At 36.4% G+C, this 72,089-nt stretch overlaps 2 protein-coding genes and 1 long non-coding RNA gene across 11 annotated transcripts in view; 2 read left to right on the top strand and 1 right to left on the bottom strand.

The window, feature by feature from the left end:
• Positions 1-19,778: 19,778 nt before the first annotated feature.
• NIFK (nucleolar protein interacting with the FHA domain of MKI67) lies at positions 19,779-32,934 on the bottom strand. The gene is made up of 7 exons (XM_074301765.1): positions 32,690-32,934; positions 31,423-31,551; positions 27,795-27,903; positions 23,564-23,775; positions 21,588-21,653; positions 21,384-21,446; positions 19,779-20,814 (listed from the first exon to the last, which is right to left on the bottom strand). Exons 1-7 carry the CDS (start codon positions 32,855-32,857, stop codon positions 20,620-20,622), a joined length of 942 nt encoding a protein of 313 aa, XP_074157866.1. The 5' UTR covers positions 32,858-32,934; the 3' UTR covers positions 19,779-20,619.
• Positions 32,935-38,963: 6,029 nt separating this feature from the next.
• TSN (translin) lies at positions 38,964-46,264 on the top strand. Its single transcript, XM_074301764.1, has 6 exons — positions 38,964-39,193; positions 40,257-40,350; positions 41,514-41,610; positions 42,212-42,327; positions 43,053-43,132; positions 44,279-46,264. Exons 1-6 carry the CDS (start codon positions 39,128-39,130, stop codon positions 44,510-44,512), a joined length of 687 nt encoding a protein of 228 aa, XP_074157865.1. The 5' UTR covers positions 38,964-39,127; the 3' UTR covers positions 44,513-46,264.
• Positions 46,265-56,867: 10,603 nt separating this feature from the next.
• LOC141561763 (uncharacterized) overlaps positions 56,868-72,089 on the top strand; it is a 553,911-nt gene continuing 538,689 nt past the window's right edge. For 8 of the 9 annotated variants that reach the window (XR_012488149.1, XR_012488147.1, XR_012488143.1 and 5 more), the window contains exon 1: positions 56,868-57,110. This is a non-coding gene — a long non-coding RNA (uncharacterized LOC141561763). Of the gene's footprint in view, positions 57,126-72,089 lie in introns of all 9 variants that reach the window. The other variant, XR_012488150.1, reaches the window with a different exon arrangement.

Here is a 72,089-nt window from a genome sequence, read left to right as displayed (position 1 = left end):
TCCAAAGAAAACTTCAGGCTAGGATTAATCCTTATGAATTATAAACACCTCCAGTCTAGCTCTGGAGCTATCTGGGTTTGGCTGGAGTTTCAGCAGAGATTTTCAGCTCCTGCACTGCTTGGTGTTGAGGGTCTGAGTTCAGGAAAACTGAGTGAACCTCTGCTGAGTGGGAACATCAGATCCAGTTATGTTGCTGAGATGCAGCCTTGGGCTAGAAAGAACCAGCACACCTAGAGTGCAGAAACAATGGGAAACATGGACACAGAATGGTGGAGTTTTTCGTTTGGGGTTCTAGGTCAGAGGGGAGAGCTGATGTGAAGGCAGAGGTACCATCTTCCCTCTCAATGATTAGAAGTACTTGTACTAATACTTTGCATTAAATAAATAAATAAATAAACCATCAAAAAAAGAACCCAACCATAGAAACTTACTATGAGAATAGGGAAGTCTAGGGTTCATCTTCAAAAAAGGACACTAAAGTAAAAAAAAAAAAGTTTCTACCTCAAAAAGTAACAGTATATGACTCCCTGTCCAGAGAAAATTTATACAACTCAAAAGAGAATTTAAAAATCAAATGTGAGACACTGAGGAAAACAAACAAACAAATCCAAGAAAAACAAGAGAATTATGGAAAAAAAAAAGTTATCCAACTGGAAAAGGAGATACAGAATCTTAGAGATGAAAATAACTTTGAAAAATAGAATTGGTCAAAGAATATGAAGAAACAATTTTTAGATTTTTAGAACCCATCTATAGTCATATGAAAAAGTGCTCTAAATCACAATTGACTTGAGAAATTCAAATTAAAACAACTCTGAGGTACTACCTCACACTTCTCAGATTAGCTAAAATGACAGGCAAAGATAATGATAAATGTTGGAGGGGATATGGGAAAACTGGGACCAGAATACATTATTGGTGGAGTTGTGAAATGATCCAACCATTCTGGAGAGCAAAATGGAACTATGTCCAAAGGGCAATCAAACTGTGCATACCCTTTGATCCAGCAGTGCCATTACTGAGTTTGAATTCCAAAGAAATTATAAAGAAGGGAAAGGAACCCAAATATGCAAAAATGTTTGCAGCAGCTCTTTTTGTGGTAGCAAAGAATTGAAAAATGAGTAGATGCCTATTAACTGGGGAATGACTGAATAAGTTGTGATATATGAAGATAATAGAATATTGCTGTTCTATAAAAAATGGTGAAGAAGCTGATTACAGAAAGGTCTGGAAAATTTACATGAAACAAGCAGAACTAAGAATATATTGTATACAATAACAGCAAGAATGTGTGATGTTCAGATATGAAAGATTTGGTTCTTCTCAGTGGTTTAGTGATCCAAAGCAATTCCAATAGATTTTGGACAGAAAATCCTATCTACATCCAGAAAAAAAAATTATAGAATGCAAATCAACACATCCTATGTTCATTTTTTTTCCTGTTTTTTTTTCCTTTCCCATAGTTTTTCCTGTTTGCTCTGATTTTTCTTTCCCAAAATGACTGATAAAGCAATGTGTATTAAAAATAAATAAATTTTAAAAGAGAAAAAGAAAATTAGAATTGTGCAAGGGGATGCCAGTAAACTATGAGGCCAAAAAATAACAAAACAGAATATAGAGAACAAAAAAATAGAACAGAATGTGAAATATCTTATAAGAAAAACAAAAGACATGAAAAACAGATCAAGAAAAGAAAATATAAGAATAACTAGACTACCTGAAAGCTATGATCAAAAAAAAAAAAAAAAAGAATCTTGATACAATAATGCAAGAAATAATCCAAGAAAATTGTTCTGGAGTGATAGATCTTGAGGGAAAAATAGAAATAGAAAAAAAAAATGCACTGATTACCACCTCAAAGAGATCCTTTGTGAAAAACACTTAGGAATATTATTGCCAAATTTTGAAACACCCAGATCAAAAAGAAAATTTTGCAAGAAACAAGAAAATAACAATTCAAATATGCTGGAGCTACAATTAGAATTGTACAGGACTTAACAGCAACTATAATGAAAGACCACAGGTCCTGGAATCATATTTACTGCAATCAAAAGAACTAGACCTGTGGCCAAAGATATCACATCCAGAAAAATTATTTATAATATTCAATGAAAAAAGTAGACATTCAATGAACTCTCTATGAACCAAACCAGAACTCAGTGGAAAATTTAAAATATAAGAGTCAATAGAAACTGGAAAATGAATGGATGCCCATCAATTGGAGAATGGTTGGGTAAATTGTGGTATATGAATGTTATGGAATATTATTGTTCTTTAAGAAATGATCAGCAGGATGAATTCAGAGAGCTTAGAGAGACTTACATGAACTGATGCTGAGTGAAATGAGCAGGACCAGGAGATCATTGTATACTTCAACCACAACACTGTATGAGGATGTATTCTAATGGAAGTGGATTTCTTCCACAAAGAGAAGATCTAATTCAGTTCCAATTGATCGATGATGGACAGAATCAGCTACATCCAGAGAAAGAACACTGGGAAATGAGTGTAAATTGTTTGCATTTTTGTTTTTCTTCCCAGGTTATTTTTACCTTCTGAATCCAATTCTTCCTGTGCATCAAGAAATTCGGTTCTGCACACATATATTGTATCTAGGATATACTATAACATATCTAACATGTATAAGACTGCCTGCCCTCTAGGGGAAGGGGTGGAGGGAGGGAAGGGAAAATTTGGAACAGAAGTGAATGCAAGGGATAATGTTGTAAAAAATTACCCATGCATATGTATTATCAAAAAAAAGTTATAAAATTTAAAATATATATAAGAGCCAACATCTAAGATTAATTTTAAGGAGCCTAATGTGGACAAATTGTTTATGTTTTCTACATGGAAATGTGTACCATACATTTAAGACTGAAATCAGGAATTGGGTAGGTCAAAAGAAAGATTTGTACAAATGAGGTGCAGAGAAAGAATAGAGACAGAGACATTAGAGGGGGGAGCTCTGAAAACCTACTCACTTCAGGAATGGGTTAAATTGGCAACATTACGTATATACCATGAAGAATTATATAGCACCTCCAAAAGCTACAAAGAAATAAGTGGGAGGGATGGACAGACTGGGAAGCAAAGAGGGGGGAAGAAGATAAGGGAGGAATCCATGGGTAGGGACAAGTTAAGTAATAGCAAACCAAGTTAAGGAGCAGAAATAAATAGAAGACTTAGTGGCGATAGGAAAGAAGAGATGTGCATAAACACTATGACATAGATCAAGAGTTGAATTTATTAGGAAAAAAAAGTACAGCTAATAGTCGTTGATCTTAGACACAGTCAAGCTTGAAGATTCAATCAAGCAAGAAAGTTACATTATATATCAACTAACATTGTTTTAGATGCATGTTTACATATGGCTAAATGTATATGTATATATATATATTTATGTAGCTATATATGCATGTTGCTCTATGTATGTGTGCATATAGATATATGTGTGTGGGTATGTGTATAGATGTGAATGTATATTTGTATATATGTGTGTATGTGTGTGTGTGTGTGTGTGTGTGTGTGTGTGTGTGTGTGTGCGAATATCTATTAAATATAGCTGTGCTTAACTATAGCCTGCTTGGGGAAATTGGGAGGGATGAAAGGGAAAAAAAAGAACAAAATAAAAAAAGTGAATAACAGAGAACAAAAGAACAACCTACAAGGAAATGAAGAAAAGATGGACACTCATGAATATAATTTCTTTTACTATTATATATCCTTTTTTTGAGCTGGAAAAACATTGTTATAGTTTGCATCCTCCCTGATATTCTGCTGGGTACACGGCAATGTTCTGCTTTGTATTGTTTAGTTTTATTTTGTTTTCTTTTTATTTTCTATTAAATTAAAAAAATAATAAAGAAAAAAAAAAAGAAGGCACATGCAAAGTTATGCAAAACATTTCCATAAAAGTCATGTTGTTAAAAAAAAAAAAATAGGTCTTCCTCCTGCTTCCCCCCCCCAAAAAAAAAAAAAAAACCTCAAGAAAAATGAAGTAAAAAATAAAAGAGTGTGCTTCAATCTTTATTCAGGGATACTCAATTTTTTCTCTGGGTATGGATAGCATTTTTCATCCTAAGTCTTTCAGAGTAGTTGTGGATCATTGTATTACTGAGAATAGATCTTCCCACAACATTGCTATTACTTTGTACATAGTACATTTCACTTTGCTTGAATTCACAAAGGACTTTCCAGGTTTTTTTAAGAGCATTGATAGCCATTTATTTATAACACAGGAGACTTTAAAAATGGCAACTATCATGCAGAAAGTAATTTCTATGATATTTCAGCAGGTTTTCTTCCATATTTCTGTCAGCATTTACTATATAATTGTAGAATGTTATTCCAAGTGACTTAATACGTAATCTGATTTTAAACTCTAAATCCCCTGGGTACTGAAATGAGAAAAAAATTAATTAATATTTGAAATATAATCTAGTTGCTAATAAGGAAAATTAATTTATGCTCAAAGGCAAAGAGTCTGATCTCAAAAACATGAAGATCTTGGTTCAAGTCCCACTTCTGGTATATTCTGGTTGCGTGATATGGGCAAGTCATTTAAAGTCTTTAGTTCTATAGGTAACTCTAAGATTATAAGTTATTGAGAAGGAGTTAAATTGTCATTGTACAAAGTTTTCTAATCTCTGAGGTCTCTGTATCAAAAAAATCACAGGTCTGATTCTAACATGGATTATATTCTGAAAACAAACAAATATATGCACTCCATGTAATTTGAATGATAATTCTTAAAATTTAGAGTATATAGATACACACAAATATACATTGTATAGTAAAAAGTTTACTATATTAGATTCAGGAAGGACCTCCATTTCCATTTGGTTGTCCAACAGACATCTTAAATTCAATATGGCCAAAACAAAATTCATTACCTTTTTCCTTAAACTCTCCTCAGCTTTTACTTTCCCTGCTTTTGTGGAGGGCAATGTCTCTCAGGCTCCCATCCTAGGAGTTAGTCTGCATTCTTCAATATCTCTCATTCTCCATATCTAAACTACTGACAAGGCCTGTTTTTCCACTTTTGTAAGATCTTCCTTCTCTCCTCTGATGCTGATCCCTCTTCAGCCCTCATCACTTCATGCTTTTATTATTATGAGAGCTTGCTGGTAGACCTCTAGTGACCTCCTTTAAATTCTAACTAAAATCCTGCTTTCCACAGAAAGCCTTCCCTAACCCCTCTTAATTCAAGTGCTTTCCTTTTTTTAATTATATATTTCCCTCCCCCTCCCCATATGTAGCTTGCTTTGTTTATATTTGTTTGCATGTTGTCTTCCCTGTTAGATTGTAAGCAACTTGAGGACATAGACTGTTTTTTGCCTCTTTTTCTTTCCCTAGGCTTAGCACAGTGCCTGGAATACAGGAGGCACTTAATAGATATTTATTGAATTGAATTTAGCTTCTAATATTTCACAGGGTAACAGATTTATGATTACAAGAGATATTGGCAGCAATTGTGTCTGAAATCCACACCCACTTCCACACCTGATCGCTACCTAATGTGGTTCTTATTATTTAAGTCAGAAAGTTGGACAACAGAAGAAAATAAAACCAGATATGAAAAGATAAATAAAGAGATATCACAGAATGGATGTTTTAGGAAGTCACTATGGCATCTTGGGAAAGACTTAGAGTCACAAAATTGTAAAGGTGAAACAGATCTTGGTAGCCATCTCATTTAATTCACAACTGAAAGAGAATCCCTTTTTCAACAATCCTAAAAAGTGATCATGTACATGAATGGGAGTCTCCAAGACCCTTTCAAGGTCATAACTACTAATAAAATGTATGTTGTTCTGGACGTAACCCCACTTGGGGTTTTCTTGGCAGAGGTACTGGAGCAATTTTACATTTCCTTCTCCAGCTCATTTTATAGATGAGGAAACTAAGCCAAATGGGGTTGTGATTTGCCCACCACCACACAGCTAGTGTCTGAGGCCAAATGGAATTCAAGAAGATGCGTTTTCCTGACTTGAGGTTCAGTGCTTTATCCACTGCACCACCGACTTGCCCTGCCACTAAGATACTCTTCCCTTTTTGACCATGTTATCTGTTTAAGACCAGATTTTCTTCATATGCTTCAACTAAAACAATATATAGCAACAGATTGAATGGACCAGATAAGAGAATTAAATTAAATTAAATTAAAGAGATTTACAAAATGCAAAATGTCATTTTTGTCATTTTTCAGGGAGATTAGAAAATCTATTTTTATAAAAATATGCCATTTATATTAATATATGATGAGCTATCATTATTTCAAATTAATAGGTGTTTTTAAAATTTATCAGTTTCTATTTTAATATATCATAAATCTCAATAAATATAATTCAAATAAACAAAAGCTGTTACCAAAAAGAGAACCACTGATTAAATACTTTGCAAACTATAGTATGATAAGTTAGGCAAGGGGTATTATTATGCCAAAGTTCTGATGAAATAATTAACATGTAGCATCATAAAGAGCAATCTAACATGGGTAATACCTGCCCTCTGGTGGGTTAGAAATTAAAATATCCAGTTTTTATAAAATGGCCTTTCTGAATTATAATTTGGAATGAGTTTTTTTAACTTCAATTTTAAAAAATTCTTTTGATAATTTTTTTTTTCTCCCAAACAGGGCCGGAAGACAACACTGAAGGTATTGTAACAATGGATAGGGGACCAGAGGTTCATTCTTTAAGTCAGTTTACTTTTGATGACCTCTAACATCTTCTTGCTTTAGGCTCTTAACCTCAATTTTTAAACACTCTCTCTCTCTCTTTTGTGACTTGCCCAGGGTCACATTACTAATAAGAGCTAAGTGTCTGAAATTGAATTTGAACTCAGGTCCTCCTGACTTCAGGATCAATGATCTATCTACTATGCCATCTAGCTGCCTCTATTAGCCTCAACTTTCAAACCCATAAAATAGGGAATAATTATACTATCTTGTTGGGTAATTGTGTAAAGTGCTTTCTGTGAAATATAATTTCATTTTTCATTTGATAGATGTAACCTTCTGTTACCAGGATGGGTGATTTGGTCTCAAGAAGAGACAATCAATTTTTCTTTTCTTAGATTTTGCCCAGAAAAACTCAACATTACAGAGCTTAATGAGTTCTAAGAACTTACTGAACTCTGTAAAGTCAAGTTTTATATTCAAAGTATTGAATGAAGTGCACTAGGTAAAGGGATCTAAGTGTGACTAGTTTGAAGTAATCTTTCAGACACATTAATGAACTTGTAACCAGGTAGGAAGTACTGTGATGTTTTGCAATGAAATCCCTCATGACATATCATATAACACTGACACATACTCAGTGCATTTCACATTTATCTTATAATCCTTATATTGATTTCTAAGATCTTAAAATATTTATTTTGGGGGTAGCTAGGGGTGCAGTGGATAGAGCATCAGCCCTGAAGTCAGGGGGATCTGAGTTCAAATCTGCTTTCAGATATTTAACACTTCCTAGCTGTGTGACCCTGAGCAAGTCACTTAACCCTAATTGCCTCTGCAAAAAAAAAATATATATTTATATATATAGTCCTGACTTTTGTTATCATGATTATCGATTGAGTTACTTCCAAAATTTTGAAACTGAATGAAGCATCTAATTTGATTTTCTTATGGAATTACTTTATAATGTGGTAAAATGCAAAATAAGTATTATAGATATTTAAGAGCTCTTTGGATTATAAACATATATAACTTATATACTTTATAATTGTAAACATAGAAATTGTGTCTTATCTTTTTATCTCAGAGAAACTTGAATATAATAAACATTTAAGGTCTATTAAGGTGGGGAAGCTCACAGAGGGTTGATAAAGTGAGGGAGGCTTCACATTATTTTTTTATGTACAAAACATGCATGGATAATTTTTTCAGTGTTGACCTTTGTAAAACTTTCTGTTCCAACTTTTCCCCTCCTTCCCTCCAGTCCCTCCCCTAGATGGCAGGTAGTCCAATAAAGTATATGTTAAATACAATATGTGTATACAGATTTATACAGTTATCTTGCTGCACAAGAAAAATCGGATTTAAAAATAAGGTAAAAATAACCTGAGAAGGAGAACAAAAATACAAGTGGACAATAACAGAAGGAATGGAAATGCTATCTTGTGGTCCACACTCATTTCCGAGACTTCACATTTAAGAGGCAATATTTTGCTAGACTTTGAAGGTGACTAGAATTTGGACAGACAAGAGGAAGGAAAGAAGAGATGGGGCATCTAAAAAAATTTAATCTGGTAGCAAAGTGAAGGACAGACTAGAAACAGAAAGAGAAGAAGGAGCAGGGATATCATTTGAGATTCTAGTGCTGTAGTCTAGGTAACTAAGGCCTGAATGAGAAAATGAGAAGGAATGAAATAAAGAGAAAGAATTAATGGGACTTTGTGATCGATTCAATCCTTTACCACAAACATGTATGTTACCTTGCCCAACTGCCAAAGAAACTCAAAGCCAAAGGATATTTATATAAGCATATCCAATTTCAGTTCACTAGACCAGGACTTCTTAAGCTTTTTTCCATTCATGATCCCTTTTAGCCAGAGAAATTTTCACACAAGGAGTTTCTGGAAACATTCGTGCATGCATAATGCAAAGTGCACACATTGTGTGTTCAGAACCAAGGCTTCAGTGAAGTACTGCAATGTAACACAAGCAAAGACTGTCAGAAACAATATGAATTCATTACAAGTTTGATTTTTTTGGTTATTGAGTATTAAGAAACCTTCTACTGTTGCCAAATTTTTTTTGTGTCTCTCACATTCAGTTGTGTGACCCTGTATGGGGTTGCAACTCACAGTTTAAGAAGCTTTGAATTGAGAGCCAGACTGAAATGTCTGGTCCCCAATAAAGAAGTGGTGTTCTGGACAATATGAGCCTTGCTTACATTCATTCTATACCACTGGAATAAAAAAAGTGTTGCTCCTTCATCGGTGGAGATAGGATTGGACAGTCATCCAGCCTTACCTGGTTCTTCTCAAGGCCAACTTGAAATGTCTTTGAGATGGCCAACGAGGAATGGAGGTATGTGTAATCTGTGATCACCTACACTTGGAGCAATTATAGTTATTTTTATATGTCTACCATAATCTAAATTTCCTGAAAAGTCTATATTTTAAGTCTCTTTTTATCCCTTGCAGTGCCTTTCATGCAGGGCAAGGCATTCAATGAGTTATATCCTAAGTACAAAAATCCTAGGTTGTGTGATTGTTGTGAGAAACTGAATAATTCTTTGGAGTGAATTACTCATTGTTTTTAGGAACTCATGAAGGCATTAGAGATTGTAAGCTCTGACTCTATAATCTTTAAATTAATGTTTAAAACAGTCTAACACAAATCTTGCTTCTTCTATGGCTGCAGGCTAGAGTAAGATTAGATGATAATGTAATAAAATATTTTTAATATAGCATAAATAGACTGTATGGGGAAAACCCAAGAATGTGAACTGACTTCAGAATATTTTATACTATAAGGTTTAAATCAATTCCACACATATTTATTAAGTGTCTCCTTACTATATATAAGGCCTTGTGTTGGGTGCTGGAGGTACAAAGACAAGATAATCCTTTATTCCAAGAAACTCACATCTTAGTTGAGGAATACAACATGTTCCAAGTAGATACTACATAAAGTAGAGCAATTTCAAGAGGAAGGGAGTATTAACAGTAGAATAAGGAAAGGGGACATTCTCAGATGTCTTAAAGGACTTAGCAAGATGGCAGAGAGTACACAGGACATTGCCTGAGATTTTCCCCCGGCTTTCCTCAGAATCAATGCTAGATCAATACTCTGAACGGATTTTGGAGTGACAGAATCCACAAACATTTGGAGTGTAAAATTTTTCCAGCTTAAGAGGTTTTGGAAGGACTTCAGGAGTCTCACTGGGTAAGGTGGAAATGGCCCAGTGACGGCTCAGTGTTGTAAGCCCCAGTGCAGGGATGCTGGCCCTGGGGAATCAGCAGGAGGCTCTTAGCCAAAATCAGCAGTACTGATTACTCTGTTCTGGTTCAGAAGGCCAGTGGAAATGTAGACCTGTGAAACCACCAATGCAAGTACAGTAAGCAAACAGTGAGCCTCCAAACTCCAGCATAACAGGGGGGACTTGACCAGGCTCACCCTGTGCAGTGGGAAAGCCTGTAGCACCACCAGCCCCCAGGCCACTTCTAGAACAGCTTGGTCAGTGAGTGTCTCCCTGCAAAAGGATTTAGGACCATCTCCCCTGTGTCCTAGGACCAGGTCTCAACTTTTAAAAGTGAGAAATAAAGCAAAAATAGCTCTGACCATAGAGAGGCACTATGGAGATGGGAAAGATCAGAACACAGACCCAGAAAAGAAGGGTAAAAGGCAAAATGCCTTCAGGTGAAACCTCGAAGGAGAATATGAACTGGACTCCAGCTTCAAAGGCTCCCTTGAAAGAGTTTAAAAAAAGGACTTTAAAAGAGAGATAGAAGAAAATTGGGAAAAAGAAATGTCTGCCATATAGAAGTATGAGAAGTTGGGGGAAAGAGCCAATAGCTTAGAAAAGGAAACAGAAATTGATGGAAGAAAACAATTCCTTAAAAAATAAATTTGGTGAAAGGGAAATATACTGAAGAAAACAACTTCTCAAAAAAATTTATGAAATGGAAAAGAAAAACAACTCTTTGAAAAATAGAATTGGCAAAATGGGGGAAAAATCATTGAACAAAACAACTCCTTTAAAAATACAATTGGCCAAATTCAAAAGGAGGTTAAAAGGCTAACTGATAAAAATTAGAATTGGACAAATAGAAGTGAATGACTCAATGAGACATTAAGAATCAGACAAATAAAACCAAAAGGATGAAAAAAATATAAAATACTTTGTTGGAAAGCATCTGATCTGGAAAATAGATCTAGGAGAAACAATCAAAGAATTATTGAACTACCTACAAGCTATGATGAAAAAAGGAGCCTGGACAACATCTTTCAAGAAATCAAGGAAAACTTTTCTGATATAAAATTAAAGGGTAAAATAGTCTTTAAAAGAATTTACCAAACACCTCCTGAAAGAGACCCCAAAATGGGGACAGCTAAGGTGGCACAGCAGATAGAGCACCAGCCCTGGTCAGTAGGACCTGAGTTCAAATGTGACCTCAAACACTTAACACTTCCTAACTGTGTGACCCTGGGCAAGTCACTTAATTCCAATTGCTTCAGGGAAAAAAACAAAACAAAACCCAAAATGAAAACTTCAGGGAACAAATTCCAGAATTATCAAATCAAGGAGAACATATTGCAATAAGTCAGAGAGAAATAATTCAAATGTCGAGGAGCCATAATTAGGATTATGCAGAATTTAGCAGTTTCCACTTTAAAGGACTGAAGGGCCTAGAATATAATATTCCAAAAGACAAAGAAGCTTGAACTATAACAAGAGTCAACTATGCAAAACTAAACATTATATTTCAGGGGGGAAAGATGGACATTCAATGAAATAGAAGATTTTCAATCATTTTTGATGAAAAGATCAGAATGGAACAGAAAATTTGATATCCAAATACAAGACTCAAGAGAAGCATAAGAAGGTTAAAAGGAAAGAAAAAAATTATTTTTTAAAGGTTAAAATGTTTACATCTCTATATGAGAAGATGATAGATGTAATTCTTGAGAACTATATTTTTGACAGTGCAGTTAGAAAGGATATACTTAGAAGGTATAGGTATAAGTTGACTTTAATGTGATAGAAAAAAGAAACTGGGGTGGAAAAGGGATTGTACTGGGAGAAGTAGAAAAGGGAGGTAAAATGGATAAATTATGTTACATCAAGAAACACAAAAAATCTGTTACAATTGAGGGAAAGAAGGGAGCAGAATGAGCATTGTTTGAACCTTAATTTCATTGGATTTGGCTCAAAGAGGGAATAGAATACATACTTAATTTGGTATAGAAATTTGTTTCACCATAAAGGAAAGTAGTAAGGGAAAGGGGAGATAAAGAGGAGGCTAATTAAAGGGAAGGCAGAAGTAGAAAAGTAGAAGGGAAAACTATATGATGATCAATTCTGATGGACGTGGCCCTCTTCAACAATGAGATGAACCAAATCAGTTCCAATAGACCAGTAATGAACTGAACCAGCTACACCCAGCGAAAGAACTCTGGGGGATGACTATGAACCACTACATAGAATTCCTAATCCCTCTAATGTTGTCTGCCTGCATTTTGGATTTCCTTCACAGGCTAATTGTACACTGTTTCAAAGTCCTATTCTTTTTGTAAAGCAAAACAACTGTTTGGTCGTGTATACATATATTGTATTTCATTTATACTTTAACATATTTAACATGTATTGGTCAACCTGCCATCTGGGGGGGAGGAAAGGAGGGGAAAAATTAGAACAAGGGGTTTGGCAGTTGTCAATGTTGTAAACGTATCCATGCATATATCTAGTAAATAAAAACTATTTAAAAAATAACTGTAGATAATATGAAGTATTTGGGAGTCTATCTGCCAAGATAAAGCCAGGAACTTTACGAACACAATTACAAACACTTTTCCCCACAAATAAAGTTAGTTCTAAATAATTGGAAAAATATCTAATGCTCATGGTTAGGCCAATTCTACTTAAATTAATCTACTTATTGAATGCCATACCAATCAAACTGCCAAGAAATTACTTTACAGAGCTAGACAATAGCTCTGTATGGATGGATATGGAACAACCACGTTCATCTGGAAGAAAAAAAGATCAAGAATTTCAAAAGAATTAATGAAAAAAAGGAAGGTGGCCTAATTATACTAGACTTAAAACTAAATTATAAAGCAGTAGTCATCAAAACCTTTTGATCCTGGCTAAGAAATAAAATAGTGGATCAGTGGAAAAAGTTAAGTTTACAAGAAACAATAGCCAATGACTATAGGAATCTCATGTTTGATAAATCCAAAGACTCTAGTTTCTGGGATAAGAATCACTATATGTCAAAAATTTCTGGGAAAACTGGAAAAAAGTATGGCAGAAAATAAGCACTGACCAACACCTAACATCCTATAGCAAGATAAGATCGAAATGAGTTCATGATTTGTACAAAATCCCTGAGGCTGGGATTAAGTGACTTGCCCAGGGTCACACAGCTAGGAAGTGTCTGACACTTTGAACTCGGGTCCTCCTGAATTCAGGGCTGGTGTTCTACCCACTTCGCCACCTAGCTGCCCCACAAAAAGGATATTATAAGCAAATTAGGAGAACAAGGAATAAGATCCCTTGTAAGAACTCAGATCTGTGGAAAAAGGAGGAATTTATGGCCAAAGAAGAACTAGAGAACCTTATGAAATGCAAATTCGATAATTACATTAAATTTAAAAAGTTTTGTACAAGTAAAACCAATATAGCCACAATGAGAAGGGAAGCAGAAAACTTGGTGGGGGGAATTATTTTCAGCTGATAAAGGCCTCATTTCTAAAATATGTAGAGAATTGATTCAAATTTATAAGACTACAAGCCATTCCCCAATTGATAAATGATCAAAGGATATGAACAATTTTCAGATTATAATATTAAAACCATTTCTAGTGATATGAAAAAATATCCTAAATCACTATTGATTAGATAAATGCAAATTAAGACAATTCTGAGGTACCACTTCAGATAGGCTAAAATGACAGGAAAAAATTTTGATAAATATTGGAGATGTGAGAAAACTGGGACACTGATGCTTTGTTTGTATAGTTGTGTATTGATTCAATCATTTTGGAGAGCAATTTGGTACTATGCTCAAAGAGTTATCAAACTTTGATCTAGTAGCATCTGTACTGGATGTGTATCCCAAAGAGATCATAAAAAAGGAAAAAAGGACTAATACATGCAAAAATATTTATGGCAGCCCTTTTAGCAGTGACAAGGAATTGGAAATTGAGTGGATGCTCATTATTTGGGGAATGATTGAATAAACTATGGTATATGAATGTAATAGGATATTATTCTACTAGATATGATGAAGAGAATGATTTCAGAAAAGTCTGGAAAAATTTACATGAACTGATGAAGTGAGAAGAATCAAGAGAACATTGTATACAATAATAAGATAATTATGTGATGACCAATTATGATGCACTTGGCTCTTTTCAAAAGGCAATTCTAATAGACGTGATAGAAAGAGCCGTCGATCGACATCCATAATCTTGTGTTTCTTGGATGGCTTAAATTTTTTTTCTTTAGTTTTTTCCTCAATGTCTCTCATTTGATTTTTGAATTCTTCTATAAATTCTCTCTAGTCAGGGAGCCATTTTACATTACTCTTTGGGGTAGAAGCATTTTTTTTTTTTAAACTAAAGCCTCCTCTTCTGAAAATGAACTCTAATCTTCCTGTTTCCATAATATGTTTCAATGGTGGGGTTCTTTCTTCTTTGGTGGTTCATTTCTTTTTAAATAAGAAGTATTAGTGTAAGCACCTCTAATCATGGGGTAGGGGGATGATGCTTCAAGTTTCCCTTCAGCTCTCCCCTCTGACAAGGAATCCCAAACCAAGAGCTCCCTCCTCCTGTAGGTGTCTGCAGCCTACAGTGTCCCTGCCCTTCTGCCTCTGCACTTACCTGTTCTTGTTACCCAATCAGTGGCTCCTAGAAAAACAATCCGGGAGGTGAAAGTGTCTGTGGCTCCAGTCACAACCAGAGGGCCCAAGGGGCCCCCATTTGCTGTTTCTGCAGAGCTAGTTTACAGGTTTTTGCACTTCAGACAGGTTAATCGGAGGTCAGGGTTTTTCTTCCGATCTTGAGTTGTATCTGGAGGACCCCTGTCCTGCTCCAAGTCTTCTTGAATTTTCATCAGTCTGTGTTCATCCTGAGGTGCAAATTTGTTCTATTTATGGGGGAAATCGGGAGAGCTTGAAATTTGCTAATCTACACTGCCATCTTGTCAGAATTCTCCCCCACATTCTCTAGATTTTTGGAACACCATTCTCTTCTGGCTCTCTTCCTATCTAATCCCTCTCAGTCACCATTGAGATTTTCATCCGGGTCACTCACAGGGCTCTCCCCTGGGCCTCTTTTCCCTCGATCCTAAATACTTCACTTGGTGAGCTCATCAGCTCCCACAGATTTAATTATCATTCTGTGCTGATTTTGAAATATGCTTATCCAACCCTAACCTCTCTGTCAACCTCCACTTTTACATTTCTAACTGCTTTTTGGACCTCTTGAACTGGATATCTAGCAGACATCCTAAACTCAATATTTTCAAAACTGAGCTAATTATTTTGCCCCAAACCCTCCCTCTTTCCCTGAACTTTCTTGGTACTACTGAACCCAGCACAAAACTCCTAGTCTCTCCATCAAGGTGCCTTTTCTGCTTCCTCTCTATTTGTCACTCTCCCACTCCCAAAACCAATCTTTTTGCCTAGACCTATTGTTTTGGAGGTTGAAGTAGCAATTCCTACTTTGAAATAAACATGTGAGCACTTCATAATGATATCCATTTTCTTTGCCAAAAGGAAGGTTTATTTAGAAGAATTTACACACAAAATAAGTAAAACAGGGACCAGCAGTGGCAAATATGAAAGAATTAGGAGAGCACATAGTTAGAAAGGAAAGGAATTTGGAAGAATCAATTAAAGGAATATGCCAGGAGGCCTAAGCAGGCTGCTGACTGGCAGGTTAGGTCCAGAGGCCATTCCTGCTGCCCATTTTAACCTTTCCTGCCAAATGTTTAAGTCACCTTTGGCATCTCTGGCCTGAGGTCTGACCAGTGCTGCCACTGGTTCAGAAGCCCCAAGGCCTACTCCTAATTTACTGAGGCTAGGGTTCTGCTGGCATGGTACAACCTTTCCTGCTGACCTTCCTAGTTGGCTTTGGCTGGAAAACTGTTTGACTCCATCTCTTTGTGGGTTCTGATGCGCAAAAATTTTAGTCATTACTTAAAGGTATTTGGAGGGGTTTGGGGGAGAGCTTGGTTGAGCTCCTGCCTTTACTCCATCATGGGCTCCACTGAGTTGTTTCCAATCTGCATTGTTCTATGAGGCTGTTATATTTTTGGGTCTCTGTCTTCTGTTTGTGTATTGAGCTTCCCCATCTTTAGGTGGGGATCCTTTTTTGTTTGCTTATTCTATAAATTTTTTTTTGTTGCCAAAGTGCTCCTGGGAGAGATCTGCTCACTGTTCTCATGGTCCGAGTTTCTGACCCAGGTTTGAATTTTTTGGCGTGCGTGAGTTTAGTCACCATTAGTGTATCAAGAGTCTGCAGGTTCAGAGCAACTAATTTGCTCGCTCCCCTTTGATCTTGGTTATTTTACTGTAGATTTATGTGTGGGAACTAAAGATTAAAATTGAGTCCCCACATTCTGCTTCTGGAATCAGTCAGTTTTATTTCTGAAACTTGTGCCTTGTACCTATGTACCTATGTAGGGACCCTCCTTCTTGTGACTGCTCCTCTCTACATTGGAACTGTGTAACGGGCAACAAGGCTGTCACATGGTAGCCATTCCCACTCCTAGATCTAGGTCAGGTAGATGTCTCTTGGGATCTCTCTGCTTTGCTTATTACTGTTCTGGTGCTCAATCTAAGCACATCATGGTTAATGCTGCAATTCCTTTCACAACTACAGTTGTCCTGCACTCCTAACCAGCCCCACCCCTAGTACCCAGAGAGCTATCTTTCTAAGCTATCTCAGGATGGAAAAAAAAAGATTCACTATGATGGTTGACTCTCTTATTCAGAATTTGTGGAGAAAGTGTACTTAGTGAGCTGGGCAAATATGCTGATCAACCAGACAGTCTATTATCTTATCTCTTCAGGGGCAGGCTTAGTTGTTATAATTATATGCCATAATTTTAAAAATTCAGGTATTTTGGGGGGTTGCTTTTTATTCTTTCCATTTACATTATTGTAAACATCTTTTAAAAAGGGGCTATATTATAGGAGGTTAGAGTGCTGGTCTCCATCAAGAGCAACATTTGAATATTGGCTTAAACATTTACTGGCTAAGTGCACAAGGGCCATCACCGATATCTCTAAGCATATTACACATAGATTACTGTATGTAGAGGGTATTCCCACTCTGATCATTTAAAAAATAATTGTAATTGTTCCATTGGAATTCTTAAAATACATTTCCTAGTGAGAAAACTAATACACAATTCAAGCATTCCGTATTGTATGATACCAAATGTCTTTTTTTTTTTTTTTTTTTTAAATACAGCAACAATTCAGATTTCTTCTGTGGCCAAAAATTTTTACTTGGATTTTCCAGATTGGGGGGTGTTGTACCCCTAATCAGATAATTGTAAAAGCAAAAAAAAAAAAAATCTCTTCACAAGGAGCTGACATTCTAATGGAGGAAACGTGCAAACACTTAAGACATGCTTGGGGTGAATGGAAGGATTTTTTTCAGTGCCTGGCATGTAAGGCACTTAAAATACTTGACTTGGAAGATAATCTCAGAGGGAAAAGTAATACTGTCACGAATGGGGAAGTACTGTTTGCTACATGTAAATAGTTTTGCATACAAATTAGTAAATTTGTATTATTATGATTTAGAATATTGTGGAGATAACATGGGGTAAGAATCCATTTTACACAAGTGTTTCTTTAAGAATGCAATTGATCACGTTAAGATAACTGATGGTGACATATTCCACATTACTTAAAAAAACTTTTTATCCTTCCAATTTAGAGGAAGACCTTTTCAAAAAATGGTTTTTTGCAGACTTAAACCATGAATTATTACCATAAACTTGAAGTATTAAAAGATTACTCAAGCGTATGTTTGGAGTTTATTGATTCAAGTATTTCATGCCCAATTAAAATCTAGGTTAATTCTTTTCCTCCTAATATGCATCTGTACAATAAAACACCATGCCCACAGGGGACAGAATCCAGAGGTATAGAAGAATCTGGGCCATTAAGTATTGAGTGCATATGCAGAATGTGCCCTTTACAAAGTAAGGGCTATTTGTTCTTTGAGAAAAAAATTAGGCCTAAAAACTCTTGTGCCTTTGCCTCTTGTTCCTTTGTACTTAGAATCAATCAAGTTAATTTTAGGGAATAATAAAAAATTGTACTATGCCCCACTGACCTCCTTTTATGTTTACTTTAGCTTGAAAAATTAATTTTATAATTATACTGTTACAAATTGGACTCAAAAGTTGTATCCTCAAAGGCACCTGATAGAGAAGTTGGGATAGAATCCTTTATTGAAGATTAGGATTCTTTTATCCTTTTAAGAACAAAAAACAAGATTATAAAAATAATGGTGTGGCTAGATGGTTTAATGGATAATGCATGGGCCTAAAGTCAGGAAGACCCAAGTTCAAATCCAGCCTTGCTGTGTAGCTCAGGTAAGTCACTTGACCTGCGTAAGTCAGGCAGCTAGGCTCTAGGCCCTATGGGGCCTGGATGTCATTATGACCCGAGTTCAGATCTGGCTCAGTCACAACCTCGGCTCATCTAAATCCATTGAAGGACAGCAGAAATAAAAATACACAACCATCTAAAGGTCATCTAATGAAAATGTAATTGTAAGACAACTACCAATACATACTAACCAGAAGACAGCCTGCAGTATTTGCCTCTGGAGCATTTATGATGATCCGAGGAAGAACTGCAGCATAATGTAACACAAAAAATACTGAATTTCCTGGATTCAGGAAAGTTGGGTTCCCTATCAGGTCTGATGTCATGTAAAGATCCTCAATACCAAAAGTATTACAGATAAGTGTATTGTGGAGAAAGTGCTTTCCCCCTCTCTTCCCTGTGTTATCTTTGCCTTTGTATTCCTTTTACTCCCCTCATACCGCTGCTAACATGATACATGGGTCCCCATCACCTCCTGCTCAATTACTGCAATATAGCCACCTGGTTAGCCTCCTTGCTTCAGGTCTCTCCCCAGGCTGCCAATGGTGTTCCTAAAGGACTGACGAGCACTTAACCCCATCCTAACATTCCAGTGGCTGTTTTGGAATTGTATATAAAATCTTGTTTGGCATCTACAGCCCTTCACACAATCTGTACCCCTTTACCTTTCTTTCTCATCAACAATCTAGTGACAAAAGCCCTCTTTCATTAAAAACACTCCCAATTTTGCAGGTTTTCATCTACTGTTCATCTTATACTGGTGTCGTCCTCCCTCAATTTTTATTTCAAGACTCGAAATCCTCTGCAAGCCTGTCCAAATCTCTCCCACTTCTAGTGCCTTACTCTGAGAATATCACTCTAATTTATATTGCATTAATCTCACATGTGTACAATAGGAATACACTGTGAGGAGGGGGAGTAGGGATGTTTTGTTTTTGCATCTCTAATACTTTTAATTGCTTCTTGGTGATGCTACATCCTATAATATTGCTTCTTGGTGATGCTACATTTCTGTAATTTACAGCAGATAATTTATGGCCATTAGAGTTAAATTGAGGATAGGGAAGGATAAGGGTTCCTAGAGTGAAATACTTAACTTGGTTGTCTAGAACTTTAAAAATGTTTTGTACAGAATCATTTTTAATTTTGCTATAGGCCTGTTCATATCTAGATAGCCACATGAAAGGAGTCTCTGTGATTCAAGCCTAGGAACTATTAATGTCCAATGTAGGCATTAAGGAACCAAGAACATTTAGGTCCCGATTTGATGGCTCAGATTTAAGGAAAAGGGAAAGTGGTAGAGATGGGAATCCAGGCCTCCATACCTCCATCCCTGTGGGTACCCATGCTAATGCATTCCTTTAGTTATCAGCCAAGTTCTATTATTTTATGAATTCTCAATTGACTACTAGGAGCTTAAATCGTTCACATTTATGATTTGCAAAGCACTTTAATACATATTGTTCTCAAATTTTAATATAAATGTAAAATGTTAGAAAATCATTACACCTGTCAAATGAGGTAGCCAAGGACAAAGAACTACTACCAATACACTCCATGAAAATAAGCCATTAGGTAAACACAAAAGGAACAACTTGTTTTATAGGACAGGAGTATCATAAATGGATTTTTTTTTTTGAGGGGAGGTGGGGGGACAATGAATAACAGTACAGTGGTTGTAATGTGTTAATATTACTGCAAAACAGGTCCAGTAACAAAAGGGTATGCCTTTAACATGAATCTCTTTGTTAGTACATTGGGTAAAGATTAGGGTATAAGCTGATGCCCCAAAACCAATGTGATTTAATATAGTTTGCACTAAGTGTTCCTTCCAACCACAGGGTTCATCTATGGGATTATGGATAAATAAAAGCAACAGAATTGGAAACTATTTGTATTATTAGTGAGCAGCACAAGTAGGTCAACTGAAAATCTAAGTTATATATTAATACTTTTTGCCAAAAGGTTAATTTTTTTCCCTTTATGTATGCATACTGATGTTGTTTCTTCCCCTAACTCTGAGTACTATTTTTCTACATCTTAAAAAGCCTGAAAATGTTTAACTTGTTTTAACATGCTAAAGAATGAGTAAATACAAAAGTAATTTTACTTCCTTTCATAAAAACATTATTAAAATATTATTAAAGTATCACCTACATTGGTAAATGGAAGAATTTTACAAAAGTTTCCCCCCCCACAAAATTAACATTGAATAAATGGTTAAGAACAACCACTCAAAACTGCCATTCTATACAAGAATAGGTTCTAATAACAAAACCCAAGTTCTCCTGGCAGATGTCATATTCAGGATAAACCTTTATTATTCTTTGCCTTTTTTCTTCTTGAACTTGGTGGAGTCTGAGTCACCGGCGTTGCTTTCTTGTTAACAATTGGTGGTAGCTTAAGTACAATTTCATTATCTTCTTCATCATCATTCATTTCAGCTGCTTGAGCTTTCCGCCTCTCTAAAAATGTTGGTGAACAAATGGGTGTGGTCCCCTAGATACAAAAAAGCAAAAGAAAAAAAAACCATGTTCAACGTCATTTATGATTTGTATATATATAAGACTTTAAATTTTCAGAGCTACAGAAATGTGGACTCTTTCTAAGATGAAATAAGGATGCAAGAGGTAATCTAGTCCAAATGTTTTATTTTACACATAAGAGACCTAAGAGGCTAGGAAAATCAAGTGATTTGCACTAAATCAAAGAGTTAGGACATTAGACCTAAGTATTAGTCCACTTTAGAAAGCAACTATAAAACTGGTTTCTACATTAATTTCAAGGCCATATCATAACTCTTAATTCAATTTGCATATACAAGTAGATAATAGTTCAGATACAGATGGTCAATAAAATAAGACTCATCTTCCCCTATAATTATTGAGAACATTAATACTGCAGTCCATGATGTTGACTGCAAATACTACTTTTTCAGATTATACATCTCATATAAATTTAGGTGAATCAAAATGTTTTAACAGAAATGAATTTCTTATCTTCATCTATAGAATTTATTATAGTTACTGTATCTAAAACTCTATGCAGTGTAAATAATGTAAATTTACCTGGCTATCCACAGAATCAAATGCATTTTCTGAAATATTCATTTTTTCTTTCTTGGGTAAATCCTGTAATATATTATTTAACATGTTACTTTATACACATATTCTCCATCAATACATATCTATACATGCATCTTCATTCATTCTGCTGGCCTCTGAAACAATCTTAGTTATCTATTGCTAACATTTGATGCCTCAAATACTTACTTCATTATCAACAGACTTTTGAAGAGTAGTCCCTGCAACCTTCTTTTTTCTCCTATTCCGTAAAACCTTAAAACAAAATTTTAAGAAAGTTTTAATATAGTTTCAAAATTATTGTTATTGATATTGATGTTATTTTCATGGACATCCTGTTTCCCCCACCCCAGCCTTGTGAAGTGTAGAGAGGGCAGTAGATAGTGGGGGAAACTCTGGGGTAAAGGGTCTTACATCTTACCCAGAGTTCCCCCAATACCTGTGGCCCTCTACATCAAAGCCCAGAGACTACCTTCTTACTTTTTAAATGAATTAAAAAGGAAACCAATTAGACTGAGATAGTTATAAAAAATATTATGAAAAAAAGTTAATAGACTGCAAGTTAAGTATCCCTGAAATCTTTCATATACAACAGATTTAAACCTTCATAAAATAGATCAGTTGCTTCCCTTAAGGGGTTTAAGATGCTTCTAGTAAGATTGGAGAGGGAGGAAAAGGTAAGGATGAAATCCAAAGTTCTCTAGGAAAATCTGTGGAGGGCAAAACCAAACTCAATCAAGAAGAGTTGTTGGAATAAAAAAAAAAATCAGTAAAAATTTCATGGAGGTGGTGGCAGCTGAGATGTGCCTTGAAGGAGGATTTTTAACAGGCCTGGGAAAGGAAAAAGAAGTTTGTTGAGACAGCAAGTTGAATTTTTCAATCTGGGTTGTGAAGGGAAATAATGGAAAATAAGGCTGGAATGATAAACTGGAGAATTAAGATTGTGGAATGACTTGAATGTCAGGCAAAAAAAATTCTATTTTATCTTAGCAGCCATAAAAAGTTGTGGAAAAGCTTTTTGGCATAAAATGCAACATGGTCATATCTATACATTAGGAAAGGACCTTCTTGTTGTTTGCCCTTTGTTCTCAAAGAGGACCATGATATCAGGCAGATGGTGCATGACATGCAAGTGAATTAAATGGATTTAACTGAGGAGAGCTGGACAAGGTTACCCTGCCTCACTTTCCCCTCCAGTGACCAGATTTAGATCAGAAACTATAGATGGCCCTACTTGAAATGGGAGACTTTGGCCTTCTTAAGCTAAGATCTTCAATAGAGGCTGCATCCATTCCCTGATTAAGGCTAGGTAGGCTCCTCAGGCAAAAAATCTTTTACCTAATCCCTAACTCCCCCACCCTCCCCCCAAAAAAGAAAAACAAACAAACAAACCAAAAACTTGGAGAGCTTTAGAGAGTCTCCCATAAAGGCTTAAATTATCTGGCTGCTAAACCAAACAAAATTGGAGGGCCTAAAACAAAGTTTGCCCAATCACCATTTCACCTTGCTGAATGGCCTCAAGAAGTTTACCCTCTCTATTTATGAGATGAAGCTTACAGCTAGCAACCACCATTCTAGAAGCATTATCATTAAGTATGAAAACTAGTCAGGGCTTACCATCCTTTGCACTGCCAATTCACTTGAGTTCATTATATTCCGTTCCTTCAAAACTAGTGCAAATATTCTAGTCTGGTCTTGATTCAATCAAGTCTCTGAAGTACTTTAGGTTTGATATCAGAACAAAATGATATTAGCCTTAACAGAAGAATATTCAAATGATTTAATTGAATAGAGCTCCCTTTTCTAAATTCCTTATCAAGATTATCAGCCAAGTATCAAGAGCCTCTGGAGCCATTCAGGACTAATTTGTGATCAGATATTAACAACAGAGTCAACCAAATGTGGAGGAAGATCTCAATACTTCTAAAGGAAAAACTAGGTTAATTTGCATGGGAGTAGGGATTAGGATATTGCTTCTATTATAGAATGGTAGTGATATTCAACTCATCTTCAGATTTAAGGTGCCACAAAGTAAATAAACTTTACTGAATAAATTCCTAAGGTTAACTTTTGGCAAAGATAAATTCCTAACTTGGCCAAATTCATAAAATTCTTAAGACACAACATCAGACATTTTAAAATGTAGTTCATGAAGAAACACCTACTAATTTAGGGAATGTATAATCGATTCCCTTTTCAGCTAATCTCTTTCGGAGCTTATTTTCTTTCTTTTTAAATCGCTTTTCCATTCTTATCTTTTCTTCATATGTCCGTTCCTTGTTATAGCGTTTTACTGCTGGATGAGAGGGCTTTGAAAATGGAATGTCACAGCCTTTGAAAAGTTCTTCATGTACTTTTTCAGGTGGCACAAAATGACCTACAAAACACAAACAAAAGGTCTCAAGCAAAATTGAAGATACTTTCCCTAGTTACTAACTTTTGAACTATAATTCAACTGATTGAACTGAACTGATTAATGAGGAAATAATATTAAATATTGATCTTATAAATATGCTTCCTTTCACCTGTTAAAACCAATGATAACTAAAATCTGAATCCTTGAGTTCTTTATATACTTAGCTCTGAAATTTTTATAGGAGCTCCACTGTTACATTTATTTTGTCATTTCCTCACCACCAACCCTTTTATATTTAGTGTTCCTTTACTTCTTTATAAAATTCCAGAAGTAATCAAGGTTCAGTTGGAAACAGAAAGTTTCCAAGAAATTTTCATTTGCCTGTAGCTTTATGATAACTAATATCTGTATATAAGTTACTATGTATATCAGGTACTATGCTAAGGCTTTTTTTAAAAAAAATTTTTATTTAGAATTTTTTTCCCCCACAGTATATATGCATGAGTAATTTAAAAAAAATAATATTATCCTTTGTATTCATTTTTCCAAATTATCCTCTCCCTCCCTCCCCCCGATGACAGGCAATCCCATACATTTTACATGTGTTACAATATAACCTAGATACAATATATGTGTGTAAATACCATTTTCTTGTTGCACATTAAATATTAGATTCCGAAGGTATAAGTAACCTGGGTAGATAGACAGTAGTGCTAACAATTTACATTCACTTCCCAGTGTTCCTTCTCTGGGTGTAGTTATTTCTGTCCATCATTGATCAACTGGAAGTGAGTTGGATCTTCTTTATGTTGAAGAGATCCACTTCCATCAGAATACCTCTTCATACAGAATTGAAGTGTACAGCGATCTGGTTCTGTTCATTTCACTCAGCATCAGTTGATGTCTCTCCAAGCCTCTCTGTATTCCTCCTGCTGGTCATTTCTTACAGAGCAATAATATTCCATAACCTTCATATACCATAATTTACCCAACCATTCTCCAATTGATGGGCATCCATTCAACTTCCAGTTTCTAGCTACAACAAAAAGAGCTGCCACAAACATTTTGGCATATACAGGTCCCTTTCCGCTCTTTAGTATCTCTTTGGGATATAAGCCCAGTAGTAGTACTGCTGGGTCAAAGGGTATGCACAGTTTGATAACTTTTGGGGCATAGTTCTAAATTGCTCTCCAGAATGGTTAGATTCTTTCACAACTCCACCAACAATGTATCAGTGTCCCAGTTTTCCCACATCCCCTCCAACATTCATCATTATTTGTTCCTGTCATCTTAGCCAATCTGACAGGTGTGTAGTGGTATCTCATAGTTGTCTTAATTTGCATTTCTCTGATCAGTAGTGATTTGGAACACTCTTTCATGTGAGTGGATATAGTTTCAATTTCTTCCTCTGAGAATTGTCTGTTCATATCCTTTGACCATTTATCAATTGGAGAATGGTTCGGTTTCTTATAAATTATGGTCAGTTCTCTATATATTTTGGAAATGAGACCTTTGTCAGAACCTTTAAGTTTAAAAATATTTTCCCAATTTGTTACTTCCCTTCTAATCTTGTTTGCATTAGTATTATTTGTACAGAAACTTTTTAGTTTGATGTAATCAAAATCTTCTATTTTGTGATCATTAATGATCCCTAATTCTCCTCTGGTCATAAATTCCTTCCTCCTCCACAAGTCTGAGAGGTAGATTATCCTCTGTTCCTCTAATCTATTTATTATCTCCCTCTTTATGCCTAAATCATGGACCCATTTTGATCTTATCTTGATATATGGTGTTAAGTGTGGATCCATATCTAATTTCTGCCATACTAATTTCCAGTTTTCCCAACAGTTTTTTCCAAATAATGAATTTTTGTCCCTAATGTTGGTATTTTTGGGTTTGTCAAAGATTAGATTGCTATAGATGTACCATTTTTTGTCCTTCGTATCTAATCTGTTCCACTGATCTACCGGTCTATTTCTTAGCCAATACCAAATGGTTTTGGTGACTGCTGCTATATAATATAGCTTTAGATCAGGTACACTTAGACCACCTTCCTCTGAGTTTTTTTTTCATTAGTTCCCTTGCAATTCTCGACCTTTTATTCTTCCATATGAATTTTGTTATTTTTTCTAGGTCATTAAAATAGTTTCTTGGGAGTCTGATTGGTATTACGCTAAGGCTTTATAAGTATTATCTAATTTTTTTTCTCACAATAACCTTGGGAAAGCTATCCCCATTCTATGAATGAGGAAACTGACTAATAGAGGTAAACTAACTTGCCCATGGAGGCACAGGTAAGTGTCAAAGGCTGTATTTGAACTTAAGTACTTGTTTCCAACTCCAAGGCCGGAGCTCCATCCATTGCCACCACCAGCTACCTCACTACTCACTAGTTTTAACTAATACTAGAATCTAGATCTGATCTTTAGGCTAGTGTTACAGAAATGTACAAGCATGGAAGACTATAATCATCTTAAGTAATAATTATTATTTAAAGTACAGCATGGGTTTAAGGCATGGATAATAAAACCTATCTTTCTTTTGTCTTTGGAAAATGATTCTGTGCTCATTTTAAAATATGTAAAAATAGCTGAATGATAGAGAAACCTAGACCTCACAATCAAATGCTAGAACCACTCTAACCATTTAATTCAGAAGATATTAGAAAGCTCTCTAGCATCAGCAATTATTCATAGAGCAAAAAGCTGAATATTACCCATGTATCAAATAATTGCAAAATGGTTGAACTGTGGTATTAAAATTACTGAATTATTATGGGACTGCTGTTACTCAATCATTTCTGTTATGTCTGACTCTTCTTGATTCCAGATGGGGTTTTCTCAGTAGATACTGGAATGACTTGCCATTTCTTTCTCCAATTCATTTTACAAATGAAGAAACAGATAAAAAGAGTTAAGTGACTTGCCCAGGATCATGCATAGGTAATGTCTGAGGTCCCATTTGAACTCAGGAAGATGAATTTACCTGACTCCAAACTGGTAGTCTATCCAATGAGACTCTCAGCTATCCAAAGGGGTGTGGGAGCGCGAGATGTGGAATGCAGCACCTCAAGAATGAAGTGGGTACTCAGTACACTACAGGTATCATGGCAAAATAGTAGAGGATGCCAAACACATACTTATGGAGATTGCATTATGGAGATTGTGGGCAAAACAAAACTACGAAACCAGAGAATAATTTCAAGCAATACCCATTAACATTCCACTTATGTGGAGATCACAGTACAGATTTATAGCTAGAAAAAACAGAGGTCAAACCCAAGTCTTTGAAAACTACCGCCTAGAGAAATCAACTTGCTTAGTCACATAGAGAGCAAACAGAAGAGCAGTGATTTGAACTCAGGTCTTCCAATTCCACATCTAGGTTTCATTCTATTATACCAAACTGCATCTTGTTTACCTGGGGCAAGCTCACTTAAAGAGAAATTCTGCTTTGTTCAAACACTGTAAATTATGGTAATGTTTTAGTAAGTCTTCCTTTATAAGTTTGACATATAGAATGTTTGTCATGTAGAATGTTCTATGTCGTTGGAACAGTAAAGATCATTGTATGATCAGGCAGAAACATAGCCATGCCCTGGATGGTACTTTATAGACATGCTTCTTTCTGGCTCATACCTTGCCCCTGGTTTCCTCCAAAGGACAAAGATCAAGTTAATTATTTTGCTTAAAAAATGAGGGAAGCTCAAATAAATTCTTCATGAGATTATCTTTAAAAAGCTCACTGCTCTTATAGCATTACATAACATTTATTTTTGACAGGTATTACTCTAAAATGGAAACTGGGAAATGCATCTAAATTTCACCCATAATCCACAAGGAATTACTCTGGAAATTAAATGAATTGTTTCTAAGTAGCTGAAGCAGCTTGATCACCATATACAAAACCCTCTACTACTTGTAATTTTAAATGTAAGACAAAAAAGAAAATGAGAAGACTGTCCATCTTTGGGATGGAGACCATAATACAATAATGTCACAAGTCTGACAGGAAAACATCTTCCAAACAAAGATACTTACACTTCAAAAGCCTTTCACAAAAAAGGTAGTTGTTCATTGTATCAGCAACAATCTTAGCAACATCATCAGATTCAAACTCCAGAAATCCATAGCCCTTACTATTTCCAGTCTGCAAGAGAAAGTCCATCATGAGAAGGCACAGTGTGAAAATTTTAATTGTCAAACCAGAGCATTTCACTAATTAAGTCATATAAATTACTTAAGTGTGCCAGACCAAAGACATCTAACAGAATATTTCACACAATGATAAATGGCCAGCAATTAAAATTTAAAAAAAAGTCTTTTATAAAGATATTTTCAACATTCACCCTTGCAAAACCTCATGTTCCAAAATTTTCTCCTTTCCCTGAACAGCAAGTTACCCAATATAGTTTAAACATGTGCAATTCTAAACACATTTTCAAATTTATCAGCCATGCCAAGAAAAATTAGATCAAAAGGGGGAAAAAAAAAGATGAAAATACTGTAGTGTAATACACATTGAGTCTTCATAGTTCTCTCTGGAGGTCGACAGCTACTTTCTATGACAACTTTATTGGAAATGCCTTGAATCATCATATCATTGTTGAAAAAAGCTAAGTCCACCATAGTTGATCATCACATAAGCTTGTTACTATGTACAATATTCTCTTGGTTCTAGTCACCTTACTTAGTATCAGTTCGTAATTAGGCCATTCACCATTTCGTATAGAGTAATAATGTTTCATTATATTCATATCATAACTTATTCAGCCATTCCTCAAATGATGGGTATCCCTCAGTTTCCAGTTCCTTGCCACTACAAAAAGGGCTGCTTTTAGCATTTTTGCACATGTGAGAATTTTTCCCTTTTTTTAGGATCGCATCAGGATACAGACCTAGTAGAAATACTACTGGAAGAAAGGTAATATAGTTTCATGGCCCTTTGGGCTTAATTCCAAATGCTCTCCAGAACGGTTAGATAAGTTCACAACTCCACCAACAATGTATTAATGTCCTAGTTGTCCCATATACCCTCCAACATTTATCATTTTCTTCATCTTAGCCAATCTGAGAAGTGTGAAGTAGTACCTCAGAGTTGTCTTAATTTGCATTTCTCTAATCAATAGTGATTTAGAACATTTTTTCATATGATTAGAAATGGCTTTAATTTCTTCACCTGAAAATTGTCTGTTCATATCCTTTTGACCTTTCATCAATTGAGAAATGGTTTGTATTCTTATAAACTTGAGTCAATTCTCTACCATGTATTTTAGAAATGAGGGCTTTGAGAAAATGAGGCCTTGTATGTAAAATCCCCCCCACCCATCAGCCTTCTGCTTCCCTTCTCATCATTGACTTTGTTTGTACAAAACCCTTTTAATTTAATGTAAGTATCCACTTTGCAAATTTCATAATATCTTCTAATTTTTCTTTGGCCATAAATTCCTTCCTTTTCCACAGATCTGAGAGGGAAACTTATCCTTTGTTCTCATAATTTGCTTACAGTATTATCCTTTATGTATAGAAACATGAACCCATTTCGACCGTATCTTGATATAAGGTGTTAGGTATTGGTCAATGCTTAGTTTCTGCCATACTATTTTCTACTTTCCCTAGAAATTTTTATCCCAGAAGCTGGAGTCTTTGGGTTTATCAAACATTAGGTTACTATAATCATTGACTATTTTATCTTGTGAATCTAATCTATTCCACTGATCCAGAGAGACAAGCAGGGGGGAAGGCAGAGAGAAAAAATCTGTAACACTAAGTTTTGCAAGAGTTAATGTTGAAAACTATCTTTGCATATATTTTGAAAATAAAAAGCTATTAAAAAAAGACAAGTAGAGACTTGTTTGTTGGAGCTCATCAATTTGTGTGGGAAGATGTCTAAAAGATCTGTCATTCCAAGTCTCAGAATAATAATCTTAAGAATTGGAAGACTTTTTGTGGCCAGTAAATTGGTTTTTCTGCCAACCAGTGCTCTAGTTCTAGCCTTTGGGACATAATAGCCCTTCAAAAACTTTAAGATTGGTAGTATGCTAAACAACCTGACTCTCCAAAGTATGTTGTGGTTGTTAGTAAACCCACCCAAAGCTAAGAAATGATATTCAGCCGGAAGTGTCTTATCATCTTTAAGTAAGAGTTGGTCAATTTTCAAGTCCCGAATCAAAATCCTAACATTTCCTAGGGAAAAAGGACAGTGGGAAGAAAAGGTTTGGAAGTAGCAGCTTCCACTGGCCTAAAATGTCGTGATCAACTATATACTGTTGTTCATTCATGTCCAACTTTTTGAAGGCCCCATTTGAGGCTTTCTTGGTAAAAATACTCATTTTACAGATGGGGAAACTGAAGCAAACAGGGTTAAGTGACTTGCCCAATAACACATCAGGAGGCAAATACTTGAGATTTGAACTAAGGAAGTGGAGTCTTATTGGCTTGAGGAAAATCCACTGCACCATCCAGTTGCCCCCAATATGACTATAAATTTTTGGTATAATAGAAAAGATTTAACTTGCAAGAATCTTCAGAGTTTTTCTATTGCTTCTAGGATAAAATACAAGTATGCCTTCACCTAATACTTAAAACTCTACAAATCTGGTTCCAGCTCTATCATTCTAGATTTCACAGTATGCTACCTTACAACTTCCACATTGAATCAAAATACTTTGCTGTTCCTTGACCCCAAGGTCAAGGATTAATCTTGTCTCTAAGCATCTGCACATTAACTTCTTTAAGGTTCAACTAAGGTACCTTTGGTCTTTGTTAACTTCACTTAGCACAGTACTTACGGTAATTTCTCTTTCACATCATAGCTGCGTAATGTTTATTAATTTGAAAGGGAGCTGAAAGATGTTCCCCCCCCCAAAAAGATGCTTTCTGGGGTTATTTAATTCTACTACTTAAAAATTATAGGAATGTCACAGAGCCACATGCTGCAGTATATATATACTGAAACAAGCTTGGATTTTTTTTTTTAAAAACTGTTAATGAAGTTTTAAAGGTATAACAATGACTGAAGGTTTTTTGTTTTGATGCAGCTTAAAAGACATCAATTGATAGTATATGAGGAGCATGAGCTCTAGAAAAACAATTCAAATTCACCCTTTCAAAGATTGTTTTTCAGTCTCGAGAAGTTAAAAGGCTCTGCAAGAGAACAGACATCCACCCACCCCCCTTGCAAATCATATTTTTTTCTAAAGAATATGACAAAGGAAATAATTAAACTTAGCTGGACTTGACTTTTATGGAAATTATTTTATACTATACTACAAGCCAACTGAAAGACAACATACTCAATCCCCTGTTTCTGACACAAAAACATGGAACCAAGATGTATTAAATAAAATTTAGTACAATTATGTGTCCAATAAATTCTTGGCGTCTAATTGTCAACAATGCAAAGTGGCTGGAAAAGCACTGAAAAAGGAACAGGAAATGGGGGGTAAAAGTATTACTTCCATAAAACAGGCTAAATTAAGAATAGAGCACTAAACTTGGAATCAGCAAGACCTGAATTTAAATTCTACCTTGTTAAAGTCTTACTTGTGTGATCTTGGGCAAGAAACAACTTCTTCAAGCCTGTTGGCAAATATGTAAAAAAAAAATCTCTCAAGGTCCAAAGGTCAGACCTTAAATCTATGATCCTGTGGAACTACAAAATCTTTACCTTTTTACTTCGGGAGAGCCTGAGTCTTTTGACAGTTCCAAATTGAGTGAAGTATTCCTTGAGTTGAGGTTCATAAAGTCCTCTGGGAAGGTGACCCAAATACACCACTCCAGGAGTCAGTTTCTCTGGCTGAAAACACGGGGGAAAGAGCTCACATTATTTCTCATTCTCCCTTAACCTAAGAAAAGTTTTCCTTTAATATAACTAATCCAACTCTCATCTGTAAAATGGGGCTTACATGCCTTCTTAGGTCCCTTTCAATTCTATGCCTCTGATCCCATACTTGTAATTTTAAAATGCCTACAAAATCATTTAGCAAGCACATAGATAATCTTAAAAAAAAAAAAAAAAAAAAAGCCAAATGTCAACCTTTCACACATTTATTCATTGTGGTTAAAAGTCTCAAACATGACCATCTAAGTTAATAGGATTGCTTTAGATTGCAAACTAGAAAGGTGGGAATGACTTTCAGTTCCTGAAGTATCTCCAAACACCTGAGCTGGGGAAGAGTGGGAATACCAGAACGTTTGTACTGCTTCTGCCCCAGCTGCCTATGCAGAAGAATATATTGGGAGGGGGTGGTGGCAAGGAGAGTCTTTAAGACACAGGATTGGTTAAGACTGAATTTACTGTTGTCTCTTCTCAAAAATTCCTATTTCCCGTCTCTTGCCCATATTCTAAGTCTCTGGCATCTGCTAATCAGGGCTTTTTTTGACTTGACAGCCCTGATCCCAGATGTGCTCCAAGGTCCCTTCCAGCTTTAATTCTACAGCTTATTTCTTCATGACCCGGCTCGTGTCCCATCTCCTCCAGGCTCCGAGTAGTAGTAGTAGTGTAAGTCTGTCACAGACAGCAGGCCCCTTAAAGGCACACCCCCTTCCATTACTGCAGTGTTTCCCCTTCCCCCTCATCCCCCTTGAAAATGCCTTTCTCCCAGCAAATGCCATGTCAAGCATAAGCTCAGCTCCTTTTCTTAGGGAGACCCTCACCTACCGAGGCGCAGGAAACCTGAAAGAGTCATCAAAAAGAAGGGGGAGGGGCGGGGAGTAGAAAAATTAAACAGCGCGCTCTCGGGCTGAGACAGGCAGCAAGACCCTCGCGGCCGCACTCAGGTCTTAAGGGACGCGCGTGTCCGCCTCGTCACAAACCCCCCGGCCACGCGCCGGACCCCTACGGACGCGCGTGGCTCGACCTCCCGGCAACTACCGTTGACTGGTGGCGAGCACGTGCAAGCGTCCCCATCAGCCGATCCTCAACTGCCACTCACCTTATTGGCTCCGCGCTTGCGGACACTCGCCACCCGCTTTTGAAACTCAGTGTGCAGCTTCGGGTCCAGAGACAGAAGCTCTTTGGGAACTGGGTTCACCGACTTCGACCCCGAGGCTGTAGCCACAGGCATAGCCTCGGTCACATTATTGGACCACTGCTCCGCCATCGCGTCCTCCCTCGGGAAACGCCGCACACCAGTTGGCAGCACAGGAAGTGCGTCACTTTCTGGAGTCCGCGAGCGGAAGACTGGGCGGGGCAATGGAGGGACCGAGGCATTGCAAAAGAGAGCTTCTGGAGCGTCCGAGAAGGGTTTAGAAAGTAGAGGGGGGCGGGGCCTTTGGTTCAGAAGAGCGCATGCGCCACCTGCTGGTCTTCACTTTGCTTTCTTTGGTTAGGTAGGAAGCTAGGTTTTCTAGAGCTAGTAGGAGAGTTGGGGATGCTCGAGATCCAGGATCTTCGAAACCTCAGGAGTCATCCCTTGTCTCTTTAATTTCATAGCTGGGGAAACAGAGGCTTAGACAGCCTCCGAAACAGATTTGCCCAAGGTCATAGAGCTACAGTAGCAGACTTCACATTGGGTTTCCCTGATTTGAAATCCCCAAACGGAGAGCTGGCATTTCCCACTGTGCAAGGCTCTTGCCTGGGGCTTCCCTCGGCCTCATGCCCAGAACTGACTTTCTCAGGGCCTTGGAACAAACTGCACCCTATAACAAACCCAATCCACCACAATTGCATCTGTAAGTCTTCGGGAGATGATTCTGGGCACTTAGCCTGTGATTCCCAGAAAGTCACTTACCCATTGTTTGCCTCAGTTTCCTTATCTGTAAAGTGGGTGCTTTATAAATACTTGATTCCTCCATCTTCCCTTTCTCTATATCGAGGCAACTTGGTACAGTGGAAGAAACATTGCATGCATGGAATCAAAAGATATGTTTTTAGAGCCCACTCTCTGGTTTTTAACTAAATATAAATGATTAAGCAAATCTTTTAGCCTCCTTAAGCCTGTTTCCTCATCTGTAAAATGGGGATGGTGGTGGTAGACTAAATTGCCTTTCAGTCAGTCTACATCTATAATAATATATACATCTATATGTATATAGTACATGCATATTATTCAGTGATGTGTAACTTTGTGACCCCATTAGGAGTTTTTTGGACGGAGATACTGGAGTGCTTTGCATACTTCAGTTCATTTTACAGATGAGGAAGCTGAGGCAAATAGGATTAAGTGATTTGCCTAGGATCATATAGCTGGGAAGTTTCAGGTCAGATTTGAATTCATGAAAATGAATGTTCCTGACTTCAGATCCCATGCCCCATGTTGCTGCCCTAATACATATATAATCACACACACACACACACACAATGTGTGTATAGATGCATGTATAGATAGATACCTACATATGCATACACAAATCATCATAGGTTTTAGAGATGGGAAAAAAATTTAGAAATTATAGGATAGTAACTGTAGAATTGGAAGTGTCCTTAGAGGTCAGTAAGTTTACCTCTCTTTTTTACAGCTGAAAACACCCTTGACATTACCTTTATAATCATGGGGATAAGTCTCTTGATTCTCAGTTTCCTTATTTGTAGGTGATGATAATACTTATAATAGTAGATTGGATTATTGTATCAAATAAAACTATGTAGAGCAAAGCACATGAAAACTTAAAAATACTATCCTTCCGTTCAAAACTTATCTTTTCTTCTTTGAATTTCTCTTGCCACTTTTTGACCTTTCTAATGCACTTAATCATCTGAGAGTCCATATATATATATATATATATATATATATATATATATATATATATATATATATATATATATATATATATATATATATATATATATATATATAAAATTAACTATAAAACAATTTTCAGATTTTAGATCAGGGTCCCTGGTCACACTTTTCATTCTTCTGTGCTCATTGTTGGGAGAGGGAATTGGAATATACCTTGCTCCCCAATGCCACTTCCAGGTTCTCCTCTTCTTTCAACATCCAATAATCTCTCCTCCTTTGATGTTCATGCTATTCAGATCCACCTAATGAAAGACCTGGTAGCTGTCCAGGTCACTCTCCTTTCTTCCTCAAGGAGTTCAATACCTGTCTTACCTTTCCCAATTCCTGTCTTCATACCTGGGATCTTTGTCATACATATTGGTTCTCCCTTAAATACTCTAAAAGCACTTAATTCCTCAATCTAATTAAATCTTACCTCCTGATTCCTCCATCTCACCTTCCCAATACGCAAAAATAGGATGTTATCATCAACCACAAATTACCTCTCAGTTAAAGAATTGTGTATTCTCCTATTCAAGCATAATCTAATGGTTTTTCATCTCTCCTTTACATAATCTCTTTTCTTTTACATAATCCTACTCCTCAGCTATAGTATGACCTCTAATTCTTTGACCCCCTCAATTCTCAGGCCATTTTCCTCTAACTAGCCACTCTCTCCTCATCTTCCCATCCATTGAACCAATTCAATTCTACATTGCCCTCCTCTCTTGAATCTCTAATCCCCTATCATATCACCAATCATTACACCTAGCCAAGCCTCAGCCTTATACCATTCCTCCCATTTTTAACTATATATGTGCTGCTAAATGAAAGTGGAGAAAATCATGCAACTGTTGTGATTGAATCTACTACAGACTTGTTATATAACCTCAACAGGGCCCTTACTGCTATGAGGCAATTCTACAATACTTCCCTTATCAATTTGCTATCCCTTCTTTCCAGAGCAACTCTTCCAATCCTTTTTATCCTTCCCCAAAACTCCTATGGCTCCTTCTCCCACTCTCTCAGTTTTTTTTTTCTGTCTTTCTTCTCTACCCTTCCCTCTGTCCACATGAGTTACCATGCTCATACCAGCAGGTGCCCTGGCCAAAATATAAATTTTGATAATTGAAACCTTACATCATATTTTGGGATTTAAGGACTAGGACTCAGAGACCTTAAACCCAAATCACTCTGGCTCTTACTAATTGACCAACAATAGAGCCCAGGCCAAAACCCTTGGTCATTGTTTGGGCATGCTCAGAGTGAATGTAAATTGCAATTGTTCTGCTTGGAGATCTCATCAGCTTTCATGTATTTAATTATCAGCTCTATGCTGATGATTCTCTAGAGAGGCTTGAACTGGGATCTATTGTTGGCTAGTCAATGAAATCCAGAGTAATTTGGATTTTGTAAAGGACAGGAACTTTGGAGAAATATACTTAAGACTCAGTATGATTGATTTAAACAAGGTGTTAAGTCAATGGAATTGATGACAATGGTTATCTAGCTTAGCATGTGAGTTCTTTAGTTCAGTATGATTGATTTAATCTAACAACAAATAATGATTCCCTAATGATATAATGATTGGTTTATACTCAGTATACTGTAATGATGTAATGGTTATAGAGCATATAAACGGGACAAACTGAGCCAGAGACAGACTTCAAGATAGAGACCATCATGGTGGCTCTCCTGCATTCCTCCACTGAAACTAAGACCCATTCCATCAGGCCTCCAGAAAGCTAGGCAAGCCCCAGGCAAGGAGACAGACTGTGAAGGAAACAATAAAGACTTTTGGACTTTATCCCTGGATATTCTTGATTACTCTGATGAAACAAAGGTTGGTTCCAAGATCTCCAGAAACCTAACCAGAACAATACAAGGTTCAAAAGATGTTCAACAAATTTTAAGTTAAGAAGAACTCATTAGTGATGTTTTTATTAATTTGAACATTTCAAGATCTTATATCTTTTACATGATTGTGGAAAGATGAAAACCAATGACTGATATTAGTATAGAAATTATATATATAAACATATATTTTACATATATTTAGGGATAATCAGATAAGATAAGCCTCCAAACTTTAAACTCCAAGCTCTAAGTTCATTAACCTGTTATAAAGTTCACTTGTGTAAATACAAGAATGCTGACTCTACCATTAGTCCTATGGGACAAAGACCAAGGTGGGTAAGAAAATGGTAAATATCCAGATCTCCATCCTCTTTTGCTTAATCATGTGGCCAAGCCAGCATGGGTGGAATGTCCAAATGTGACATAGAAAGTATCCCAACTTATTTTGTCCCCCCTCCTTTACCCAACATGAGAAGGCACCTATCTTAGGAGCACTTAGTGACGACCTCTTGCCTTACCCGTCCTGTGAACACATGTACGGTTACATCATTTCTGGCCCTCCTGGAGATTGTATTTTACTTTTTCTCTCCTGTGTATCCTGGTATCAAAAAAGTAAGGCCCTGGGGACAATGAAGTATCTTAGATCATGAGGAAGACATGAGCTCCTACTCATTAAAGTACACCATCACCCTTTAATAAATGGTTATTGAGTCAGCACTATGACTCAGGATTTCTTGCAGACTGGACATTTTTGGGGCCAAAATTGTCTTCTCTCTTCAGATTTTAAGCTCCTTGAGGGTAAGAAATGTCTTTGTCTCTTTTTGTATCACTTAACATTTAACACAGTGCCAATACATAGTAAGTGGTTAATAAATGTTTATTGATGAATTGATTGATTGCTTGATTCCTAGCTGTCTGTAGACCCCACTTTGAGAACTGTTGCTCTAGTGAACATAATGCTAACTTGAGATTCAGAAGACTTAGCTCCAAATCACTGCTCTGCCACTTAATTGAGTGATCTTGATCAAATACCTTATTCTCTTTGGTCTTTAGTTTCCTATCAATAAAATAAAATGAATGACCTCTATTTGCACTGTTGGAAGAAGTACACTTCAATAAGAGATCATGAATATCCACTGAATGAATCAAACATTTAAATATTTGTCCTGACATTGGCTGAGATACTGGGAAGGATTCAAAGACAAAAAACAGGTCTTGGAAAAAAATAATGACTTCTCTTTTAGTGACAGGATCATGGCTTTTGTCATGAGAATTTGTTTCCTTTTATTAGTTTAGGATTCAGAGCTGGAAGAGACCTGAAGTCAGCAATAACCTCTTCATGTTACAATTGTGGAAACTCAGGTCCAAAGAAGTTGAAGGAAGGACTTGCCCAGCATGGTGACTAGGACTCACTGTAGTTTTTTTTTTTTTTTTTTTTTAAGGGCATTAAAATTATTTCTTCCATCTGGGAGCTTAAAATTTGTCTGTTACTGGTTTTCATCTTTCCCCAATCATTTAACAGATATGGTAAGACTTTCAAATGCTCAAATACACTAAACACTATTAAATTCCTCTTATTTAGAGTGTGTGATAATTCTGGCAGTTCAGTATCTATAATTCTTATTGCCTAGAAACTGTATGAAATTTAACCTAGACATTTCATTGTGGGGATTTGTGATTTGAAAATTTATTTTTGCGCTGTATTCCCGTTTATGCGTTGATTTAGAATAAGCATTGGATATAATGTTACATTCATTCTGGCCTTTCCACTCATTTCCCTTACTATACCACGGAAGCCTCCTCACTCTGGCCCTCTCCCTCTTCCTCTGACGGGCTACTCCCTCCCAGAATCCTCGTTTTAAGATTCTCTCTCAGGTCGGCCATAGCTTTCTTCCTCTCCAGAACGAGCACTTGTGTTTCCAGACTTTGCCAACATTCCCCTCCACCCCACCGGCGCCCTTTCATGTGTCTATCATTAGAGTGAAAGATCTTAGACCTGGCACTTTCTTCCTGATTTTATTTGTATTTCAAGTATTTAGTTCAGTACCCTGCACATTGTAAGCGCCTAATAGGTACCTAATTTGGATGTTCTTTTGTTACTGTATTATTAAAACGACATAGCTATAAAAAGAAACTAAGAATTTATTATTCCGTCGAAAAATAATATTTTGAAATCACAGAGTTTTCCATAATTTTCCCTCTCAGGAGAAACGCTATTACTTTGACTCGTGCCTACAATAAAAGCTAGTACTGCTTGTTATTTAAAAAAAAAAAAAGCTGTTGGAATAATTGTTAAGGATGCCACGGACAGCGCACTTTTCAACGCCTTTAAATCCACTGGTCCCTCCTCCTTCCTCCTCCCTAACATAGGACCATGTGCTGGAGGGGGGGAGCGGGGTGGCTGACTATCCAAGATGTCTAAAATAGTGCCTGTTCAAAATTCTTGGACAACAACTCCCATCTCCGTTGTCGCTTAGCACCCCCACCACTTCACTCGGGAAGAAGTCTAAAATGTGTCTGTACCCCTAGCAGCCGGCAAGAATGGCTTTCATAGTCCGGGAAATGAACGGAGAACGGATATTAATATCAGGCAGTTCGGAGGGCAGCCTCTTGCTGTCCCTGGCGCGCCGAGGGCTCAGCGAGGACCCCTGCGACGGCTGCTACGACGGACTCGTGGGCGTGAAAAGCGGGAGTCTGGGCGGCAGATTTTCTGTAGTTGTTTTGTCAACTAGACTTCTTTCTATTTGCCCTTTAGCCCTCTCGTAATCAGTGTTGCCCTCTGCCTTCAACAGCATGTCTGTGAGCGAGATCTTCATTGAACTGCAGGGATTCCTGGCTGCTGAGCAGGACATCCGAGAGGCGAGGCTTTCCCCGGGTTTTCCACTCGGCCTCTCCCCCCCACCCCCCAACCCCAACCCCGTTAAACCTTTGTCCCGTGGGCCTTTCTCTCCCCCCACCCCCTCCCGGCTGTCCTCATCCTGCGCTTCCCTTAGTGGGGTCCTCAGGCTCTTTGCCTGTGGCTTCTTGCAGGCCTGCGCTCGTGCCCCGCCCCCTCCGGCTTTTGCTTTCCCTTCTGGTGAGAAAATTTCAGGCCAGTCTTGCACCTCATCCAGGACATTTTGTTAAATTTCGTTATTCATTCTACTTCTTACCCGGAACGTGCACCTGCAGCCCCCCGGCAGTGATAATAAGCGCAGGGATGGAAGAGTACATGTTTTATTTAGTCCAGTCTAATAATTTTACAGATGGGTAAACGGAGGCCTAGCGAGGGGAATGTGACTCACCTGAGGTGATACATCCTTTGGCTCCAAATCCTTCGCTCTCTGTTCTGCTCCTCGAGTTTAAAACTCAGCAGAAAAGGAAGATTTACAGAGTGTTGGGATTTGGGGGGGGGGTGATGGCAAAGAAGGGCTAAAGTCCGATTTGATTCCCAGTCATCTAAATAGTCCAAATCCCTGGAGATTTGGATTTTTGTAGTCAATGTTCTTGGAACATTACCCGGAGGACAACATCGGGTCAAAAATGTACAAAATATGGAGAGTGAGGGCTTTGCCTCTATTTGAGTCAACTCTGTGGAACCATCTTTTCTTTCCATCTTTAATTTTATAGTCTAAGTTTTTGTTTGTTGATGGTAATGGGCTTTTAAAAAGCTTTGGTTTTTAAAATTTTGTGGTTTATCTATCTGATGGCTGCTGTGAATGAGAAATGTAGAAAAGTGGAAGTTTTAAATTTTGAACTTACAGGGCTTTTAATGTATTTAGTATGTGGGAACAAGTGATAATGATTTGAACTTTACAGGTTTTTTCATTTGAATATTAATTAAGTGGGTGGTATTTTTAGTGGAAAGTGTGAAAAGCTAAAGTGGTGCTAGAGATTATATTAAATTTATTTAATAATTTAATCTTTCATTCTCCTCCCCCAGGAAATCCGGAAAGTTGTGCAGAGTTTGGAGCAGACAGCCCGAGAAATCTTAACTTTGCTTCAAGGGGTTCATCAGGGTTCTGGATTTCAGGACAGTGAGTTCACATTTGTTTTGATATTGATATTAGACAGATCAACACTTCTATGGTATGTGCCTTTCCAGCCAATGGTTGTAATTCACACATTGTACACATGTATGGCTATGCATTTTCTGTTTAAAATGACCATTTTGCTTTTAATGATGTTGTTTATGAATTGAAGGAGTAAGTTGCTATTTATTTATTTATTTTGTTTGTTTGTTTGTTTGTTTTCCCCCCCTGAGGGCTGGGGTTAAGTGACTTGCCCAGGGTCACACAGCTAGGAAGTGTTAAGTGTCTGAGACCAGATTTGAACTCTGGTCCTCCTGACTTCAGGGTTGGTGCTCTATCCACTGCGCCACCTAGCTTCCCCCTATTTATTTTTTAGGTTTTCTGAGTTAAGGTTGGTTTGTATCTTTAAATTACTTTGAATATCTGTATTATGTAATTTGTTATTTAAAATCCTGTGATAAAATCCCACTAAAAGTATGCCTGTGGCATTTGAGAGCTATAATTTGATTCTTTTGTTTTATAGTGTCCCTAGTTGAGTGTGCTGTGGTTTGTATTTATAAACTAAAGGTAGTAAGTATTGTTTCTGATTCAAGGGTTTTACAGTCAACTCTGAATTGGAAGCAGATTGTGTCAAAAGTCAAACTGAAGATCCTTCTGCATAGCATGGGCCCACATGGTTGAAATATAGTTTATTAGAATATTTTATCCTGCATTTGTTGATGACATTGGTAACCACTGGCTCATTGAAGGAAAGAGGCTGGCTGATAGATTCAATATAAGGTGGAAAAAAAGATGTTATCACAGGTCTCATAATTGATATTATGAAAAATAATATCAAGGGTACTTTGCATCTTTCTGAGGAAAACTTTTGTCTTCTCATCACCTTTTTCTTAATCCTCATGTTCCCCTCTTTTTTCAATTTGAACATAGACTAGTTTGTTTTCCGTGTCTGTTTTTAAATTGGTTAGTCACTGTCACTTTGAAAGTCAAGGTTATCCTTTCCAGACTTGGTTGAGGTAGTAGAAATGTATGTTAACAATGGCTCTGAAGCGAAAAATATGTTGCTTTGTTTCCAGGTACTTTACATATGGAGACAATTTAGGCTAGAACCTTATGTGATATTCAATCTTGTCTTCATTTGTTAATTTTGGTCATCTTTTTACGATCAGTTCCAAAGAAATGTCTGAAAGCTCGAGAACATTTTGACACAGTAAAAACACAGCTTACTTCTCTGAAGACCAAGTTCCCTGCTGAACAGTACTACAGGTTTGTGAGAAATTTAATGTGTTTTGTAGAAAACCAAAGGAGAGAATGTCTCATGGATGCTATTAGTAAGCTACATCTGAAACTCTGCAGACACAATGCTGAGGAGTCACGTGACAGTTAGATGGGAAGGACTGGCCTTTTACATTTAAAGCTAAAATGAGATAATAAAGTCTTTATCTTACGGACTTTTTTTTTTTTTTTAAAGAAATGAAAATAATCTTATTTTATAGTCTTAGTCTATGCGAGAGTCTGGTGATATTTAGCCAAAATTTTAGAATTCAGTTGTTTCAATTTCCATTAATTTTTAAGAAAAACAAATATTGCAGAATCTGAATAGTGAGAGACATTTGGCTGATCTGTTTGAGCCTCATTTTTTCAGGTACAGAAGGTTGAAAACCAGCAAAATTAGTTTACTTGTTTGAATTTATAAAACAGAGCTATGACAACAAGGATGAGAGCCCGGTTCCCCAAACTCCCAGACATTACTTAGGAAGCATTTCTAATTTGGCTACAGTAATGTTGAACAAGAAGATAACTTGAGGTGGGAATGGAGTTTTTCTAATTTACACAAGTTTTAATTTATATGCTTATTTCACTGTAGATTTCATGAGCATTGGCGGTTTGTATTGCAACGCTTGGTCTTCCTGGCGGCATTTGTTGTGTATTTGGAAACAGAAACACTTGTGACCCGAGAAGCAGTTACAGAAATACTTGGCAGTAAGTTTGTTCTTAAATTTAAATGAATCTATGTAATTTGGGAGGAGAGTAGATTTTTAAAAATGTTTCAAGACAAGACACTTTAGTATTTATTTTTGATGAAGGGAAAAAAAAAAAACTTGAACATGATTGAATAGCTAATTTGTCATGTTCACAGCTGACTTGAAGGGCATTTAAAAAAATTAATTAAAAAAAATCCCAATTCAGAAAAATATTATGTCTCTCCATCTTAATTTTTGTAACATTAGTTAGCTAAGTGATAATTTTCACATTATATTGGATCTGGTTAGCCAGCCCCTGGGGAAAAAAAGAAAAAGCCTCTTGTAATGAATGTATATAGTCATACAAAACATAATCCCTCATTGGTCATGGTCCCAGGAAGATCTGTCTCCCTCTGCACCCTGAGTCCATCGTGATAAGGTCCATCACATGTTTCCTCTTGAGTTTTCTGGAATCCTGGTGGGTCATTGTGTTGATCATAATTCCTAAGTCTTTTTTGAAGTTTTTTGTCTTTGCAATAGTGTTATTGTTCTATTCATTTCATTCTGCATCAGTTCATATAAATCTTGCCAGGTTTCTTTTATAATATTCATACATCATAACTTGTTAATCTCTTCCCTAGTATTTAATGAGTACCCTGTGGGGGGGTAATTTGAATCTGCTTTTATATTGTTGGAACCAAATTATATTTGGAGCATAATCTTACTTTAATGTGACATTTTTAGTTGAACCTGATCGAGAAAGAGGATTTCATTTGGATATTGAAGACTATCTCTCTGGAGTGCTAATTCTTGCTAGTGAACTGGTAAGAGAACACTAATTTGTCTTTTTTAAAAATCAGCTGTTTGAATTATCAAAGGATAGCCACTGAATGGTCAATATTGTTAGCATATTAAGTCTCCTATCATCCAACAAATGTTTATGGAACATATATATTTCCACAGCCCTTGTTGAATAATTATTGAGTTAAAACTATGTACCAAGCACTATGCCAGATCTTTTCAGATACATGCAATATATCCATGCTCTCAAGTAATATAAAATCTATTGGATGAACATATGAAAAGTTAATTAACCACAAGGTGATACCAAATGAATGTTATAGTGTAGAAGATACTCCAAGATGTGATTTCCTTCCTTAAGATACAGTCTAATTATGGGGAAAAGAATAAATGCATGAAATACTGTTGGCAAGAGAGGATATCATGAAATGTACCTTATATGGTAAAGACTATAAATGTGACAAATTCAAAAAAGAGAATGTAGTTAGTATGAACTGGAGTCATTAGGAAGGTTTTCTTAATAGAAGGAAGATCTTTAGCAGGACATAATACAGGTTTGAAGAGAATTGGTTTTAAGATAATACTATGTTTTTAATGTATTCTTCAAATTTTCTTTATTGTTTTTGTGTGACTGGTACAATGATAATAATGACAACTCTTATTTATATGTTTACAACAATTCTTTTTGTTAGATAGTGAATATTTTCATCCCCATTATACTGATAGGCAACTGAAGCTTAGAAAAGTTATGACTAGTTCAGGGTCATATAGCTGGTAATTATTAAAGGTAGGAATTGATAGTTTTCTGTCTATCATTTTACCGTGCCAATATGTTTTTCAGTATGAACTATTTAGAAGACTTCATTAATTCTATTCATCTCTAACTAGATTTATGAAAACAGTTTAGGTATGATTGGAGAAATCTTAGAAGATGTGGAATTATAATAAACTTTAGCAAGTCTTAAGTAAGCTGAAATAATTTTATTTTCTAATGGTTTACTTTGAGAATCTGTATTTATTTAACAGTATATATAGAGAGGTGGGGATTTGATTTGAAATACTTAGGCATCCTCTCCCCTCCTTTTTTTAGTATTATATTTCAAGTCACATAGTGCTAAAAAGTAGCATTTTAATGATATATTACAATTTTTTTCCCCTTCTGTTTACAGTCTCGTCTGTCAGTTAACAGTGTCACTGCTGGGGACTATGCCCGTCCTCTTCATATCTCTACTTTCATTAATGAGCTAGATTCTGGCTTCCGACTTCTGAACTTAAAAAATGATTCACTGAGAAAACGATATGATGGCCTGAAGTATGACGTGAAGAAAGTAGAAGAAGTGGTCTATGACTTGTCAATCCGAGGTTTCAATAAGGAAGCAGCAGCTGCTTGTACAGAGAAATAGATTTCCTACTTGTTGGCCTTGCTTACCTCTGATAGTTGCCAGTGAGGGGTGGGAGCTTTAACAATCCCTCTCCTGTGGTAGTTTAGAAGATGCAAAAGCTAAAAACTTCTCTTTATTTTCTTACCAGTTGCATGGTGCAGGTATAAGAAATGAGACACTTTTTTAAAGGAAAAAAAAAGTCTTCAGAAGGACAATTCCCTTGTTTAAGTGAACTTATTCTATAATTTAGGGTATTTCAGTTCCACCAACAGTAGTGACTGCCAACTTCTTGGTAAAAATAGTTCTCATGTTAATCCTGACTTCCTTGACATATTGTATTGAGTGTTTGATGTCTTGCTTGTACATTTTTCCCTCTGTGATAATTCCTACTCTTTACATATCCCAAAATGCAGATCATTCATGCCTGGATCTGGCATGAACTTATAAATAGACAATTAAAAAGAATTTTTATAAATTAAAAAAATATATAAAACATGCTTTCTGGTTAAATAATGCTTTTGTTAATTCAAGTCCTGTGAATGAATTGAGTGTCAAAGTTTTATATGGGAAGTATTTCTTAAGTATTCTTAATATTTGTAAAAATAAGATTTGATTTGCATAATCAAGCTAAAAATTATTTGAGGAGGTAAAGTGTCTATATAGATGTTTTTGGTGATTTTTTTTTTTTTTTTTGACCCTCTTTAAAGGATGGTAATATCAGGCTCAAACAAAAATTTAATCTTTAAAAAAACCTTTGCATTTTGATGTTGCCAGAATGACTCACTTTCATAAGAATTACCATAAAAACAGTCTCTGTTTTTAGTTATAATCACATGCTTCATGTGATATATGCCTAGATGACAAATCACATTTCTAGAAATATTTGTTTTTGCAGAAATTTTAATATGTAGTATTTATTTAGACTACATATTTATACTACATAAGAATTCAGTAGTTTGTACCTTGTATAAAAGAAAGGTATTACCCTTAATACTGTATTTGTGAGGTATTTCAAATTGAATGCCATTGGTTTCCTAAGTACCAGTATTAAATTTTAGATTTATGAATTTTGGTACATTATTTCAACTTTCTCCTTTTCAACTGGTAGGTAGAATTAAGGATACTCTCCATCAGTTATTCATGGATGTAATGACTGTTATTAAGACTGTAACTGTACTGCTTAGAGTTAATTGAAGGAAAGTTGTCATTCTTTATACTTGTAATACAAAGTATTTAATAGCCTTGAGGTTGAATACTAGTCATTCTGTTTGTAACATAGAACAAACACGACCATAATTTAAGTTAAGAATTTTGGCCTTTATGCTAAGGAAAATAGAAACAGTGACACAAGTTATTATAGAGATTAATTTATAAACTGTTGACAGCACATAATTTGCAGACTATTGACAGCTGTGAATTTTAAAGGTTATTAAAGGGAAACATTTTTTGAGAACTTTTTCAAAATAGTGCATTGTAGAAAGGTCTGTTTTAAAGGACTGAAAGATGCTCAGGCAGGTAAAGCAAGGCATTTAAAATATCACTATCAGATCTGAAAAGGCTTTTCACTTATGTGATCTAAAGAAGATGGGGAGTTAATGTCAAATTTTTTCTTTTTAAGTATTGATTCTGCTTGAGAGTGTCCAAAGTTCTATGGGAAAAATGCATTCAAATGGGAGAAGGATAAGTTGATTTTTGAATGTGTGTTTTGTTTATTTGTTTTGCTGTATTGCTGTCATATAAGAAATAAAATTTTTTTATTATTTGTAGTGGTAATCAGTAGTATGATATGAGAATATTTTACATAGAAACTTATTTTCTATAAGCTGGCGCTATAGAAGAATGAGTTTTGTGCACATATCAAATATGGCATGAAAGATTCAACACTGGTCATAAGAACCATGCTCTAACAGTCTCTAATGTAAGGGACAGATATCTGTGTGTTAAAGTTTGGCCCACGAATCAGAATTATTCTATTTATGAGATAAAAAGAAACTACAATTACGGTTTTTAACATGACACAAGTTTCATCACACTTTCAGAATTAAGACAAGGTGGGAAGACATGAAAGGAATTGCAGCTTCTCAGATTTTGAAGGGACCTAAACTCCATGTTATTGTCTTGGTGTTTAAAAAAAATGAGGGCAGGGGATGAAAGGATTATTTTTTATTTTAGAATGAACAGTTTCTCTCTATATATTAGTTATAACTTCCATGGAAATGCAGTAAATGGTGGAATAAGTACACTTTAGGTACAGGCTTGCCAGAAACAATTTTTGTGAATTTGTCTTTAATGAAAGCATTTGAAAAGATTTCCAAATTGGTCAAGATCCCTTCACATTCTCAGACTTGTTTCATATAAGTTGTTTTCACATAGCATTGGTAAGAATCTCAAATAAGGAAACAGTCACAAGATGAATACATAATTTAGGTCAATTTTATCTAATAGAATCTTAGTCATTTAATCTTTCAGAAATGCTTAGGGAGTCATTCTCAAAACCACTCAATCCATTCTGGACCACTCCTATCAGCTTCTCCAAACTAATCGTAGGTGTGACCTGCTGGAACCAAAAGATAGCTTCTTAATGCTACCTATTTCCTTCCTAATCCCATAAGGGGATGGGAAAGGCAATGAACATGAAGTATTTTTCATCCAAGCTTGCTTACCAGTCATAATCTATTTTCTAGGGCCTTGACTTTTTACATACTTTTCTAAAGGAAATAATTTGGAGGTTGTCGATCTTGCTTTAAAACATGTTTTGAAAACTAAATATAATGTTTCTTTTGTAATCTTACATTTTTTTTCCCCCACACATTTAAAAACATGAAAAGAGATCTGTGGGCTTTATCTGACTCCCAGATGGGTCCATGACATGAAAAAACCTGCTCTAGCTCTAGGAGAGAGGTGGGGATGAAAATTTTAGACTCTTGAGAAGATTGGTTAGATAATGATAAAAGTTTCTTCAGGTTAGTCTAGAAAATATTTTAAACTATAGAAATGTTTAGAAGAAAAATGCTTATTTTTTAGATATTTTCAAGGGCAGCTAGGTGGTGCAGTGGATAGAGCACCAGCCCTGAAGTCAAGAGGACTTGAGTTCAAATCTAGCCTCAGAATACTTAATATGTCCTAGCTGTGGGACCCTGGGCAAGTCACTTGATCCCAATTGCCTCAGGGGGGAAATTTTTTTTTTCAGTTGAATTGAGAAGGTTGTTTAATAAAATCTGGAGGAAACCAAGGCTATCTTATTTTTCCCTCTGAAAAATTACCTATTTCAGTTATATCCTTTATTTCCACTTCCCTTCTGTGTAATGGGCCTGGAACTGATCCCCCTGTGTGGAAGGGAGCCGCCCTAATGTCAGTCATCTTCAGGATGTGGTTGGGGTCGACTAATAGAGCTACGAGTCAGTAGATGCGTGGAACTATGAGTTGCCTGGCCATATAAGGAGAAAAACGGCTAGGCATTGCTAAAGGAGCTGGCCCCGCCCACAATGGGAGGTTTCGGGGAGGGTCCGAGAAGAACCTCTATAAGAGGAATAGCCAGCGGCAGCTCGGGGAGACATTTTGGGGAGCAGACAATAAAGAACAGCTCTGCTACATGTTGGCTCTCTGTTTGCTTATTCCCCGCTCCTGTCTCCGGAGCGGGGCCGGAGACGTCCGAAAGCTGGTGGAAGCTAGAAGCGCGCGGTAAGAAACTTTCGGTTTCCAGTGAGACTGCAACAAGGGGTGTGGCAAAACCCCCCAACACTTCTGGACACTGAAGGTAGAATGGAAGGAACAGATATAAGACATTATTTTAAATAATCTACAAGGCCTGAAGAATCCACAGTACTTGAAGACTAGATGTAGGATGATTTGAGAGGATGCCAAGGTGACTGATGTGGAAATTTCAAGAGTGGTACCATTAGCAATAGGGAAGCCAGGAAGATGTTCCAGTTTTGGTGGTATTGGAAAGTGATTTTGATGTGGGACATATTTGGTTTGGGGATATTCAGAAGGAAATAACAGATTGGAATTTATGAAACAAAAATAAAGTGGAAAGATAGAAATTCCTTTAATTTCTACTGTATTGATTTCTATTCTAAAATATAATTGATTTCATACTGTTTTGATTTTTTCCTCAATAGTATTTTATTTTTCTAAATACATGTAAATATAGGTTTCAATATTCATTTTTGTAAGATTTTGTGTTCCACTTTTTTCTCCCCTTTACCTCCCCACTCCCCAAGACAGTAAGCAATACAGTTTATATTGATTTTATATATAGATATATGTATATAAAATTGAGTCTGCATCTGCCTAAAGCCAATTTTCCATGTCCTTGAGTTGATCTCAGGAACTTAGCTTTCTCTTTGAATTGGCTTAAATTAGTTTTAAAAGTTCTCTCTCATACTAATACTTCCTGGATATCTATTTATTAAGCCTAACAAGTTAATTTACCATTCCTAAAAAGATATGTAATCTATCCCTGCCTATCATCATGAAGGTGGGGAGTTTTTTTTTTTTTTTAACAGTTTAAAAAAAACCAAAAAACTATATGTAAAGACAGTTTTAAATATTCATTTTCACAAAATTTTGAGCTCCAAATTTTTCTCCCTTTCATTCTTCCTAAAATGCTAAGCAATTTGAAATAGGTTATATATGTAATAATGTAAATTACATTTCCATATTAGTCATGTTGTGAAAGAAGAAACAGACCAAAAGGAAAAAAAAAAAAAAAAAACCCATGAAAAAAGTAAAGTGAAAACAGTATGTTTTGATATACATTCAGATTATAGTTCTTTCTCTGAATGTGGATAGCATTTTCCATGATGTGTCCTTTGGAATTATTTGGATCATTGTATCCTGAGAAAAGAGTTGTTATTAATAGTTCATGTTGCTGTTACTTAGTACAAAGTTGTTTTACTTTTGCTCACTTTGCATCTGTTCACATAAATCCAGATTTTTCTGAAATCTTACTGCTTATCGTTTTTTACTGCATAATAGCATTATATTACATTCATATAGCACAGCTTGTTTAGCCATTCCCCAATTGATGGGCATCTCAGTTTCTGATTCTTTCCATCACAAAAGGAGTTGCTATAAATATTTTTGTACATATAGGTCCTTTTCCTCTTTTTTATGATCTCTTTGGGATAAAGAACTAATAGTGGTATTGCTGGATTAAAATCTCTTAAAATTAAAATTAAAATCCAAAATCTCTTTCTGTAATGGTTGGATTAGTTCACAACTCCCCCAACAGTGCATCAGTTTTCCAATTTTCCCACTTGGAGAAATTTTTATCCCTTCCACTGAGACAGCAAGTCTGGTATTGTGATTATCTACCAAAGATAATAAAATGCAGATAGGTCCCAAAAATCAATTAAACATTTCTTAATAACGGAGCCCCTGTATAGGCGCTAGCTTGCTTTCCTTGATGTAAGCAATTGTTTTTCCTCCACTTATCCAATTTTAATTGTTATCTTGTAGTTCCCAAAACTATACGAAGATTATTAATCCCTATCTCATAGTCTATGGTTATTGAAAGAGGTTATAGACCCAATTTATTGGTTACTGCTAGCCTAACTAATAAATTCATCATTCTCAGACCATTGCCTCTCAGTTTACCTTAATTTTCAAATGTAACGAGGTAAATTATGGAGGCAATAATTAAAGCTTTGACAAGTGGATGTGTTTAAGGGAGAGAAAAGAAGGTTGAAACAACATTTGGGACCCCATGGAGATAATAGTGATTAAAGTATAAGAGAACAAAAGTGAGGAGGAAGCCTTAAAATTAGATGTTCTTTCAAAGGCTGTTACTAGTAAGGGTAGATAGTTTGGTTACTGATTTATGATAGCATCACACTCATCTGATAGGAATTAACTCCCCAGAGATCTTTTAATTACATTCCTGAATTTTTGAGATATTCATTACCATTTTGTTCTCAGGAATAAAAATGGACCTATGAAAATGCTTAGAGAAGTAACACCTAGTATCTTTTGCATGTCATTTCCTTGTGATAATTTATCTGGTGACAGCTCATAATAATGCTCACCCATGGCCATCTAGTCTGGCTGGTATTTGGTATTCCTAGATTTCAGCTGCATCTCACCAATAGAATCTGGCCTTATTTTATGGACAGATCTGCTGTTCAGGCCAGCAAGTCCACTTTAAGAGGCATAAGAAATGTTCCCTTTTCACTTCCATTGCCATGTTACCATTGCATTTAACCTTTGTTTGGCCTAACGGCTTTGATGGAGACAGAAAAATAGTTTTCAAAGTTAGGGACTGCTCAGAAGTAGGGCAAAATGTTCTGGCTTTCTGGAGTCCTATAGTTGTTTTTTTGTTTTTTAATTAATTTTATAATTATAATTTTTTTGACAGTACATATGCATGGGTAATTTTTTACAACGTTATCCCTCACACCCACTTCTGTTCCGAATTTTCCCCTCCTTCCCTCCACCCCCTCCCCTAGATGACAGGCAGTCCCATACATTTAAATGTGTTATAGTATATCCAAGATACAATATATGTGTGCAGAACCGAATTTCTTGTTGCACAGGAAGAATTGGATTCGGAAGGTAAAAATAACCTGGGGAGAAAAACAAAAATGCAAACAGTTTACACTCATTTCCCAGTGTTCCTTCTCTGGGTGTACTGATTCTGTCCATCACTGATCAATTGGAACTGAATTAGATCTTCTTTTTGTTGAAGATATCCACTTCCATCAGAATACAGCCTCATACAGTGTTGTTGAAGTGTATAATGATTGGAGTTCTAATATATAGTTCTAATAGTTCTGGGTAAACTGGGCATGAATACTCATCCATATGGACTCTCCCATGTTAGTTTAAAATGTGTGATTTACAATTTGCCTTAAAAGTACTCATGATCTTTTACATATTTCATTAGTGACTATGCAGACATCCAAAAAGCATTTATTAAGAGCTTACTAAAAAATAAAGTCAAAACCTTTAATGAAATTATATTCTTGTATATATATATATATGAGTATAAATGAAAGGTAATTTTAGAGGGAGTACATGAGTGGGGAGAGGATGAAACTGGGAAAGGCTTTTTGAAGATGGGATTTGAGCTAAATCTTCAGAGAAACTAGGAGGTAGAGATGAGGAAGAGATGTTACAGAAATTGGGAGTGGGAGGTGGGGATGGAATGTTGATCAGAGTCAGGACTAAAGTTTGCCCAGCTTAGTTCTCAAAATAGCAAGATATGTGAAACCCCTTTGGAACAATGTTTTAGTTATCTTCCTCTCCCTTTTTTTAATTTCAAAGAAAACCATTTACTTAGAAAAAATCATATCAAGTACTATAACATCCCAGTTACTCTGTATAATGCAAATGCATGCCGTTTCTTTGGTTTGCTTCATTTTAAAAAATGGTCATTCATCAGAGTATTTTATCATCAATGTGAAAGATCTTTCTGTGTTACAAAAAACCCCAAAACATTATAGCCAATGTGATTGATCAAGAATTGTTGTTCTTCATTGTTTATTCGAATGTTCTGATTATTGACAGAATTTGATGTTGCATTTACTTTTTCAAAGCTATTCCTCTAAGGTCTTTGAGATATGGATACTGTGTTAAGTTGGAGATTCAGAGAAAAAAAAAACAAAAACAAACAAACAAACAAAAAAATTTGTTAAAGGAAAAAAGTCCTGCAGGTCTTGAGGGCTTATGAAAATGGAAGTAAGGATGAATACAGAAGTGGAAAAGGTTGAGAAATTACTCTTGTGAGATTTTTTTGAACACAAGCTAATGCATTTCAGTTCATAATCATCAATGAGCATTTATCAATTCAACAACTATTTATTGAATACTTTCAGTATGTACCCAGTGCTGTGCTAACTGCTGGGATGGGTATAAAACATTGTTCTTGTCTCATAGAAATTTGAAGTCTAATTGGAAAAAACATGTAAAACAGGTATATATCATTAATTTTATTCATAGTGTGAATGAAATTAGTGGTAAAGCTAATTCACATAGTTTATGCAAATGTTTGGAGTCAAATACATCAGTATTGGGTGTGTGGGATTGTGAGGAGGATGGCTTCCCTTGAGTACTAGTGAGTAGACCATAGTAGTCCTTGAAAGCCACCTTGAGGAGTTTGGATTTTGTTCTATGGGCACTGGAAAGATTTAAGTTGACTTTAAGGAAGCTCATCTGATTTCGTTGTGTAGATATTATGGCTATCTCAGTTTCCTCCTCTGTAAAGTTGAAGATAATACTAAGACCCATGTCCCATGAGATAATATTTGTAAAGCTATAAAAATACTTTAATTAGCTATTATTTTTGGAAAGGGGAGAGACAGGAAGCAGGGGTGCCTGGAAGTAGGCAGGGAAGTTTGACATTCATCAGTACACAATTAGAAGTTGATTTGAAGTGACATGACCTCTTAAATCTATCCTACTCAGTGACAGACAAAATGTGCTCTCAATTCTTCAGCCTAGATAGGGAAAAACCCATATTTTTCTGTTAGGATTACTAAGTGAGAACTCAGGTTGTCTGGACAGTGACAAGGTGAGAATTCAGGTTTTCTGGACAATTACAAGGTGAGAACTCAGGTTGACTTGATAGAGGGGGCAAGCTCATTGGCTGGGGTGGTTCTTCCCAGAAGCCCTTGCATTATCCCACGCCCATTCTCTGGGAGGATAAAAGAGATAGCACTGCATTACATCAGGCCTGACGGGGCTCTCTGCAGGAAGGGAAGTCACTTCTCTGGACAAGAGTTAACAGCAACTGCCTGGAGACAACGGTTCACTACAGGAAGAAGAATCTGTCTGAGAGATTTGAGTAGAAGACACAACAGATCTCTTCCCAGAGAGTGATCCGGCAGCTTCTAGAGACGACAGCACGCTACATTTTTCTATGGTCAGGAAAAGGACAATTTTCTTTGGCTTTCTGCAGCTTGTCCTTTCCATTAATCCGGTAAGAAAAGAGGGTATTTTCTAAACCATAATACTAAGTTATATGCCAGTATCTCATTAGTTTTTCATCACAACCCTGAGGAATAAGTACAGCAGAGATTATTAAGCCTATTTAACATATAAGGCCTAGAGAAGTAAAGAACTATGAAGGGAAGAAAAGTTTGAGATGAATATTTTATTCACTGTTCTTATTTCTTTTACCCTTCCTCTTCCCTAAGATAGCACCTATTATAATTGTCAAGTGTTTTTTTTTTTTTTTAAACCTGTATTCCAGAAATATCTGAGAAATGCTTTTACACTGTTTAATACATGATTCCTCAGAAGAAGGTTTGCATTTCAACAGTATGCAAAGTTTTAAGTCAAATGAATAAGTCTATAGTTGTAGAATTTCAGTTATTAATAAACTAGATGGAGGGGATACTGTCTCCTTTCTAACTCTTCTTCCACATCAAAATTAAAGCTATTTACTGTGATCATACATAAAGCCTGCATTGAATGTGGACTTTATAAAACTAAATTTAAAAAATATCTAATTTTCTTTGGCATTACCCTTTAATTATGGCAAAAAGACCCTACCCAGTGTTTCTTAATAGCTTTTCAGATCCTGGGGGAAGCTTTGTGATAGGGTAAGAAATGGTACCATAAAAGACTAAATAATTTGTTAAAACTTTGAAGCCTCTACTAGCAAATTATAACTTGCATGAAAAAGCTAATTTTGCCACATTGGTCTGATTATAAAGCTTGATTTTTGTATGTTGCTAGCAAGTTATTTAACCATTTAATGTTTCAATTGATTCTTTACAACAAGAAAGGCAGAGGGTGCAAGCACAAGAGCTGCATTGGTAGAAGGCATGCTTCTTTGTGTGCTCCCTATGTTGATAAAACAGTGGTTCAGTCCTCCCCAAACCTGGAAGAATAAAATTTAAAGATAGAACTTTCCCTATATTTATAGTCTTTATGCACTTTAGGCATGGTTCAGTGGCTAGAGCCCTGGGCCTGGAATCAGAAGGATCTGATTTCAAATCTTGTCTTAGACACTCACCACTTGTATGTTCCTGGGCAAGTCACTCTGTTTGCCCTTAATTCACTGGAGAAAGAGATTGCAAACCACTTCAATATCTTTGCCAAGAAAACCCTATGCAGGATCATAGAGAGTAGAATCTGAATAAACAATGCACTTGAGGCTAGGGCAGATATGGAGAAGGCCTTCAGAGTTTCTACTGTAGAAGGCCCATCCCCTCTGTAATTATGACCCCTTGGCTCCCCAGCAATTATTGCTGCCTCCTCTATACTTATATTTTCCTAGATCTCCACAGATTGAAAACCATTTTGAGCCACCCATTGTTTGGGGAACAGGCACTGAAGACATTTCCATGATACATCTGGTCTATCAGGGCTAGATTGATGTAAATGTTAGGGACAGAGAAGACAAGCAACTTTGGTTCCCTTCCCCTAACTACTTCCATTTCCAAGACACAAAAATTCCCAGGATTCCAGAGCATTGTTGAGTTAACGAATTAAAATTAAAAAAATATTTTTAAAGCTCTCAAGAAATTTGGAGGTGTCAAAAATGGAGGTCAGTTGACACACCCCCAAGTGTGGTCTGAAAGATAAAAATATAATTGTGAAATATTTAACAAAATAAATAAAAATACAATAAAACATAGATAATGAGACATTTTAAAAATAAATAAATATGCATTCTGCAGATCTGAGGTACAGATTAGTGGTCTTCATTTCGATTTGAGTTTGACACTATTGTTCTATATGATACTCCAGTACTTGGCTACTTTGATGGATCTGTGATGATTTCAGTAAAGGTATGCCCTTCATTGATGCAGATTATAACTTATCCATATCTTCTCATTCTATGCCAGTTTTGTCTATGTCCTTCTATAAATCCTCTGTGGAAAATCTATCTAATGTGCTGAAAACCTTCTTCTAGGGCCTTTAATATTTCACAGATACTAGCATAATGCCGTTAGATGCTCCATCTCACTTTCAATACATGACCGATACCTACCTTCTTTTCTTGTCAGACATGCCCTGGATATGTCTCCTGCACAAATTGTGTCAAGTATTTCAGTGTATTCACTCACAACCTATGTACTTATCACCCTCTCGATCATCAATTTTTATTCTTCAAAAACTGTAATATTCTGTGATTTTTTGACTATAGCATTGCCCAGAGAATAATATGTCAGAAAGTCAAACCATAGCAATCTGGAGCAGCTTGCAGTGATTTAAAACTTTGTACAATTTCCCAAATGCAAACCCACTTATTTTCCTTTTATTTAGTTCTGGGTTCCAGTTTGTTCTGTATGATAGAACAGGGCTTTTTAAAACTTTTTTCACTCGTGACCCCTTTTTGTTCAAGAAATTTTTACACTGCCTTGAGTATATAGGTATATGATAGGCATCTTATAATAAATTAAACATTTACTGATAATAAAGCATAAGTAATTTTATTTTAAAATAATTCTTTGGTATTCATATAATTTTACCTTAAAGATGAAAGCATATTTGCATTCTAATGAGATAGATGTGCTTACTTATTTTTACATAAAGAATTCAATCTTAGTGGAATATTTGATAGCATTTACTATTGCCAAATTTTTTTGCAATCCCCACATTCATCTCTATTTTTTTTTCCCCCCTGAGGCTGGGGTTAAGTGACTTGCCCAGGGTTACACAGCAATCCCCACATTCAGATGTATGACCCTATAAGTGATTAAAAATAATAGTTTAAGAACTTTGTGATAGAATGTATTTTGTATGATTTAAAGAAATCATTTTTCTGTGAGAAAAAACATAATGAAACTTCTGAATATCTTCTATGCGGCCCAGTGTGGAACTTTTCCAGGAACTACCTTCTCACTTAACAATTAGGTGGGTCATTAACATTTTACCAACTTGTCATGTATCATTCAGTGGTTTCTCAGTGACGTTGAAGTGGTGACCGTCCTATCTTTATCCTCTTCAACCATTCCAGACAGCATATATAGATATGAAGTTATTGAATGAAGTTCTGAAGAAGTTGTTTGCTTCACCGAAATTTTTATATTTGAGTTTGCCTAAACTTAGCTTTCTGGAGGTTACCAAAATTTCTAAAAAGAAAGCATTAGAAAATAAAGCTATTTGATTAAGCTGTATGAATTGTAGTTCAGTGACATTCAATAAAGAGCTTTCTTTTAGCATAGATTTGAGATTAAATGACTTTAGGTTATTATCCTGGTTATGTCAAAGTATTGCAAATTGTACTGATCTGTAGAAGGTCAGCAATAACAGACTGCCCAGAGAGCTTGGCAAGGGCTGTAGTTTGATCTGAAGCTGGCTCTCTACTCTTCCATGACCAAGGTTGAGAATAGGACATGCTGACCTGATGCTGGCTTTGTGAGACACAAAACAGTGCTGTTTGTACAAGGAAGTTATAAATAGGGAAGTCGTGCATGAGACACAGAGACTCGAGGGAGTTACAAAAAACATGTACAAAGAAAATACACTTCATTTTTGTGTTTATAAGCTTGGACCCTCAGATTAATAAACTGATTTCTTTGCTGAAGCGCCCACCTATCTCGCCTCATACTTTCTCCTCAGCAAGGTCCTTGAGCAGGTCTCAAGTGGCACTGAACAGGGACTGAGCCAAGAGAATTCAGGGAGAGGAGAAAATACCCTCAAACAAGACTTTGGAATAACGGAGGTAAGAGGGCAACAGGTAAGCAAATAATCAACAGGCCCAGTGGGTATTGGAGGTAGAAGAGGAATTGTAACTTCATTTAAGTCTTAGGCTGGATCTAACTTCACTTTGTCCAGCTTAGCAAAATGGGACAATCTCAATCAGGAGAAAAGCAGAGACATATATTTAAAGGTTTTGAAAAAAGTAGTAAGGGAAAGAGGGATACTTATAACTAGTGAGCAATTAGTGGAGTTTATGCTCTATATAGAGAAATGTTGCCCTTGGTTCCTGTCTTAGGGACCTTTTGACTTGGAAAAATGGGAGACAATAGGAAAACAGATGAAGGAAGGATTTAGGATTAGGCTCTGAAGCAGTATCCACAACAGTTTTTCTCTATCTGGAATGTGCTTAAAATTTGCTTATAATCCCCTGAAAATGTTCCCAGAGCTACCAAAGCCATGCAGGTGGATGCAGCAGGCACCTCCTCCCCTTCATAGCACCCTTATAGTAATCTAGAAAAGATGGACAAAGACCCATAGCATGGGAGACAGCAGCTGATGGCTTTACAGAGAGCTTTTAAGGCGGCTCAGAATAGGGGCAAGACATTCCTTTGGATATTGCCCAGTGTTAAAAGTTCCTGATCCCCAGAACCCTAGACAGGGAACATCAACCATTGGAATTTAAAATACTGAAAGAATTGACGACAGGAACATCACAGTATGGGGCCAATAGTCCTTATGTGAAGGCTTTGATAGAGACAAAAGCAAGTTCAATATTGTGTCCTCTTGATTGGCAGCAGGTATGTAGGATAGCTTTGGATGGAGGTGATTACTGTATCTGGAAGGCTGCCTTTTATGAAGAATGTCAGAAAATAGATAGATAGAACAGACAAATGGGTATTAATGTTATTTTTGAATAATTAATCGGAACTGGAGCATATACTCCTCTCAATCAGCAATTGGGCTATGTCATACAAGTCTGTAGACAGATAGCTGATGCAGCCAGGACAGCGTGAGCTCAGATACCAGGGGCATATCATTCACAAAGAAAGGGAGTCAAAAGGGTTTCCTTTGTAGAAAGCCAGGACACTTCTAAAAAGATTGCAGCTAGACCCCCTGGACCTTGTCCAAAATGTAATAAAGGATGGCATTGGGCCAGTAAATGCAGGTCCTTAACGGGAAGCTCATTTCGGGGCTCACCCCAGTCCCAACAAACAATAGGGGCAGCCTTTTGGGGCAGCCTTTCCTATGACTCCCCCTGTGTTGTGTCAGTGCCTCGACAAGCATCATTCAATTGTTAAAAATAGTTTTTACATGTAATTGAGAAAAAAAAAAAACTCATTAAAAAATCTGAATGATAGCCCTGTTAGAAACCATATCTTTGGAAACCATATCTTACTATGGCTTCAGGGAAGTCAAGGAAGAATTTAGTTTTGTAGCAAAAAGGCAAGGTTGAATAGGGGACATAATTCTGCAGTAGGAAATGGAAAAGAGGACTTGAAGGAAGAAGGTCTGGGTTCAAATTTTGCCTTCTTTGATATGGGACACTCTATGGTACATAGCTGCTGTGTGACTGTGTGAATAAGTCACTTAAATTCTCTGACTCTCAGCTTCTTTATACATAAAATCAAGATAGTGATGCTGTTGTGAAGATCACATTTTTATCTGAATCAGTTGTCAATCCAAGTTATTTAATACCAGACCAACGAACCCCCTTTTCTTCTTTTATCTTTGTCCAAATAGCTGAGATGTTGGTGTTTGTACAAATAATCAGATTATTGGCTTCCAGGGCTCAAAGGTGGGGAAAGGGGAATGCTGCAAATAGAGTTTCCCTGGTCAAATAAATGCTTGTTCAAGCTTTTTTGATGATCACATGAAAAATTGTATGTAAAGGGCTTTGTAGCTGCCCTTCCAGCCTAAGCAAGATTGGGAGATCTAGTTTTAAGCATACAAACAACAAAAAGGAGTCTGGTGATTCTTATGCTAGGGATATAAGGATAGTCTTTGGCATTATATCACCCGGTTCCTTTCTCTTTTTTGACTGAAGGAGTAGTTCAGAGGTATTTGACTTAGTGCTGGCTTTAGGGATGCAGACACCTATTCCCGGGCATAGAAGATGAATGGCTAACATAGTGATTTACCTCTTTCCCCTACTTTATGGGGCCGGACTTAATGAGCAACCAAGCAGAAATGCCTTGGCTTCCCCTGGACTGTGAATAACACTGTTATTAATAGAGGGGAAAGCTGTTTGCCATGGCTCCATTTCAGATTTCCATATTAATAATGCCATAAAACTCTGGGAATGACATTTTGGCCCTCTCAAAATGCAGACAAAGCCCACTGATTTGGGGTTTAGAGTTTAGAGATTTGGATGGGCTAGCAGAAGGACACTCCTACTCAGGAGTATATTGTACTATTCATGTCTCTAATCCTCTATCCGCTATTACTACCCCTAAGATTCCTAATTTCCCTCTCCCCAAAAAGCATGGAGTCAATGTTTGACTATGAGACTTGAGAAGCTCTTTCTCTGTGTCCTTCCCTCCCACAACATATATGAGTGTCTATAATTTTACTATTGACTATCTATTGCTTTGAGTCTTGACAATATTTCATTTTCTAGAAATTTCCTACAAAAATACAAATTTCCTTTGATAAAAGGGCACTTATTTATTTATTGTAAACAATATTTTATTTTTTCTTATTACATTAAAAGATAGTTTTAAGCATTCATTTTTTGTAAGATTTTGAATTTTCTCCCTTCCTATCTCCTTTCTCTCCTCTCCAAGATGATAAGTAATCTAATATAGATTATACATGTACAATCATGTTAAACAAACTTTCCTATTAGTTATGTTGTAAAAGAAGAAACAGAACAAAAAGGAAAAACTACAAACACTTTCCCCCAAACAAAAAAAGATGAAAATAGTACGGTTTTATTGACATTAGGTCTATAGGAGACTAATTTAAACTACTGATTATTGCTAGCATTATAGACAAATAATTTATCAGGTTTTTTCTAGGAGAATTAATTGAGAAGAGAAAGTCCCACAGGGAAGGGATCCTGGATAGGTGACAATAGTGGGAGGTGATGAGTAATAGTGGAAGAAGAATAGAGAGGAGACCGGTAAAGAGAAGCTGCACTCTGAGCCTTCTTCCTTCTTCTGAAGGAGGCACTGCATGCTTTTATTATGTGCACCTGGGACCCTTGCTTCCGTTACCATCTGCTCATTCTTTCTTAATAGTGCCTGCCAGTTTCTTGGTATATAGCTGAAACATGGGATGTGATGAGCTGGGAGTACATGACATGGATGGGAGGAAGAATGGTCCTGGAGGAGGCAAATGGGAAATGGAAACAGTTCTCTAGTTTGGCTCCAGTCATTGACAATCCAGATTCAGGCCCAGTCACTGGGATGTGTGTATTTATTTTTTTGTTATACAAATCTAGAGGGTAAAAACAAATGTTACATCTTAGGATGAATGTTATTAAAAATAGAAGGAAAATATGCAATTTAGAGATCCAGATTATATTGGTTGCAGGAGCACCCTCTTCCAGTTGCTTTAGCATTATGTTATTAGGGGGTCATAGAGTAGGGAACAGGGGTGATTCAAGGGCTTGGAGTTCTGAAAAAGGACATGGTATGGATAGATATTATCTAACTTTAGGATACATTATCCCCTCCCTGTGGGACTTTCTCTTCTTAACTAGTTCTAGAAAGGATCTGATAAATTGTTTGTCTATGATAATCAGTAGTTTAAAGTACCCTTCTATATACAGAATGTCAATCAAACCATACTATTTTCACCTTTTTTTTTTTGTTTTTTTGGGGGGGATGTTTGTAGTTTTTCCCTTTTGTTCTGTTTCTTCTTTCACAACATAACTAATATGGGAGTATGTTCAACATGATTGCACATGTATAATCTATATTAAATTACTAATCATCTTGGGGAGGAGAGAAGGGAGAAAGGAAGGGAGAAAAATTTGGGACTCAAAATCTTAACAATGGGCCTTGTATTCTTTAAGTTCCTGTGTTAATGCAGATCAGCATTGTTCTGTTCTATCTTTAAACACCAGGGAATAAGGGGTTGAGTCCGGTTAGTAAACACCTGGTTGTCAGTTTTCCAGAGCTCTGACAACTCACACTTGATACTTATTCTTTTTCCAAAGCATTATTCATTCAATAAGCACTATTAAATGCCTATTGGGCAATAGGGATACAAAAGCAGAAATGACATAAACCTTGTCCTCAAATAAACAAATGCAAAAATCTACAAAGTGATTTTGGGGATAGGGGGAGGTGGGTATTAGAGACTGGGGAATTGGGCTGATATTGTGTAGGAGGTGGCACGAGATGAATCTTATAATAAACTCCATATCCTAAGATGCAACTGGTGAAAAGAAAATGCATTTCAAGTATGAGAGACATACTGTGCAAAGACATGGAAGTGGGAGATGGGAATATCTTGGGAGGAGGAGAGCAAATTGGTAAGATAGTCTACAGAGTGTGAAAAGAAGGGTAATGGTAAGTCTTGAAAGATAGGCTGAAACCAAGTGTCAAAAGGCTTAAAATGCCAGAGCTCATCTTTTATTCTAGAGCAGTGTTATCCACACTTTTTTGCTCACTCATAAACAATTCCTATCACCCCATCACCACCATTTCCTATCAGTAATTTTTTTTGCATTCACATCTTCAATATGTGTATTTATTTATAAATTATTTACATGCTCAACTAATAATTATTTATATAAATTAAAGGAGGGAAACAAGCATTTTAAAGGCTACTATATTCCAGGCACTTTGCTAAATACTTTATGATTATTATTTCATTTAATTCTCACAAAAACTTAGAAGATAGGTTATCATTATCCTTATTTTATATAGTTGAGGAAACTGAGACAAATCCAAGTTAAGTGACTTGCCCAGGGTCACAAGCTAGTCTGAAACTAGATTTGAACTCAAGGTTTTCTGAGTCTAGGTCCTGTGCTTTACCCCACTTTAGCACCAATCTGCCTTGTTAAAAAACAGACAAAAGTTGACATTGAAACATGATAAAGTTAAGATGAAAAAATAATTAATTCTTGAATCAATAAAGAGCCTTTGCATTTTATTGAGGAGGAAATAATGTTGCTCTACATGCATTGTAGGAAAATTACTTTGTGAAAGAATGGGTTGGAGTGAGGAGGGTTTGTGTAAAGCAGGTAGACTATTAGGAGGGTTCACATGAGAGGTGATGTGGCCCTGTCCTAGAGTGGTGACTTTGTGACTAGAGGTGACTGATTCTAGAAATGCCATGGAGGTATAAATGACAAGATTTAGAAACTGGCTGGATATGTGGGGTGAGGGATTCAGTAGTCAAGGATTGATAGGGTACAGAACAGAGAGAGGGATGTTCAGAAGAGAGGATGCATTTTCAGAAAATCTATCTATCTATCTATCTATCTATCTATCTATCTATCTATCTATCTATATCTCATTATGGGCATTTTGAATTTGAGATTCTTACAAGACATCCAGTTCAAAGTACCCAATACGCTATTCATGATGTAGAATTCAAATTTACGATAGAAAGATCTGGGAGCTGATGGAATCAATGAGAGAATTTGCAAAGAGAAGAAGGCACAAGGTCAAGAACCTCAGAGGACACCTACAGGAGTATGATGTGGATGATAATTGGGGAGTGCTCAGACAAGTATGAATAGATCAAAAAGAGAGAGTACTCTAAGGGCAACTAGACAGGAGACTGGTTAGATGAGGCAGAGAGAAGTCAGGAAGGGTGGAGACTAAAGAAAGACCATCAGATTTGGCAATGAAGAAGTCATTAATTTTGAAGAAAGTATATTCAATTAAGTGAGGAGTCAAGAATAAGACGAAGACTGAGAACCTGAGAGAGTAGGAGGATGGAAATAGGAAAGTTGGGAAGACAGATAAGTTTTGGGAGAAAGGTGATAGAATCTCAATCCATCCAATTTTTTTTTTCTTAATCTACTCACTCTAAAACATAGGAAGGGGTGTGTGTGTGTGTGTGTGTGTGTGTGTGTGTGTGTGTGTGTGTGTGTGTGTGTGTGTGAAGGGAAAAAACTTTACTTATTGGATAGTAGTGAAGATCAGGGCCAGGGTGTGAGGATATTAGAATACATATTTCTACCCTAATATGTGGTGCTGGTGTTTGAAATTTGCTTGCTTGTAATAGCTCTCCATGTTTGGGATGGGAAGGATTATATCCTCCTTCTCCTGAGGGAAATGCAAGTCACCTGGCAGCCCCAGGAAGAGCTTGATTTGGGGAGTGTTGAAGGGGGCAGCGTAGTTGTGTTGGAGATAAGCCCATGATGGCTGTGGGAAGGTCGGATGCAGCCCATTTTTCCACTGTCTGATTGGCTGATCACTCATGCCTTGGGATGAAGCAATAATCTCTTGGATTTATGCCATGCATCCTATTTTAGTGACCACTGCTTCAGGGGTGTGCAGCTTTTGAGTGCTGAAAAGTCAGTGTAGCTATTCAGCAGGGGAGTGATGTTGTCAGGCTTGTACTTTTAGGAATATCATTTTGACAGCTGTAAGAGGATAAATTAGAAAGAGGAGTGACAGGAGGAAAGGTAACTAGTTAGAAGGCTATCATTGCAGTAGTCCAATTGAGAGGTAATAAAAGCTTAAATTCAAGAGTTAATAGTGTGAGTTTGAGAGGGGAACAGATGCAAGAAATATTGTGGAGAGAGACTCCTTCCCAAGAAGTATACATATCATTGACTCTTAGTTGGGCCTGAAGTCTGAGTCATTGGTTCTGTGCAGGATGTTGGCAATGAGAGGATTGGTGCTGAAGTGCTCACTGGTTATGGAAGACTGAGGCATTTTTGTTTTTCTCAGACAACTGAGTGAAGCAGGACAAATTAATGCCTTTGCCATGTAAATGGGAATTCATTAGAGAAATGCTAACATTTTAATACTTAGAGACATTTTCCTTTTTTGTAGATTTTGTAGATTGTTTACCACTTTGAATGCTGTAATAAACTGAAATACTGCAAAAAAAAAAAAGTGCTGTCACATGCAATAATTGTTTCAATTGTGACAAATTTTGAAATCTGATGTGTGAGAGGTACCCTCCCCACCCTTAGGTAGAAACAATAATACTTTTCTTTCAAGCTGTCTTTGTGGACAAGAGGGAGGTGTGTGGGCTAGATTATTGTATGGTTAAATGGAAATTGCTCTATCCCTCAGAACTTGTCCTAGCTCTGATGAAATATTCTTGTTCTGAATTTTGTCCCCTAGCATCTAGTATACTCGGGAGACAAACTGATCTGATAAATTACTTAGGCAAAATATGCGAATGAAAGTGTTAGGGACTAATTACTGAACTGCTTCAGTTTTCCTTTATGGAATTCACATAAAGGTTCTTGCCCTTTGACTCCTGGGCTTTAATGATTCATGATTTTATATCTTTGCTAATGTCTATATTTTAGCACTAGCACTGGATCTCCTAGACTTTCTGGTTTCTGAGCTGGTTTGGTTCTTGAGGTTGAGAGATTTGCCACCCCGAATCTCAGTAGTTCTGTAATAGCATTGTATTTTATGACTATCCTTTCTCTCTTACCCTAACCACTTCATCCTCCACATTACAAGAGGGTTCATCTGTTTATTTCCTAGCAAAAGAATATACAAATTGGGAAATACCAAAGTTAATTATTTAACTTGAACCTCATTAAAATGCAGTTTACGCTCCCTAACAAGAATCAGGCAGGAATGTGATCCTCCACATTAATTTGAGATGTACTCACCTAGCTCACTTTCAAACAGTAAGGAAGGCTGCAGTTTGCACGGTGTAATTTTTGGTGTTCCATTCCTTACTACACAAGTACTTATCAAAATAGATCTCTATCAAGCCACAGTCAAGGGGAAATAAGCAAATTGAAAAAAGATATAGTCTTATCGCTTCAAAAATCAGAGTAATTCAGCCCTTACAAAAGACATTCCTTTTTCTTATGAAGTTAATTATCTTGGGAATACTTTTTTCATATTTATTAATGGGTCTTAAAAGGATTGGACTTATATTTTGTGGCTACAAAAACTACCTCCAGTTCTCTGTTAATATTTTCTTTCTTAAAGATTTTATTTATTTATTTGTTCTGGTCATATATATACATTCATTTAAAAAAAAAAACCACACTTTTTAATGAATTATATTGGGAGAGAAAAATCAGAACAAAAGGGAAAAATCTCTGTTAATATTTTAAAAGACAGTTTCTCCTTAAGAATGACCTAATTCCTAGATAGCTATATTGAAGATTGAGTGTCAAATAATAATAATAATAATAATTAGCATTTATATATTGCTTTCTTATATATTATCTTATTTGATTCTTACAATAATCTGGGAAGACAGGAGGTATTATTATCATCTCCATTTTACGGTAAGGAATCTGAATTAGATAAAGTTAAGAGATTTGCCCAGCTAATAAGGTTTGAGGCTGGATTTGAACTCAATTATTTTTTACTCCAGGCCAGTAGTCTATCTATTATACCATATTACTTTCCTAAATTGCATGACACAAGTAAAGTATTTTGCAAATTTTAAAATTTTATATACATGCTATTGTAATGATAATGACAACAATTATTGTTTTTGCTGAGTTTTACAAAAGAAACAAGAGAGCCAGTCAATGCTAGCTTTTTTTGGGGGGGTCCAGAAATGATTTCATGAGCATAGGATTTTCCAGCAAGGAAACTCCCTGTAGCAGAGCATATCAGTAACTATTCTACAACTTATAGACTTAAAGAATGGTCTAGATAATTGATGTTAGAGAAGAACTGGGAAAACTGGGACACTAACATACTGTTGTGGAGTTGTGAATTTATCTAACCATTCTGGAGAATAATTTGGAACTCTGCCCAAAGGATTATAAAACTATTTGATCCAGCAATACCACTGCTATTACAAGCAAGCAAACACCACCACTACATATTAGGGTAGAAATATCTATTCTAATATTCTCACACTCTGGCCCTGATTTCCACTACTATAACTTTTGACTTCCAGGACAATGACCAGTAAATAAAGTTCTTTCCCTTTACACCTTAGGACCTAGCATAGAAAAAGGGGGAAAGATATAAGAAAAGGGGGAAAGGACTTAATTGTTCAAAAATATTTATAGTAATTCTTTTTGTGGTAGCTAAGAATTGGAATTTGAAGGGATACCCATCAATTGGGGAATGGCTTAGCAAGTTATAGTATATTATTGTAATAGAATATTATTGTGCAATAAGAAATGATAAAGATGTTTAATTTATGTTGGCTTGCTTGCTGTCTAGGGGAAGGGGGTAAAGGGAAAGGAGGGAGAAAAATTTGGAATACAAGGATTTGCAAGAGTGAATGCTGAAAACTATCTTTGCATATATTTTGAAATTAAAAAGCTATTAATAAAAATAAAGAGGAAATGATAAGCCAGATGATTTCAGAAAAACCTGGCAAAACTTACATGAATTGATGCAAAATGAAGTGAACAGAACCAGAACACTGATCACAGTGAGAGTAATATTGTTTGATGAAAAATTGTGAATGACTTACAGCAATACAATGATCTAAGAAAATCCCAAAGGACTAATGATGAAGCACACCTATCTACTTCCAGAAAAAGAACTGATGTTGTTTGAATACAGCCTGAAGCATGCTATTTTTCACTTTCATTCTTTTTCTTTTGTTCAAGTCTTCTTGTGCAAAATGATCAATATGGAAATGTTTTACATGATTGCAAATGTATAACCTATGTCTTGATTGTTTACCATCTCAAAGAAGGGGGAGAGAGGGAGAGAAAGAAGGATTTAATTTTGAACTAAAAAATCAAAAATACACTCCAAATGTTAAAAATTGTTTTAACATGTAATTGAGGGAAATGCATTTTTATTTTATTTTTTTAATTTTTAAAAATTAATTTTATAATTATAACTTTTTTTTTTGACAGTACATATGCATAGGTAATTTTTTTACATTATCCCTTGCACTCCCTTCGTTCTGAATTTTCCCCTTCTTCCTCCATCCCTTCCCCTAGATGGCATGCAGGGAAATGCATTTTTAAAAAGAATTGTCTGGGGACCCTGAGAGGTTAGGTGACTTGCTCCCTGATGGTCAGTATGTATCAGAGGTGATGCTCGAAAGAGGTCTTCCTGACTCCTGAGATAGGAGCAAATAAAGCCACAACTAAGTCAAAGTTATCAGGACTCTCCCAGAATGCTGATTTCTGGGAATGCACTGGTGGCCTTATGTTTCACATTTTTTTCATGGCTCATGGTTTTCTCTGTCAGCCTACCTGGGCTACCATCCCTAGGGATTCATTGCAATTGAGTTCCTTCTTTCTTGTGCATGCCCTCTTCCTGCCACTACCTATTTTCTCTGCTTCTCCAGAGGCTTGGAGAATTCGGATCAAACATCACCTATCCCTCTCCCTAACCCCTCAGTGAATTTTCACTAACCATTAGAGTTCTTATTTGTGTCTCTAAAGGGAAGGGCAGACACTAACACTTTAAAGGTAAGGCAGTTTGCCAAACCAGGAGCTGGGGTTAATACTTTCAAAGTGGAAATAGAAATAACAGGGACAAGGCATTCAACCAAGAAAATTTGGCAGGAAGCTTTATGCAAGATAATCTTCAGGCTGTGGAAGAAAGGATTCCACATAATCTTCCACTCCCCCTGCTTCTTGAAATGTTTTATAGATATGCTTTATTTTTTAAAAAATGCCAATTTTACCTCACAATCATTCTCCCCTGGGCCTTTAAAAACCTCTTTTGTAATAGGTAAATATAGTCATGCAAGACAAATGTCTGAAATTGCATGCCTTATTCCTCACTGGAAGTCATTACCTCTCTGCCAAGGGGAAGGAGACATTGATGCTTTACCACAAATCCTTCAAGAGCTTTTTGGTATATCCTGGACCCGTTTCTTTTTAAGAGATTGTTTCCTACCCCCGTTACTGATAAACCGTTAGAAACTGGGCAGGATCGGAGGTCTTTTCGTGGATAGAAAACTGGGTAGAGATACCTGATTGTGACAGAGAAGAGTACTTCCTACCGTTTTTCCCTGTACTTTTTCTGTATTTTTCTTTGAGAAAGGTCGTTTCCAGGAGGGACACATGCATGTAGTTGCAACCATCTCTTGCTGGGACTCCGAAGTCCATCTTCACTCCCTGCATAAATATTTTTCCTTGCTACAAGCTCATAGGCAGGGAATTACCAGTTCCTTCTTCTTCCCCTCTCCGGCCCCACCATTTAGATTTCTCCTAGGGCACAATCACTTTTGAAGGTCTCCAGCTTTGTTCTAGCACGTCTTGCATGTAAATTTGGATATAAGCATATTTTTCTGGGAAGCTATCAATGGTGACATAGCTTAGAGAGATGGAATCGTGAAATATTTAGAAAATCAGCCATATTGCGTAAGATTTGCCGTATCCTGGGGGAAAACTGAGTCCGCAAGAATTAACGGTGTCGGGGGAGTACAGACCACTTTTAAGAGCATGCCATTTTGATCAAGATGCAGTAGAGGGCAGCAAAAAATCGTATTTGGGACTTGGGAGCTTCAACTGACCGGTTTCTTTCCGTAAATCGAAGGCAGCTGGACAGAGTTCAGCCCAGAGAAGTGGGAGTGAGGAATTCAGAGCGGGAAATAAAGAAAATCCGTTTTAAAAAAAGTGTGAGAGAAATAAATCGCCGGACCAGAGCCTGTTATAAGCCCGTTAACACTTCTTCTATTCCTATTTTACAACTGAGGAAACAGGCTCAGAGAAGTGGTTCCATAACTAGGGAGTATCAGAGGGCGAACTGGAACCCGATCTTCCGATGGCAAATCCAATATAATACATTAATACGAATAAGAATATACTCGAATACTGTGCCGCCCGTCATCATGTGGTTAGCATTATTTCTCCCCTAAATCGGATGTAAACTCCTTGAAGATCAGAATGGTGGTCGAGTGCTGGATCTGGGATCAGGAAGACCCGAGTCCTGGCCCACTTATTTAAGGAGCGCTGACTCTGGACACATCATCTGACCTGTCCCTTAGCCGTGATTTCCGTGCATGTAAAACGGAGCTCTATCCACTCGGCACCCACTTCCCAGGATTGTTTTAATAATCAAATGAGATATTATGCGGAAACTAAAGTGCTTTAAATGTATTTTCAGCACTTTGCACATACTAATGGAGATCAGAGGCAAATTTAGGAGTGTCTGTCTTTTAGGCACAGAGGCTGGTTTAGCTTTTTTCAGGTGTTGTCAAGAGTCTTTTGATGGTATCCCGTGGGACTAATGTCCTGGTCTCTTTTCTTTTTAAAAGGTTGTTTCCTATCCTGGTTACTGAGAAACTATTAGAAACTGGGCAGGATTAGAGGTCTATTCTTGGATAGAGAGCTGGGTAGCAGATTGTGACAGAGAAGAGTACTTCCTATCATCTTTCTTCCTGTACTGTTTTTCACATGAAGCTAAATTCTAACAGTCACCTGCAAATGAAGGGTATTCTATCTTGCTAGCCAAAGACTATGGACAAAAGTCTTGCCTTTCAAAGAAGTGCAGTAGGGATCTGTTTAAGTCACCTTTGTGTTATACTTTGAAAGGCAATGGGAAATCTCCCTAGATGATATCTGCAATTCTCATTATCAGTATTCCACAAACAGATAACAGTGGATAGAATGCCATACTTGGAGTCAGGAAAGACCTGAATTAGAATCCTTTTTCAGGCTAAAAACCCTGTGACTTTGGACAGATGACTTGTTTATTCTCTCTCAGTCTTCCCTTTTCTGTAAAATGGGGTTAATAATTATAACACCTACTTTGCAAGGTTGTTGTAGATAAAGGTTAGTTGTTATAATGATGTACTGCCTTTAATGGCCTCAAGTTCTTCCTTGAAACAAAGACTTATCTTTTTTCTTGTTGATGTTTTTTATTTATTTTTAAAATTTACATGTAAAACAATTTTTAACATTTGTTTTTAAAACTTTGAGTTCAGATTCTTTCCTTTCTTCTTTCCCCCATTGAGAAAGCACATATGAAGTTATGCAAAATATTTCCATAGAAGTCATGTTGCAAAAGAAAACAGATCTCTCCCTCCCCCCAAAAAATTCAAGAAAAATAAAGTTTAAAAATGCTTCTAGTATTTTCAATTTTTCAAAATTATAATTTGCTTGCATTTTGTTTTCTTTCTCATTTTAAAATTTTGATCTAGTTTTTCTTGTGCAGCATGATAATTTTGGAAATATGTATAGAAAAATTATATATGTTTAACATATATTGGATTATTTGCCATCTAGGGGAGGAGGAGGGAGGAAGGAAAGAAAAAATTTTGGAATATAAGGTTTTGCAGGAATTAATATTGCATATATTTTGAGAATAAAAAGCTTTAATTAAAAAAGTAAAAAAAAATAGATTAAAATAAAAATTCCAGGTAAAAAAAATGCTGCAATCTGTATTGAGACACAATCAGTTCTTTCCCTGAGTATGGAGAGCATTTTTTCATCATGAGTCCTTCAAAGTAGTCTTGAATTATTGTATTAATGAGGACAGCAAAGTCAATCACAGCTGATCATCCCACAATTTTGCTATTAATGTGTACAGTAGTACATTTCACTTTGCATGAGCTGATGGAGGACATTTCAAGTTTTTCTGAGAGCATCTTGTTCATCATTTCATATAGAACTATAGTATTCTATTATAATCACATACCACAATTTATTCAACCATTCCCCAATTGATAGATATTCCCTTAATTTCCAATTCTTTGACTTAAAAAAGCTGCTATAAATATTTTTTGTACATATAGATCCTTTTCTTTTTAAAAAAATCCCTTTATTTTTTTTGGGGGGGGGACAGCGGATAAAGCACCAGCCCTGAAGTCAGGAGGAACTGAGTTCAAATCTGGTCTCAGACACTTAACACTTCCTAGCTGGGTGACCCTGGCCAAGTCACCCTACCCCAATTGCCTCAGCAAATATATATATATATGTATATATATATATGTATACACAGACACAGACACAGACACACACACATATATATCCATCCCTTTTTGGGTACATGAAAGGCTATCTTTTAACACTAAGATTCTTTTGCTGGTACTACATGGTTTTGAGTCATACAGACTTTGAAAAATTAAGGTCAAAATGGAAAGGTGCAGCATATAATCAGTGAAGATATTGGGAGAAAGGAAACAATTATTTATTAAGCGCCTACTGTGTGCCATAACCTGTGCTAAGTGAACTATAAATATCTCATTTGATCCTCAGTACAATCTTCGAAGGTCAGTACTGTTATTATCTCCATTTTACAATTGAAAGTGAGGCAGACAGATTAAGATTATGTTAGTCCAGAGTTACAGAGCTAGTAAATGTTTGGGGTTGGAATTGAACTTGAGTCTTCTTAACTCCAGGGGCTGGAGCTCAATCTTTTGTAATAACTAGCTGCTTCAGCTAATGGGAGAAGCAGTGTATATGATATTAATAGAGAAATACATGCTCCGAAAAGAAAGTGGACCAATCACAAACTGAGAGTGAGCCATAACCAATAGCCTGTGTGCTCCATCAGTATTTATGCAATGTCAAGGCAATTCAAGGCAATCTCAAGAGGGAGATCCTCAGTAGACTGGGTAGACCTTCTGTGGTGAAATTACTCAAGGGCATTTACAAGTTCCTTAGGTTGTATAGGAATAGATAGGAATTGCACTCCGAATCAATGGTAAAGAGTAGCAACTTTGATGAGATCACATGTATTATTGCTAAAGTAATAGTAATCACATTTTATTGTGCTTTAAACTTCACAAAGCTCTTGACTTAGAATAGTGATCATTGGAGACATAATTATCTTCACTTTATAAATGGAGAAACCGATGCTTATAGACAGTTACAGACTTCTCTGTGGTGGGAACCAGTGTTTGAACATAAGTTCCCCCAGTTCCAAATCCAGTTCTTCCGTGAGACTATTCTGCCACTTTGATTTTGAGCTATCATCTGGTAAAGTTCTGAGTTCTCCAAAATTATTCC

This window comes from Sminthopsis crassicaudata, chromosome 3 (assembly GCF_048593235.1).
Source record: "Sminthopsis crassicaudata isolate SCR6 chromosome 3, ASM4859323v1, whole genome shotgun sequence".
NCBI lineage: Eukaryota > Metazoa > Chordata > Mammalia > Dasyuromorphia > Dasyuridae > Sminthopsis > Sminthopsis crassicaudata.
The sequence above is the reverse complement of the archived record's forward strand: the minus strand, read 5'-3'. Positions and strand labels throughout refer to the sequence as shown.

Bases quoted from the DNA above. Each gene is read 5' to 3' on its own strand.
- NIFK (XM_074301765.1), bottom strand. From the start codon at position 32,857: ATGGCGGAGCAGTGGTCCAATAATGTGACCGAGGCTATGCCTGTGGCT. The intron at 21,654-23,563 runs GTAGGTGTTTCT...TTTTGTTTTAAG, and splicing joins ATTATACATTCCCTAAATTA to GTTTTACGGAATAGGAGAAA. The intron at 21,447-21,587 runs GTAAGTATTTGA...AATATATTACAG, and splicing joins AAAAGTCTGTTGATAATGAA to GATTTACCCAAGAAAGAAAA.
- TSN (XM_074301764.1), top strand. From the start codon at position 39,128: ATGTCTGTGAGCGAGATCTTCATTGAACTGCAGGGATTCCTGGCTGCT. The intron at 39,194-40,256 runs GCGAGGCTTTCC...CTCCTCCCCCAG, and splicing joins CTGAGCAGGACATCCGAGAG to GAAATCCGGAAAGTTGTGCA. The intron at 42,328-43,052 runs GTAAGTTTGTTC...TGACATTTTTAG, and splicing joins AGTTACAGAAATACTTGGCA to TTGAACCTGATCGAGAAAGA.